This window comes from Protopterus annectens, chromosome 9.part0 (assembly GCF_019279795.1).
Source record: "Protopterus annectens isolate FY-2018-M chromosome 9.part0, PAN1.0, whole genome shotgun sequence".
Classification (NCBI taxonomy): Eukaryota; Metazoa; Chordata; order Ceratodontiformes; family Protopteridae; genus Protopterus; species Protopterus annectens.
In genome coordinates, this window is record NC_056743.1 from 12,353,673 (window position 1) to 12,417,637 (window position 63,965).

Below are 63,965 nucleotides of genomic sequence, written 5' to 3' on the forward strand. Positions count from 1 at the left end.
TTAGGTCCCTGGAGTGTGTGGCTCGGAGGGATTGGGGTTTCTTTAAGTGTAGCATGTCTAACAGATCTGGATTTGGCATGGCTTTGTATGTTAGGCAGAGGTTGCCTCTGAGTAGGTAATAAGCGATGGTGTAGAGCTGGTGTTTTTTGAGACGGTCTGCATATGACATCTTTTGGAGGCCGGTAATCCTCTTAGCGAGGTATTTCTGTGGCCTTTCTAGTTGTTGTAGATGTCTTGCGAGGTACATACCAATAGGGTTGCCACCTTTCTACTGTGCCATTTCCTGACAAACAAGCCCCGCCCCATGCACAATCAAGCCACGCCCATTCCTTTTAATAGCCACACCCCTTTACTCCACCCTTCAGCATAAGTCTTTAATATCACATACAGTTACCAATAAGTAGAAAAATAATAAACGAGTCAAAAAAGTAAATAAAAACTTTATTTAGCAATACTTCAAAAGGTTCACTACATACAACAGTACATCACACGCAAGCATGGGAAAACTAAGCCCAAGTCTCATATCACAGGTAGTACTAAAATGGAAATACAATTAGATATTAAAAACACCAGTTCATTCAAAGCAGTACATTAACGGTTCACCACACACAATAGTAAAAGAAAAGCAACTGTTTAAAGTATCTTCAGTTTTGCTAGAAATCATTGCTTATACTTGAAGCTGTATTTGGCATTTGATCTAGCAGCCTCAAGTAATGGCTGGTTATTTCTCACAAATGAATAAAATTGAACAACTCATGTTAAAGTTTAGCTTGACCTGCAACTCGGCCTTCACAAGTGACACAAGCATTCTATTTCCTACATCAGTCCACGCATTCCCCATAAGTGAAAAAACCCTTTCCACAAAGCTATTGCTGGGGGGATTGAAAGAGCAAACTGCACCAGTCTGTAAAGTGGCTTGCAGTCTGGAGCTTTACTAAAAAAAAGTCCAGCGATCACTTACAGATGCCTCTGTCATCTGTAACAGGGCTGGCAATGCAGCAGTTAAAGTACAGTAGTCTGAGTAAAGTGCTTCAATGTCCACATCCAATTTGAAGAGGTCTGCAACTGTACGCAGTTCTGGCCAAGTTACAGGATGTTGGAGGCTGAGGACCTGCATAGCTTTAAAGGACTATTATCATAGTCAAACCACTTCTGTAGGTAACAAAGTGCTTTTTACTGTAAAAATCACAGAAGGTCCTACAGACCTGCTGTGCGACAGCTGGAGTAAAAGTGCTGTAAGGCAGATGAAACTTTAGTACCAAAGAACTGGTCATCTAGCCTTCTCTGCAACTCCTCTTTTAGACTTTTCATCACGGTGTACCACTCTGGAGCAGAGAGTGTTACTTTCAAGTTTTGCTATAGACTTGTGGAATACCTGCAGGATGTAGTGCATGAAATGTATGTAACACTCTGCCTCAGACACATCCCCACTGATGCCATCCTCATGGCCTCACAAATTTCCAGATAAGGGGTGACAGTCCTCAGGCCCTTGACTAATAAAATAACTTTTTAATAGCAGGCCAACATTCTACCAGCCTTGCAGCTGGGAACAAGGGCAGCCACCTTGTTACAACATGTTGCATTATTTCCTTAAAGTCCTGGTCTAGGAAAGAATAGAAGCCTTTCAACAGTGCCATTTTTTTGCAGATGCTGAAAATTCACTATGTATTTTCAAAACCAGAGTCTCCACATCAAACTTTGCAAGGGCCTTGCTTGCATGCTTGGCACAGTTATGTATTACATGGCATAAACAGTTTGCTGCAATGATGTGAGGCACCTCAGATTTCAAACTTTTAAAACAGACCTGTGCTTTCCATAATTGACTGAGGCATTGTCTGCAGCATAGCTAGCAATGTTTGTACTTTGAGTCCTTTGCTGGATGTCCTTTATTCTAGTAAAGATACATTCAGAACTTCCGTTATGATCATCATAGAAATCAAGGAGTTTCTGTTGTGTGCCATGGGTGTGAGTAAAGTACTGAATAACTAAAGGAACATTTTCTGTTCCGCTATTGGATACATCTGATCCCACTGAGAAATAGGAATTGCCAAGTTCCTGCAGAAGGAGCTCTCTGAATGAGGTGCAAGAACATTCATGACAATACTCTCAGATTTTGTCTTCCCACAGGTGAATTTGAGCCAAAAGTAGAATCAGGGAAGACTATCGGTGCCAGCTTACCTCCACAATCTATGGATACATATGAGTGACCATGTTTCACTCCATGATAGACTGCTGTCACTTCAGCTGCAGTGACTTTGGAAGCTTCACTGGTTACACTACGTGGCTGAATAAACTTGGTCATTGCGAGGTTCTGCCTCTGGAGCTGAAGGCTTTGATGATGTTTGTCTGACTTCTGATGGCTTTTCAATGCCTTTTCCCCATCCCATTTTACAGTGAAAGTTGTTCCACAGGATGTGCACTTTGCCATGGCATCTGCATTTCTTGCAGCTGTTACACATGAACCTGGTGTGACATGTGGCAAATTCGTACTATTGCCCATATCCCACTAGGCCTCAACGAATATGTATCAATTAAAAGTGTTTTAAAATTAAAAGCACTGGCCAGATAAATTATACATGTCAGTATTGAATTGGCTTATATGCTGGTAAATAATTCAGGCGCATTCGCTATATCTATAAGTATAAATATAAATATACTAAAACATTAAAATAATAAAATTAAAATTATAAATAATAAAAATGAAATAAAATAATGTGATAAATTATTAGCTTTACATACATCTACTCATAATAAAATTAATATCCTTTAAAATTGGGATTGTAAGTTTACATCAAAGCTTTTTTAAGAACATTTAGACTTGTAGGTACATTTTTTATGCATTTTTAATTTTTCTATAAAATTTTATGTGTTTAAACAAAGTTGAAGTTATATAGAAGTTTAAATATTTTAACTGACATTTGATATTTATTGACATGGATGAAATGTATGAATATAATATTAATTATGCAGTTAAATGTTGAAATGTGGATGTAAAAATCAATCATTAGATAATTGAATAATTGAGTATTCAGATTTTTTATTTAAATGTTGAGTTCATTGTCTTTTTTTGTCTGAAGAAGTTGGGGCACTGACTCCTTCGAAAGCGCTTACCATTAAACTGACTGTGTTTGTATCGCTGGCTGGTTTGTGTTTATGCTTAGGTAGTTCTAATGGTAGGTCACTAATGAAGACGGAGACTAGTAAAGGGTCATGAACAGAGCCTTGTGGAACTCTGTGTTGAATAAGCCCACAGAGGCATACCTCTTAACCTCTTAGAGCAAGAAATCTGGACAAAGCCATAAAGAAAAGTGGGACAAAGGCCCAAAAATATGGACAATTTTAAAATATTGCTCTAACAAACTTAGAAAGTTGATAGAATAACCAGGTTTTGCATTAGAATGCATTTTTTGAGGGGTAGGAAGTCTGAAACTCAACTGCGTTTCATTATTTTCTAACTTCAGTCTTTAAGAATTTGCCACTGATTTGCCATAAAAACAAAATTTTATGAAAAATAGATAAAAAAAATGAGTCAAAAATCTGGACATTGTGCAAAATCTGTACAGTTGAGAGGTATGCAGAGGAAGATGAGTTCACCTGTCAGCATAAAAAAGGATGAGGAAATCTGATGTAATTTTTTTAATCAAAATAATTTCTGTATATATTCAGCATAACTGTCGTCGATCAGTAATGCACATGTAGCACGACTGGTAGAATATTTTCCCAGCATGTCTGTCGCTTTCACATCCACAGCAGTAAGAAAAAAATGATAATATCTCCAGGTCAAACCAGCTTTTTACGTTTATAAACACATCTTGAAAATCTTCTTTTTCTTTCGGCTGCTCCCGTTAGGGGTCGCCACAGTGGATTCTTTGTTTCCATTTCTTCCTGTCCTCTGCATCTTGCTCTATCACACCAACCACCTGCATGTCCTGTCTCATCACATCCAAAAACTTTATCTTAGGCCTTAATCTTTTCCTGTTACCTGGCAGCTCCATCCTTAGCATCCTTCTCAAAATATGCCCAGCATCCCTCCTCAGCACATGCCAAACCAACGCAATCTCACCTATCTGACTTTGTCTCCAAACTGTCCAACCTGAGCTGACCCTTTAATATACTCATTTCTAATCCTTTCCATCCGTGCCACACCCAGGGCAAATCTTAACATCTTTAACTCTACCACATCCTACTTATTTCTAATCCTGTCCATCTTCATCTCACCCAGTGCAAATCTTTAACATTTTTAGCTCTGCCCTCTCCAGCTCTGACTCCTGTCTTTTCACCAGTGCCTCTGTCTCCAGCCTATATAACATACCTGGTGTCAATACCATCTTTTAGACCTTGCCTTTCACTCTTACTGTTACCCGTCTGTCAAAAATTACTCCTAGTTTCATAGGTAGGTACTAGGCTATCGGCCCTGGGGTCTATATAAACCTAGCAAAAATGTTCCCTGGCTTTTGCCACCCAGTAAAGTTATTTTCCTGTGCCCCTGTCTAGTAGAGCCACAGAAGTGATCCCTGGGGTGAATTTCCTATTTCCCATCCAGTTGTCGAGGTTTTTCTTAGAGGGCTAATGAGGAGCTTTGCTTGACATGAATGGGTAGTCTGTTCCAGAGCATGAGAAGTCTCTGGGACAAGAATCTATCCCTCCAGCATGTTCTGTTTATTGTGGTGGCAAGGTTTAGGTCCCTGGAGTGTGTGGCTCGGAGGGATTGGGGTTTCTTTAAGTGTAGCATGTCTAACAGATCTGGATTTGGCATGGCTTTGTATGTTAGGCAGAGGTTGCCTCTGAGTAGGCAATAAGCGATGGTGTAGAGCTGGTGTTTTTTGAGACGGTCTGCATATGACATCTTTTGGAGGCCGGTAATCCTCTTAGCGAGGTATTTCTGTGGCCTTTCTAGTTGTTGTAGATGTCTTGCGAGGTACATACCAAACGGGGTGTTGTACTCTATAATGGGTCTGATGAGGGATGAGTAGAGAGGAACAGTGACCTTTTTTTTCTAGAGGTGAACCCCTTTGTGATGAGGTGTGCCACGTAGAAAGATTTCCTGACTACTGTGGCGATGTGATTATCAAAGGAGAGACTACTGTCTACCTGTGTCCCAAGGTCTCTACTGCCTATGTGGTAGTTCATGGATACAGTGTTTTTCAAAAAGGGGATGACAGTGCACTTTTTGGGATTGAGCTTGAGGCCTTGACTTTGACACCAAGCATCAGTCTCAGTGAGGCCCCTTTGTAGAATATCCACATCATTAGACGATCCTATTTTGGCACCTAGTTTGCAGTCGTCTGCAAACTTCGTTTGCCAAAGACCTGTTGTATTAGCCTGGATTTCTGAGAAGTAGATGCCAAACAGGAGAGGACCCAGGACTGAGCCCTGTGGTACTCCACTTGTCACTGGTCTGAAGTTGAATTTGGAGTCTGCTACTTTCACTGTATGGGTTCTGTCAGTGAGCCAGTTGGCCACCCATTTTGTGGCATAAGGATTTATGCCCTGTCTAGTGAGTTTATCTACAATTCCAGAGTGGGGGATGGTGTCGAAAGCCTTGGCGAGGTCAAGATAGGCTGTGTGCACCACCTTACCCTCATCCATGGCTCTGGTGACTGCTTCAAAGAAGTAATTCAGGTTTAGGAGACATGACCTACCTTTTACAAACCCAAACTGAGTGGGGTCGAGAGTTTGGAGGTTACCTATGTCCTTGTTTATAAGCTCCAAGATGATACGTTCCATAGCCTTGCAGACCAGGCTCGTCAGGCTAATGGGGCGGTAGTTCCCTGGGGCTGTGGTGGGTGCCCCCTTTGTGGAGTGGGATAACCATCGCTGTGCGTCATTCATTAGGCACAAAGCCTGAAATTAGGCTATGACTGAACATGGTACTTAAGTGGGGTGCCAGTTCGTTCTATAGTTCGTACAGAACGCAGCCTGGGATGTTGTTAGTCCCTTGGATGCTGTGTTCTTGGCTTTGGCGAGTGCAGTCTTTACTTGTGCAGCCGTGATTACATGGGTTTTGCATTCTTTCGGTATAGTGATGTTGCCCTTTGGGGGGTGAGGGGGGGGGTGAAGTTTGCACTGCACCTGTCTGGTAGGATGTTGGCAGTATCAATTGGTTCTGTATATCTTGTGCCATTGTGCTGTAGCTCAGAGCAGATCTGAGTGCCGCCATTGAGATTCTTGACATAGCTGTAGAATGCTTTGTGGTTGTCTTTAGAATCAGTGGTGATTTTATTTTCGTAACTAGCTTTGGAGGATTTTATGAGGGATCTCAGCTTCTTACAGAGGCTGGCCAAGGAGTGCCTGCAATCTGTGCATTTTATTATTTTTTGCAACAGCTTCTTCCTTCTGTTGTAGAGTTTGTTTATGGCAGGGGACCACCAGATTGGCTTCGTTTTTTTTTTTGGAGGATAGCGTCTTGGTTCTGTTGGGGGTGGCATGATCCATGCACTCGTGTATGTGCTTATACAGTGCATTCCTGACACTCTTCTCCACCCTGAATGTACTCTCTTCTTCACCTCTCTTCCACGCTAACTATTACTCTGAACTGTTGATCCCAAGTACTTAAACTCATCCACCTTTGGCAGCTGTACTCCCTACATCCTCACAATCCCTCTGTCTTCACTCCCATTCACACACATATATTCTGCCTTAGTCCTGCTGACTTTCATTCTTCTCCTCTCTAGAGCATATCTCCACCTCTCCAGGGTCTCCTCAACCTGTTCCCTTCTCTCAGTAAAAATAACATTGTCATCCACAAACATCATAGTCCATGGGGACTCCTGTCTGATCTTGTCTGTCAACCTGTCCATCACCGTTGCAAGTAAGAAAGGGCTCAGAGCTGATCTGTGTTGTATTCCCACCCCTACCTTGAACACATCTGTCACTCTTACCACAGGCCTCACCACTGTCACGCTGCCCTCGTACATATCCTGTACCACTCTTACAGACTTCTCTGCCACTCCTGACATCCTCATACAGTGCCACAGTTCCTTTGTAGGCACTCTCTCATATGCTTTCTCTAAGCCCACAAAGACACAGTGCAACTCCTTCTGACCTTCTCTGTACTTCTCCATCAGCACCCTCAAAGCAAACATTGCATCTGTAGTACTCTTTCTTGGCATGAAACCATACTGCTGCTCACTAATCATCACCTCCCTTCTTAACCTACTCTTTCCCATAATTTCATGCTGTAGCTGATGAATTGTATCCCTCTGTAGTTACTACAGCTCTGCACATCACCCTTATTCTTAAAAATTGGTACCAATACACTTCTCCACGCCTCAGGTGTCCTCTCACTTTCCAAGATTTCGGTAAGCAATCTGGTTAAAAACCCCACTGTCATCTCTCCTAAATACCTCCATGCTTCCACTGATATGTCATCTGAACCAACAGCCTTTCCTTTCTTCCTCCTCTTCATAACTGTCCTTACTTCCTCCTTGCTAATCCATTGCACTTCCTGATTCACTATCCCTACATCATCAACCTTCTCTCTCACTCTCTCTCATTCTCTTCATTCATCAGCCCCTCAGAGTGCTCTTTCCATCTGCTCAACACACTCTCCTCCCTTGTGAGTATGTGCCCCTCGTTATCCTTTATCACACTAACCTGCTGCATATCTTTCCAGGCTCGAGCCCTCTGTCTAGCCAGTCGGTACATGTCCTTTTCTCCCTCCCTAGTGTCCAACCTTTCATACAGCTCGCCATATGCCTTATCCTTAGCCTTCTCCACCTCTCTCTTCACCATACACCTCATCCCCTGGTACTCCTGTCTACTTTTGTCATCTCTCTGACAATCCCACTTCTTCTTCACCAACCTCTTCCTCTCTATGCTCTCCTGTACTTCCTCCTTTCACCAGCAGGTCTTTTTGTCCTCCTTCCTCTGTCCAGATGTCACACCAAGCACCTTTCTAGCTGTCTCCCTTACCTCGTCTGCTGTGGCTGCCCAGCTGTCTGGTATCTCTTCATTGCCTCCCAGTGCTTGTCTTAACTTTTCCCTGAACTCCACCTTACAGTTATTATTTTTCAACTTCCACCATTTGATCCTTGGCACTGCCGTCACTCTCCTACTCTTCTTCTTGATCACCACCATCATCCTACAGACCACCATCCTATGCTAACTACTCTTTCCCCCGTCACCACTTTGCAGTCTCCTTCAGACTGGCTGTCCTGCATAGGATATAATCCTCTTGTGTGCATCTTCATCCACTCTTGTACGTCACCCTATGCTACTCCCGCTTCTTAAAATATGTATTCGCCATAGCTATGTCCATCCTTTTTGCAAAATCCACTACCATCTGACATTCTGCGTTCCTCTCTTTAACACCATAACTACCCATCTTTTCGTCATCCCCTCTGTTCCCTTCACCAGCATGCCCATTGAAATCCTCTCCAATCACCACTGTCTCACCTTTGGGTGCATTCTCCACCACTTCATCCAACTGGCTCCAAAATTTTTCTTTCTCATCCATCGCATGCCCAAATTGTGGACCATATGCACTAACAAAATTCATAATCACACCATCAATTTCCAGCTTCACAAACATCACTCTGTCTGACACTCTTTTCACCTCAAAGACATTCTTGACATACTGTTTCTTCAGGATAACCCCTACCCCATTTTTCCTCCCATCCACACCATGGTAGAGCAATTTGAACTCTCTTCCGAAACACCTGGCCTTTCTCCCCTTCCATCTGGTCTCTTGCTCACACAATATGTCAACCTTCCTTCTTTCCATATCGGCTGGCTCTCTCCCTTTAGCAGTCATACTGCCAACATTCAAAGTTCCAACTCTCACTATCACACTCCTAACTTTCCTCCTCTCTTCCTGCCTCTGGGCATGCCTTGCCCCTCTTCTCCTTCAGCCAGCAGAAGCCTAATTTCCACCAGCACCTTGTTTACTAACAGTACTCGAGACGGTCGTTGTTACCCCAGGCCTTGACCGATCTGATATGGAAATGTGTTGTCCGCATGTTTGATCTGCCAAAAGTTTTACACCGGATACCCTGTCTGACGTAACCCTTCACAGTTATCTGGGACCAGCATGAAGAAATACACTGGCTTGTACATCCCCCAGTGGTTGGGTTAAACACATCCCAAAAATAATTGTATGAGATATCAGGAAGCTTTCCTTTCAATGCTCATCACTTTGCATCTCGATGCAGCCTTCATACCTCTCATTTTGACCTTTTGTGGAAGCAGTTTATACTACTTAATTTTGTATACTACAAAAGTATTCATTTTTAGTTCAGTACTCCATGCAGTGTGTAAAACATTTATGTTATATGACAGAGTATTGGTAATTTGTCATTCAGTATATTTAATTTTGCTGAGTTTCTTCTAGTTTTTCATCTCTGTATGGTTAAACTTCACCTTATGTGACAGTAGGTAAATTAATTCAATAAAAAAATTGAACACTAGTAAACACAAGTGTTCAACCAACATATGAAAATACTTTAGAATTCAGAAAGGTTATGTAAGGTACCCCATTGTGGTAACCTTTTCTAATTCAGAGACCACCCTATTGCTGTGCTTTCCCCTCATATGGATCTTAGTGCAAAGAGCAGTCTGTCTGGGGGACTGGGTAATGCTAATTTGTCACATGTCTACCTGAATTGGTTCTGGCTCCAGATTAATTCGGCAAAGTAATTCACTGAAGGAGTCTGTGGAATTTGATTTTTAGTCTAGGTGGATGAAGTGAACGTCACCTTAGGGTAGGGTGGGATTACAATAGTAGTAGTATGTTAAGTGTGAGAGGGTTGTGTGTGTGTGTGTATATGAGAGGTGTGTGTGTGTGTGTGTGTGTGTGTGTGTGTGTGTGTGTGTGTGTGTGTGTGTGTGTGTGTGTGTGTGTGTGTGTGTGTGTATGTATGTATGTGAGAGGGTTGTGTATGTGTGTATATGAAAGGGTTGTGTGAGTGTGTATGTGAGAGGAATTTGTGTGTGTTTGTGTGTGTGTGTGTGTGTGTGTGTGTGTGTGTGTGTGTGTGTGTGTGTGTGTGTGTGTGTGTGTGAGAGGGTTGTGTGAGTGTGTGTGTAAATGAGGGTTTTGTGTGTATATGTGTGTATGTATGTGGGATGTCTGAGTGTGGTGTGAGTTTGTATGTGAGAGGGTTTTGTGTGTGTGTGTGTGTGTGTGTGTGTGTGTGTGTGTGTGTGTGTGTGTGTGTGTGTGTGTGTGTGTGTGTGTGTGTGTGTGTGTGTGTGGGTTGTTTGATTGTGTGTGTTTGTGTAGGTGATACCTATTACCATGATGTATAAGTTGCTAGGGAAAACACATGGCCGGGTCTGAGACCTCATTGTTTGATTGAGAGACAAGGAAATGAGCGACAAATTATATTGTTTCTCCGCGGCTTTACTGCGTCTCTGAATTAGAGATTCTTTCCATTGCATCAGTTGACAAACCTGTATTTGACAGAGTGGGTGGAAAGATTTCTCTGGATCCCAGCCATAGTCCATAATAATATGTTGTCTAAATAGACAGCATTTCTTCAGTAATGACCTGAAATGGTAATATACCCGAGTTCCTATGGCATACATTTTTACCCTTTATTTGGGTAACCTAACTTGTCACATAATTAATATTTCTTCATTTTGCTGATCAGTTATGTCATTATTTTTTCATAAATATTGTCAAGGTAAAGAAGCAGTTCAACAATGTATCACTCCAATGCCTGTGGTTAATGCTTCACCACATTCTAGTTTAAACTCAGAATTAACATTCTCATATGGTTAATCCTGCTAATCCTGTACCACATGCTGTAGTGTTGAGATGATATCTCAACAACTAATATAACTACTTGAAAAAACTAAGTAACATATTATAGTACTTAATTCCTAATCAATTTGAAAATATTTAAATGTATTAATTAATTTTTAGGAATACAGTTGATGTGATTCATATTCTATATGTTCCACCCTCTGAGTAGCTAAATATTACTGTATTTAGAACCCCTTTTAGGCAGGTGCCTGTTCACTACAGTTTTCTATTTTATAAAAGAAAAGGGAGGACTCCTTGTATGTTTTAGTCTTTCTAAAATATTATTCATTTATGTTAATACTTCACTACATTCCAGTGTAAACTCAAATTTACTTTATCATATGATTAACCTTTATCATATGCTGTAGTATTTAGTGTTGGATAATATTTCAACATTTAAAAAAACAAAGTACTTTTATTAACACAACTTGTAGTTAGCATCCATATATTTATATCAGAACAACTACATTACTGTGTAATACTCCTCATACCATTCAAAGGTTTCCATTCTGTTTAATACCTCTCATACCATTGAAAGTATTCCCATCTAACTGTGTAGTACCCCTCATACCATTCAAAGGTTTCCTATCTAACTGTGTAATACTCCTCATACCATTCAAAGGTTTCCCATCTAACTGTGTAGTACCCCTCATACCATTCAAAGGTTTCCTATCTAACTGTGTAATACTCCTCATACCATTCAAAGGTTTCCATTCTGTTTAATACCCCTAATACCATTGAAAGTATTCCCATCTAACTGTGTAGTACCCCTCATACCATTCAAAGGTTTCCTATCTAACTGTGTAATACTCCTCATACCATTCAAAGGTTTCCATTCTGTTTAATACCCCTCATACCATTGAAAGTATTCCCATCTATCTGTGTAGTACCCTCATACCATTCTAAGGTTTCCATTCTAACTGTGTAATACCCCTCATACTATTCTGAGTTTTCCCATCTAACTGTAATACCCCTCGTACCATTCAACTGTTTTCCATCTAACTATATAATACCCCTCATAGCATTCAAAGGTTTCCATTCTGTTTAATACCCTCATACCATTGAAAGTATTCCCATCTAACTGTGTAGTACCCCTCATACCATTCTAAGGTTTCCTAGCTAACTGTGTAATACCCCTCATACTATTCAGAGTTTTCCCATCTAACTGTAATACCCCTCATACCATTCAACTGTTTTCCATCTAACTGTGTAAAACCCCCTCATACCATTCAGTGGTTTCCCATCTAACTGTGTAAAACCCCTCATACCATTCAGTGGTTTCCCATCTGAGTAAAAACCCTCATACCTTTTAGTGGTTTTCCCATTTAACTGTGTAAAAAATCTCATACCATTCAAAGGTTTCCCATCCATAAATATAAGAAAACAATTGATGTGATGTTGTCCTATCTTGCTTCCATTCTTACCAGGTTGGGTTCAGATCCGATCCTCGGATCCATCTCAGCCTTTTTATTCAAGCTCGAGGTATTCTGCCAACTTGTGGCTAAACCCTATCCCAGCATACACTATAATCTTCCCCAGATCTCATTTGCCGCTAAACAAGATCGGGTGCTCGTTCGGCTAGCTCTAAGTATTTTCTTTATTGTTGTTCTACCTATAGGAAAGTCAATTCTTTAATTGTTATTGAAGCTTTTTGAGGTTATTGCCATATTTTGTGGCTGTGTTTTTGCTGTTTGGCCTTGCTATCCCTTCCCGGCTTCTTTTTATTCTCTCCTAATGCCTTAAAACAATTTGTTTTTGTTAGAGAGCGGTTTTATTTTAGCCAGTTTAAGTTAGAGGGCTTTCCTTTTCCTTTTTACTGTCTCACTGGTATAGCCTGTTAAAGTTAGAGGGCTGTGCCCCCCTTCTTTCTTTTATTTGGCTTGTTTTAGTTTGTAGGGTCTCATTAAAAAAAAAAAAAAAAAAGTTATTCTGAAAGATGTCTAGTATGGATTTGAAACCTTTAGGTTTCAAAAAATGTGAGGCCTGCGGTAAAAAAATGCCCTTAAATGATATACACACTCGTGTCAATTGTCTTGGGGATGTCGATCTCCAGGAGTCTTGCTCAATATGTCATGCTTTCAATCAAAGAACGCTCCTGAAGATGAAAAACTAATTAATATTAAAAGGATTATTGTAACCCCCCTTCTCAGAGGCTTTAGAAGAAGGACCTGGATTATCTTAAAAGGACAAGTTTCCAACAGCTAAATCTGACAAGTCTGATACATCTGACAGGCCCAGGAAGAGAACCTCCTCTTCTGCCTTATAGGAACCATCTAAAAAGTTGGCAAAAATATCCTCTCCGGATCTGAAGCTTATCGGATCCGAGTAATCTTCATCTTCTCCGACACAGTCTACCTCAGTGCTGATTGAGTTTGAATTATGGAGGAGGTCTCCTGCCTTGGAGCCGTTCTCCCCCACTCTCACATCAGCAGTACTGCAAAGGTCTAAGTCTCCTATCCCCTCGACTCGGTCTTCCAGGAGTCTTTCTGATGATGAAATGGATTGAGTGGTACAGAGGCTGCTGAGAACACCGGCTCTGGCTAAATTATTGTTGGATCCGTCCCCGACGGCTTTGGATCCTACCACATCCACCTCTTCTGCTCCAGGTCCTCCTTCAATCCAACCCCTGGCTTTGGAGTCAAAAGATCCAGAGCTGATTGTAGTGGAACATTTGAATCTGAGACCTACTACAGGATCTATGGCTGCAACCATGTCTCCGACTTCCTTGGCTCCATCAGAACGTGAGGAGTCCAGGAGCTGACGCTCTCCACTCGAGTCCGGGGAGGTGAGTCAGTTCAGACAGTTGTATCTGACTATGCTTCTAGGGAAGACGTTGGGATTGAGCTCGGCTTCTACCTCTGCCTCGGGCCTGTTTTCCTTGGTTCCGGGGGGGTCCCTCGGCTTCTTTGGGTCCAGGGATTTCCTTAGACCAGGAACAGTGGGCTTTTGAGGTCATGAGGAAAGTGCTGTTTCCACAGATGGCTCCACTGTCATCTCCAGATGTTCTTACCCCAAAGGCCCCCGTGTCCATCTCTTTACCCCTGCAGCCACAGGGAAGCAGAGATCCTAGACCTCAGGATGCCCCAGGGGTTACCCCCCCACTCTTCTGAAACCTATCCAGAGTACCCCTCTGAGGAGGTTTCTTGGAAGAGGTCATGCAAGAGGAAGCACCTAGACTCCCCAGAGGAGTCCATCACTTCTGATATGGACCTTGAGGAAGCTGAAGGATCCTTGCGGTCATCTTCTGATGATGTCTCCTTTGGAGACATCCTAGAAGTGTTAAAACAAAGAGGTGGCTGGAAGTCCACCAACCCTTCAGCTGAGGAGTCTGCTTACCTGAAGGCCCTTGGATCTCACCCTTCCACCTCTTGAGTGTCTCCGCCTTTCAATGAACTTATGGACCTAGTTTCTTGAAAGGTGTGGGAATCCCCAGATTCAGTGGAACCTGTTCCTAGGAGGCCAGACAAATATATTACATCCCATTCAGACAAGGCTTTTCTTACTATGCGAGTCCCAGTAGATGCTATGCTTGTGACAGCAGCCACCAAGAAGGAACTCTGAGACATCTTCTGCTGTCTATCCCCCCCGAACAAGGAGTCTCGGACGATGGACAGATATGGAAAGTGCATTTTTTTCTTCAGCAACTTTTCCCCTCAGATTGGTGAACTATCTTACCCATTTTACAAGGTTGCCGAGAGACCTCCTTAAAGAGCTAGGAGTTACTCTCCATCGTTCAGTGGCTGAAGGAGTTGCAGATAAAGTATCCTCTCAGCTCTCTACCTTAAATTCAGTTGTTAGTGCCTCCATGAGACTGTTGAAACCACGGTGGTGCAGCGATAGCGTTGTTGCCTCACAGCAAGAGGTTCTCCCATTCGATTCTCAGCTGGTGCGCCTTCTGTGTGGAGTCTGCATGTCCTCTACGCGGTCGAGTGGTGTTCGAAAAACATGCGTAGAATGGGCGTGCCTTTGTTGAAGGTTGGGTGTCGAGCTGGCACCTCGGCACCGTAAAAATCTACTGCCAATCATTAGCGGACCGGAGTTCCGCTGTGGCGAACCCTAACCGGGAAAAGCCAAAAGAACAAGTGCCTCCATGAGACTCATCTCATATGCAGCAGATGGAGCAAGTAGAGCTGTGGGTTCTGGAATTTCCTTAAGGAGACATTCTTGGATGCATTTTTGTGACATTGCAGAACCCTTTAAATCTTCTTTTGTGAATGCCCCATTTAATGGCTCGTTTCTGTTCGAGACCAAAGTCAAGGACATACTCATCAGGTGTGAGCAGGAAGGAAAAACTATCTGCTGTAGGAGTCTATTTGTCTATGCCTAGTAGACCTTATCCCAAAGGCCAGAAAGGAAGTGGTAAAATGTGCTTCTGAAAATCTCAGAGATCTCTTCAGGACACACTTGGTGAAGCCTCTCCCAGAGGCAGAGGGGGAAGTAGTAATGGAAGACACCAGACATGGGGCAGAGGGGGTCTGCAGAATCAGGGTGACAGAGTTTCTTTCTTTGGCAAGCCTTTTCAGTGCTCATGAAGAAGGCCTGTCTGTCCAACTCTGGAGGCAGTCAGGGTTCGCTTATCTTGGTACCCGGAAGCCTGGCAGCAAATAAAAGACAAATGGGTGCAAAGCATCATATCCAGAGGTTACATCATACCCTTTTCCCTTCACTTTCCAACGATAGAAAAAGTTCCGGATGTTCCATCCAGTCAAAAGGAACAAGCAGCTTTAGAAATTCAAAAGTTGCTAGACAGAAGAGTCATCCAAACAGTGCCCGCAGACCAAATAGGATCCAGAACTTGCTCAAGATTCGTTTTCGTTCCAAAGAAAACAGGAGACTGGAGACCAACTCTGGATCTCTGCATTCTAAACAAATCTGTAAAAATGACCAAGTTCTGGATGGTGGCACTGCAGTCAACACTCCCATTCCTGGGAAAAGACAATTGGATGTGCTCTATAGATCTCCAGGATGTGTACTACCACATTGAAATGAACAGACGATCCAGTAGACACCCGCGCTTTTAGCTGGGAGCCAGTCATTACCAGTTTCGAGCTCTGCCCTTTGGCCTCATTACAGCCTCTAGAGTGTTCACCAAATGTATGGCAGTAGTTGCAGCTCACTTGAGACATTTAGGATTCCGGGTACAACGGACTTCTAGCTGCCACAACCAGGCATCTACTAACACAAGCAAGAGACACGACCTTACAACTTTGCTCTCACCTAGGGATTACAATGAACTATAAAAAATCTGCCTTGCTGCCTTCTCAGAATGTGGTTTTCATAGGGGCAGAATTAGATTCAACAAACATGACAGCCAGACTCCCTCCAGAAAGAATTCAAGTTTTAAGACACCAAGTTTCATACCTTCTAGGAAAGAAGATGGTACAAGCAAGGATAGTTCTAAAAGTCCTGGGAGTCATGGCAGCAATAGTTCTGCTCCCATTAGCATGTCTGCACATGAGAATTCTTCAGTGGTTGCTGTCCACTCAGTGGTCCATGCAAAACCTACCAATGTCTCATAAGATATTAACAGAAACATGCAAGAAGGATCTTCGTTGGTGGCTTTACTCCACTCAGGTAACTCTAGGTCAACCATTTGCAGTCACCCAACCACTGGCCACAGTGTCCATGGGCGCCTCTCAGATAGGATGGGGGGGGTATTATCTGGGAAAGACGGTCCAAGGCACCTGGAAGGATCACAAGGCCCACTTGCACATCAGTGTCCTAGAGATGAGAGCAGTGCTTCTAGCGTTGGAAGCATTCCAAGACACTCTTCCACTGGGATATATTGCAATACAGACAGACAACATGTCAGTTATGTGGTACATAAACAAATAAGGAGGAACCAGATCTTACACTCTTTTTCGAGAGGCCCAGAGAGTATGGCAATGGGCAACCTCCTCCCAGCATTTTCTGATAGCAGCAGACATCCTGGGGAAATCCAGCGTGATAGCAGACAAACTCACCAGAGCTATTCTGATGCCCCATGAGTGGTCCCTGAAACAAGAAGTAGCGGAAAAGATTTTTCGCAAATGTTTCAGCCATCCTGTGACCTTTTTGCGACATCCATGAATGACAAATGCAGCAGCTACTTTGTCTTTATCCCCCCTCCAGGGGAGTCATCAAGGGATGCACTTGTTTACGATTAGCCTTTAAGTCTTCTCTATGCTTTTCCTCCTTTCCCGTTAATTCCCAAAGTACTTCAGAAAGTTAGTTGTTTGGGAAGGGACTTGATACTCATCTCCCCATACTGGTCTCTCCAAATCTGGTTCTCCTTCCTGTGGCCTCATCTTTGGGAGGAGCCTTGGATTCTAGACCCGGTGCCAGATCTTCTGACTTATGCATCAGGAATGCTCCACCCATCCCTTTAGACCCTCAAACTCCCAGCTTGGCTGCTCCGATTCCAACTATAGCAAGGTTTCCAAATTAAATACATCCTAATTTCTTCTCATAAGGCTTCAACAAGAAAGTTATTTAAAAGCAACTGGAAAAGATTTTCCTTATGGGCATCTCATAATCACATTGACCCTTTTTCTGCCCCAGTCAATTTCATTTTGGAATTCCTAGCGAAACTTTTTAATGAGGGTGCAGCTGCAGCTACAGTTAGAGTTCAGCTAGCAGCTATATCCAGTTTCCATCTTGTTGAATCAGGCTCAAACATTATGTCTCATAGGCTATGCAAAGCCTTTCTTAGAGGTACCTTGATGTTAAGACCACCTATCAGAGATCCTCCAACTCCATGGGGCCTAACTTTTGTCTTATCACATTTAATATTTCCCCCTTTTGAACCAGCATCATCTTGCGAACTCATATTTTTAATCTGGAAAACAATCCTATTAGAAGCAATCACTTCTGTTAGAAGAGTGTCAGGTGTTGCAAGCCTAGTCTATAAAACCCCCATACTTGCTTTAACATAAGGACAGGATGTCCTTATGAACAAATCCTTCCTTTTTACCCAAGATAACATCAAAGTCAAAACTGAACCAAACAATAGAGCTGCCAGTCTTCTCAAATTACGAGAACAAGGCAGAATATATATTACATCAACTAGATGTGCATAGCCAATTACGTTTTTATTTACACAGAGCAAAGGATTTCTGAAAATTTGACTAATTATTTATTTCCTTTTCAGATTCAAGGAAAGGTTCTCCAGTTTCCAGAGTGACACTTTCAAAATGGCCTTCATATTGCATAACTTTTATCTATAAGTCTGGGAATAAGGATCTTACCACAAGAGTTAAAGTACACTCTACAAGAGCTATTGCAACCTCTTCCACGTTTAGATACAATTTGTGTAGCAGCGACATGGGCAAAACTCCATACCTTCATCACTCATTAGAAAGTTGATTTGGCCTCCAGGAATAGGGCTTCTTTTGGGTCCACGATCCTGAAAAATATTCTCCCTTAAGCCACTCAAGATGATAAGTGCTAGGGATGCTGTCCCAACCTGGTAAGAATGAAGGTAAGATAGGACAGTATCACATAAAGAAGTTATGTACTCACCATAACATTCCATATGTGTTGTCCATCTTCACCTTCATTCTTACATCCCACCCTCCTTCCCCCTACCCATCTGACTCCTGAGCAACCGAGTCTATACAATTAGAGGAACTGAATCTCTAACCTTCTTTTATTGACTCTGGTCTTTTCTATGACACAATCATTATAAGAGCAAACAGGATCTGAGGAAGATTATAGTGCATGCTGGGATAGGATTTAGCGACGAGCTGGCAGAAGACCTCGAGCTTGAAGATAAAGGCCGAGACCCAACCTGGTAAGAATGAAGGTGAAGATGGACAACACACATGGAACGTTACAATGAGTACATAACTTCTTTTTTCACTCATCACATTGACCAGATTTGAGCTTTAAATATCAACAGTTGGAGTAAACATCTCAGAAACTTGAACTTTTATATACATACCCCTATTATTACCCAGTTTGCACTGTCAGATGGGGCTTTCAGGTCTATATAGAAACCCTGTTCCAGGGACTGTGCACATAAACAGATGTCTTTGATTGCTTATTCCCATTCATTCTTTTAGTTCAGTATTTCAGTTTCTTAGTGTGCTATTCATTTTCTTCCATATATAACTGAACTATTCTAAGTGGCATTTTTTATTTTTCTAATTGCTTCATTCAGGTTATCAAAAGGTGACAGCCCACCATTCTAAAACACACTGAAGGTGTGGGGCATGACAGTTTGTACTTTTCCAACCTGTACATTCTTTTTTTACTTCTGCAAAATACATACGTTTCAAAGTCACCTCTGTATAGTCGTGTTCAAAACTATAAGTCATCCAGACACTAATAACTTTCTACTTCCACCTGTTCTTTTCATAGTATGTCAGAAATACTATCAGAATTGTTGTGGGTTTCTCGTATTTAAGATTCAAGTCCAGCAGTGGCATAGGTCAGACAAGTGTTGTCCTGAACAAATCTTTTGCAAGCCGAGTTTACTCCACCATATTGGTTTTCATATATTCCATGAAATCCATCCCCTCTTCACCCTTCAAAACACCAGAGCATCCCAGATTTTAATATCTTGCTTTATCCACCATGATAGTAAGTTGCTATTTAACCTTTACAATTTATTTTACCATCTCATCTGTCATATATTGAATCTCTCATGCTTACTGTTTAACAGGATTGAATGACTTACCTGCTGGTCAACACAAAATCCACTTTCAACATTACATGTTGTGTGATGATTTGTTTGTTTAGAACTCTCATTAACTTCTGGACAGAAATTTCTATGGATAGTTGATACTGTTTATTCCAGTATTGAGCAGGGTCTTATCGTACAGTGGTTTTATCTGATGATGTCCTTCTATTCTTCTGTTGCAGTATTTTTAACTTGATGGAGTTACCTTGCTGCAAAGACCCAATTCCGGCCAGTATACAAAAGACTTTTACTACTAGAGGCACACATACAGGCTGCTGTCGGACGTCAGCCATAAAAGTGATGTACAAACACACACCATCCTCATAACATCTTTGCCGCCAGTCCGGACACTTCACATGTACATACGTTCTGTTCGCCAAAGTGGTTATCATCTCAACATTTCAGATAAGTGCCCCATTCGGGAATCTTTTCTTTACCTTTTTTGTTGTGGGTAGCTGTAATGTCATCCAAGAAAGGCAAATGTCAATGTGGACATCAGATTCCACATAAAGACAATCGCCAGCAGTGCCTTTTTGCCTTTCCATGATCCCAAATCTTGTTCTGTCTGCCTAAAACTTTGAGGGGTAGGATAGCTTCCCTTTCCATTTATTTAGAGAATCAGCACTTGAAACTCCTTGAGAAAAGCATTATGGAGGGTTCCTCAGGGCCTGAGGTCCAGTTTCTTGTGAAGCAGAAGGCCAAGAAGCCTAGGCCTAAAACTTCTGCTGCACCCCCTCTGGCAGATGACTCTTCAGAGGCAGTTGTTCGCCTGGAGAAACGTTCAGGCCGTATGTCCGATTCACATGCTGAGCCCATAATGGAGATCACCTTGGATCAGGATGATAGCATATCCTTGGAGGTACTGCAGGCATCCAGTATGGATGTCCAGAGGGAGCTTATACTTGTGATTACAGAGGGCCACAGTGGAATCTCCAAAATGTTAGTTGGAGAGGACGTGGATTCTAACATCATTGAAGCCAGATCTACGCTTGATCCTCTGACCTTACACATAGTTTTGAACTACATGCTAAGAAGTAACAAAAAACAAAGCAATTGTCACCTCCCCCTGATCCACTTCAGGACTGGAAACATTTTATATAGGGTATTTTGAATGCCCTCATGTCCCCTAGCCCTTCTCCTGGGTTATCTCTCCTCAGAACAGGCTCAGGGAAGACGCTTCTTCTTCTGACTAGGAGTCTTCAGAGAATGATTCCCTAGCTAACCCATCTCAGATCCCTCCCCACTGCATTACGCTTCTCTGGAGGAGGATTCCAATGAGACTGACTCTCCAGTGGAAGAAATTACCTTCAGTGAGACCTTGGGTAAGATGAGGGAACATTTCAAATGAGATAGCTGTCAGATGTCTTAAGTCCAAAAAAGCTACTACAAACTACTTCAGGTAGATACTCCTAGTCCAACAGTCCAAAACTAAACCAGCACTGTGGTGAACTGCTTCAGAGAACTAGTAACAAATGTAGCTAAAAAAACTCCAAAAAGGCCGACACACAGAATTCAAGTAGAATAACCACAATTTATTGTAAAAATCCACAAAGCATTTGAGTAGTAACTGTTCATCAGTGTGCATTAGAAGGAGTGGTAGGGTTACCACCTGTCCCACTTTGCAAGAGATAGTCCCTCTTTGGACATTTGTGTCCTGCAAAAAAATTGTAAAAATGGCAACTGTCCTGAAATATTAGGGCAAAATGATTTCCTATATTTTATGTAATAGTTGCATAAAACAGTTATTCTGTATCTGAAACACCTAAATGTTATAAGAAACAGAATAAGCAACTAAAATGCTACAAGAACAAGCTTTTATTTAGGCAAAAAAGTGAAGTTCTGTCCCTTGTACTGGCTGTGGGTATGTTTTGGCCTGCAAAATCTGATGTTTGTATTGTCCCACTTTGGCCATTTGAAACGATGGCAGCCCTAAGGAGTGGTAGAACCAGGTTTAAATACAAACCCCATTTAGACACAGCCAATCAGAATACACATTCAATTAATTTAAAAATATACATAAAAAGCCTATAAAGATGTATGCTATCCACATAGCATACCATTGAAAAGCTTCCCATCCATAGTTTGAAAAGTGTAAACAAAAAGTTAAAACATGTACTGGGAGACAATACCAGAATATATTCATTTCAGCATCATTTGCTTCAGTTTTAAAACTGGTTTTATACTAACTACTGTATTAAGTCCAGGATTTCATCAGCACTTAGATTTATAATCCACTCATACTCACATAGTTCCAAGGAGTTATTTATATCACCCCCTCTCTTTTGCTTATAGCGAATATCTATAGCTCTGAACAGGAATTCATGATCTATCCCCTTATCCATGACATGTTGAGCTAAAGCATTAGTACCAATTTTTCTTCTTATCTCTGAATTATGTTCTATAATCCTTTCTTTTAACTTTCTAGAACTTTTGCCAACATAGAAGGCATGGCATTTAATGCAGGTTGCTAAATAAACAATATTACACATATTACAAGTGGCATGATATTTAAATACAAATTTCTTACTAGTTATTGGATGTTTAAACTCGCAATTTTTGCTAATAACATTGCAACAAACACAGTTATAGCAAGGGACAGTCCCTGGTTTCGTGATACGCCTGCCATGTTTGGCTGATAGGTCTTTATAGCATAACTTTTGTTTCAAATTATGGCATCTTTTATATGCAAAGGAAGGTCTGTGACCCACAATATTAGCCATTTCGGGCATAGCTGTAAGTATCCCCCATTTCCTAGATAAAATATCCCTTAAACCTTGAAATCTCCTGCCATATGTTGTAACATAGTGGATATAGGAGGTACTGTTTCCATTACCATTAACCATATTACTCACACTGTTGGAGCTGAAATAAGGTTGTGCATCCGTACTTCTCTTATTGGTTACATCATCACTTATTTTCTGCAAAAAATCATTATTATAGCCCTACACTTAAATTCATCTAGCATGATATCATTATTATAGCCCTACACTTAAATTCATCTAGCATGATATCATTATTATAGCCCTACACTTAAATTCATCTAGCATGATATCATTATTATAGCCCTACACTTAAATTCATCTAGCATGATATCATTATTATAGCCCTACACTTAAATTCATCTAGCATGATATCATTATTATAGCCCTACACTTAAATTCATCTAGCATGATATCATTATTATAGCCCTACACTTAAATTCATCTAGCATGATATCATTATTATAGCCCTACACTTAAATTCATCTAGCATGATATCATTATTATAGCCCTACACTTAAATTCATCTAGCATGATATCATTATTATAGCCCTACACTTAAATTCATCTAGCATGATATCATTATTATAGCCCTACACTTAAATTCATCTAGCATGATATCATTATTATAGCCCTACACTTAAATTCATCTAGCATGATATCATTATTATAGCCCTACACTTAAATTCATCTAGCATGATATCATTATTATAGCCCTACACTTAAATTCATCTAGCATGATATCATTATTATAGCCCTACACTTAAATTCATCTAGCATGATATCATTATTATAGCCCTACACTTAAATTCATCTAGCATGATATCATTATTATAGCCCTACACTTAAATTCATCTAGCATGATATCATTATTATAGCCCTACACTTAAATTCATCTAGCATGATATCATTATTATAGCCCTACACTTAAATTCATCTAGCATGATATCATTATTATAGCCCTACACTTAAATTCATCTAGCATGATATCATTATTATAGCCCTACACTTAAATTCATCTAGCATGATATCATTATTATAGCCCTACACTTAAATTCATCTAGCATGATATCATTATTATAGCCCTACACTTAAATTCATCTAGCATGATATCATTATTATAGCCCTACACTTAAATTCATCTAGCATGATATCATTATTATAGCCCTACACTTAAATTCATCTAGCATGATATCATTATTATAGCCCTACACTTAAATTCATCTAGCATGATATCATTATTATAGCCCTACACTTAAATTCATCTAGCATGATATCATTATTATAGCCCTACACTTAAATTCATCTAGCATGATATCATTATTATAGCCCTACACTTAAATTCATCTAGCATGATATCATTATTATAGCCCTACACTTAAATTCATCTAGCATGATATCATTATTATAGCCCTACACTTAAATTCATCTAGCATGATATCATTATTATAGCCCTACACTTAAATTCATCTAGCATGATATCATTATTATAGCCCTACACTTAAATTCATCTAGCATGATATCATTATTATAGCCCTACACTTAAATTCATCTAGCATGATATCATTATTATAGCCCTACACTTAAATTCATCTAGCATGATATCATTATTATAGCCCTACACTTAAATTCATCTAGCATGGTATCATTATTATAGCCCTAACCTTAAATTCATCAAGCATGATATCATTATTATAGCCCTACACTTAAATTCATCTAGCATGATATCATTATTATAGCGCTACACTTAAATTCATCTAGCATGATATCATTATTATAGCCCTACACTTAAATTCATCTAGCATGATATCATTATTATAGCGCTATACTTAAATTCATCTAGCATTATATCATTATTATAGCACTACACTTAAATTCATCTAGCATTATATCATTATTATAGCACTACACTTAAATTCATCTAGCATGATATTTGGCTCTTCATTACATTTTCTATCATCTGTTGTTAGCCTACAAGTTCTCAAGAACTGACTTTTAAACATACCTTTGATTGTGGGGCATGCATACTACCTGTGTGGGTGTATTTATTTTTATATACATCCTTCCTATAAATATATGTATTGATTTGATAACATCCAAGTAGCTGATCTTCTTAGTAGAGAATGTCCCTGTAAATATCAAAGTCTGTTGTGCAATCTAAGTGTTAATAAAGTGTTCTAACCGTGCGCTTTCACCATCCCACAATAAAAAGTCATCCACAAAACGTTTATAAAATGGTACTTTGTTCCTGTATTCAAGAGGTACATTATATATATATATTTTTTCTTCCCATTTTCCTATGACAATATTAGCATATGCATTCACTGTAGGCGTCCCCATAGCGAAACCATTTGTCTGATGATAGACAGTCTCCTGAAACAGAAAAACATTATTTAACACAATTTCAGAGTACAGTGTATCTCAATATCTCTAACATGCATATCCGTATGTTGGCATAAAAATTCCTGTACTGCCTCAATGCCAAATTCTATGGGGATAACTGTGAAGAGGGATTTAATGTCTAAAGTGGCAAATAGATAGTCTGAATCCTTATATGACTGGTAGCAAGCAGATAATTGGCATAAAAAATCCCTTGTATTCTGTATATAGCTTTTAACCTTTCACAGATATTTGCTAAACACAGATTGTAGATAGCTAGATATAGGCTCTGTAATTCATCTGGATCCAGAGACAATAGGCCTTGTGGGCAGGTTGTATAGGTCCTTATGTATTTTCGGCAGGCCATAAATAATAAGAATTTTTGGACCAGGATCATCATTTATATTTAGCTTATAATTATATTAACTGTACCAATCATTCTAGAGATTTTTTTATCTATAAATACTCCTAGTCCCTCGGCTGTACCTCCTGCCTTGCCTGTCTTCTTAGATGTATTTGCATCTTCCAGTAAAGCCCCTGACTCACAGCCTCCAGAACTTAAGAAACCCGACAGATTCTACAAGGTGCCTGAAGACTGTAAGTTCCTGTTCAAAGCCCCTTCTGCTGACCCTTCTGTCATCACTGTGGCTTCTGATAAGGCCTCTAGGTTACTTCCCTCCACCACTCTGCTTCCTTCTGACAAAGACAGCAGACATATGGAGAGGTTGGGTAAAAAAGTATACACTTCTGCCACCCTTGCCTTTAGGGCTATCAGTTATCAGACACAGATGACTAAATACACCTTGGAACTCTTGTCACAACTTTCAAAAATTATTTCAGATATGGCAGACTCAGAGAATAAGTCTTTGGCCTCATCCCTGATTGGAGCTACTTCTCGAGTGGCCCACCACTCAGTAAAATATAGCTACTATGCTGTGGATGCTTCAGCTAGGGCAGCTGCCACAGGCTTGGTCCTGAGAAGATTTGCTTGGCTGAGGCTACAACCTCTACCAGAGGACATTAAATTGGAACTCATGGATAACCACCTGGACAGTCCAGTCGTGTGTGGCCCTGCTGCTGTGGAATTGTTCAGAACCTTACAGGATAAGGGAAAAGATATGCAGGAACTGAAGCACATCCTGGTCTCCCCTGTACCAAAATTCCAAAGGAGTTAACCTTCTAAACCAGTGTTTGTTAGAAGGCAGTCAGAGCCTCCTCCAGCTAAGGTAAAAAAGTTTGGTAAGAGAGCTCAGCAACTTAGGTCTCCACTGTAAACCCCACATCAAAAACAGTCCTTTCCTGACAGACCAGGGCCATCTGACTATTTGGACCCCAAACATCTCCCCCCTTCCTTTCTAGTTTGGGATAGCATATCACAGGATCCCTGGGTGCTCTGCATCATAAAAAAGGGCAAATTCATGATATAGAATTCTCTTTGGCTCTTCAGGGGCATCCCACAACCTCCCAGAGACCAACTGCCACATTTCTGAAAGGTGCTACAAGACCATTCAACCAGTATCATCCAGTCAAAGGGGAAAAGGGTTCTATTAAAGGATGTTTTTGGTACCAAGGAAAGAGGGCCCATGGAGACCCATCTTGGACCACTCCTACCTCAACACCTTTCTAAAAGTGCCTAAATTCAAAATGCTTACCTTGCAAACCTACAGGAAGTCCTTAAGATTCTCTGGGGCTTCCTGGCACCTTCAGTTCTCTGCCTTGCCTTTTGGTCTGTCCACCGCCCCAGTGGTATTCATGAAATGTCTAGTCCCAGTAATTGGTTACTGCAGACTTCAAAGCATTCATGTCTTCCCATACTTGGATGATGATCTCTTTCAAGCAGTCAGTCCAGGAGTGTTGGAGCACAATCTAAACTTCGCCGTCTCCATCCTACTATCTCTGGGATTCAAAATAAACTACCAAAAATCTGCTCTTTCCCCATCCCAGGACCAGATATTTCTGGGATGCAGGCTATAAGCAGACCTTATGAAGGTCTTTCTCCGCACTCAGGAGGCTCAGGAGCTCATTTCCTTTTTCCAAAGCCTCATCCCACTGACTCACATCACTTCCAGAACTTTCTCACAACCCTGGGCTTCATGGCATCCACCATCCATATGTTTCCTCTGGCAAAACTGCACATGAGGAAAGTAAAGTGTTTCATGAAATCAGTGTGGATGGAACATGCACATCTCCTGGAGTTCCCAGTTCTCTTTCTCCCTCGTGAACAGACAGCATCCTTAGTTTTGTGCCAGAAATCCACATCCTCTGGTCTGGAAGGTAGACACCCTCCGCTTTTCATGAAAGGGGATGTTTTTTTGTATGCATTCCCTCCCCTTCCTCTCATTCCAAAAGTCCTGCTAAAGATTCAGCAGGACAAACTCAGAATCTTGATGGTAACCCCCCTTTTGGCAAGACAGCATTAATTCCCGCTGCTCCTGCATTTAGTCAAGGACAATTATCACAAATTACCCTACAGGGTGGACCTTCTCCCTAATCCATCTCCACATGTCTACTCTTCAGCTTATGTTGTGGGTGATAGGGCCTTCATTCCTTTCAGACACCTGTTTTGAGAGGACATACTCAGGGTTCTGCAGGAGGCCAGGAAACCCAATACAAATTGCAGAGATTTTCAGTTTGGTGTCTTTCTCGAAACCAGGACCCACTGCCAGCAGAAACTCCACTGGTTCTCTCATACCTGTGTGAATTACTGGATGCTGGCTTAACTTACTCTTCAGTCAAAAGTGCCCTTGTCAGCTTTTTTCTGCTTGTCTGATTTTATGTCCTCCTTTAGCTTCTAGATTTGAAAGCTAAACAATTCTTAAAAGGTGTCCTTCACATTAGAACCCCCCCCCCCCCAGGAAACCTGTTGCACCCTCCTGGGATTTTGCGTTTGTATTGGAGAAGTTGATTGTTGCTCCTTTTGAGCCGGCAGCGTCTGCTTCCTTGAAACATTACTCCTGGAAAACTGTTTTGCTGCTTGCACTAACCTCAGCCAGATGGGTTTCTGAACTATAGGCCCTAATGGCTTCTCTTCCTTTCTTGGTGTTCCACAGAGACAGAGTGTCTCTCAGCACCAACTCTACTTTTATGCCTAAAGTGGTAAATGAGTTATACCCAAACTAGTCTATTCATTTGCCTTCCTTTTTCCACTCCACAGAACTCTGCGGAGGGGATTCTGCACACTTTGATGTGCACAGACAACTTAGATTCTATCTGACAAAACAAACAGTATCAGGAGATCTGACCAGTTTGTCTCATTCCATCCTAGAGCTTTAGGACTCCCTGTCTCTAAGCACAAAGCCAGATCTGTAAAGCCATTTCTTTCTGCTATGAGCACCATAGAAACAGCCTCCCTTCTCCTATTAAGACACACTCCGCTAGGGCTGTTGCTTCCTCTGGAAACTTCTTCAAAGGACTGGACACTAACTCCATTCTGGAGGCAGCCACCTAGTCTTCAGGCCATACCTTCACCAAACATTACAGACTTGACAACATTTCCAGATCTAGGGCAGGGTTTGCCAGGGCTATTCTCCGTGGCTTCATGGAGAGCTCCATTGCCCCTAACTCCTCCCTTTCCTCATGAGCTTTGGTATTCTCCCTCAAGTTAAGAATATACTGCAACAGAGGGTAGAAGGACATAGATTAGTTGTGTAAAATCTTAGCATAATGATAGATTCCCTTTTCTTCTCTGCAGTATTCCATCCCTCCCTCATTCTCCCTGACTTTGGTCTTCCTTGGATGTACTTAGTGTACATACTTCCCTTAGATGGGTGTTCCTCTTGAGGCATTCAGTTCTGAGGATGGTGCATGCGTGCATCACTTATATAGCAGACGTTCGACAGCAGCCTATGTGCGATGTACTGTGCTCCCCGTAGTAGTAAAAGTCTTTTGTATATTGTCCGACATCACGTCATTGTGGCAGGCAACTCCATCATGTTAGGAATACTGCAACAGAGAAGAGAAGGACATCTGTTGTTATAGTAAGATTTTACCACAGATAATCTTTGGCAATTTTTATTCATTCTTCAACAGTTGGGTTCAGATCTGATCCTCGGATCCGACTCTTCTGTTATTATAGCTCATGGCCACCATAAAATTCTCGAGCGCCTCCCTTACCCATAATGTACCAACCCCTAACATACCTGAGATCTTGTTTGCTGCTTTCGTGTTTAGACATGGTCCCCTTGAGCTCTCAAGCAATTTCAATAAACAGATAAGTTTGTTTCTACTTTTCCGGTTAATATAAGACTTTATAAACTTCTTTCACTAAATCCTCCCTTTTTGCACTGTTCTAGTGTATCTTTATTACCATTTTTGGTAAACTCCCCATTTTCCTCTTACACATTTTAGTGTAGATCTTACCATTGCTGGTAACCCCTTTTCCTTTTTTATTGTTTCAGCTAATTTAAGGGGAAAAAAAGCTTCCTTATATTTCTTTCTGTTTAGTGTAAAAGTGTCTGAGAAAGGTCTTCCTGGCTTTAAGAAGTGCCAGAAATGTGGGCACAAGTTGCCCCTTTCTGATGCAAACAAGTTGTATGTATATTAAATATACCTAATCCTATGAGGCGCCATCTTTAATTCTTCATCTCACTCGTGGCTGCTGTGCGTCCCTGGCTCCTGTGCTCTCCACCATTCTAGCCATCCTGCCTGTCCTGTTATAGGGTTTGGGAACCTGCCCAACCTGATGACCTTGCTATCTCTTTTTTTAAACACAAATATCTGCTGTCTCAGCCTAAGTTTAGGAATAGAGGCTAGCTTCTCCCTGAACTCATCTCCTCAAGGTTACATGAAACTAGCCATCCCGCTTGTCCTGTTATAGGGTCTGGGAACCTGCCCTACCTGATGACCTCGCTATCCCTTTTTAAGCACAAATATCTGCTGTCTCATCCTAAGTTTAGGAATAGAGGTTAGCTTCTCCCTGAACTCATCCCCTCAAGGTTACATGAAACTAGCCATCCCGCTTGTCCTGTTATAGGGTCTGGGAACCTGCCCTACCTGATGACCTCGCTATCTCTTTTTTAAACATAAATATCTGCTGTCTCATCCTAAGTTTAGGAATAGAGGCTAGCTTCTCCCTGAACTCATCCCCTCAAGGTTACATGAAAGTATGTTATTTTGCTGTTAACTAATATATTTGTTGTAAATAATAGGTGCAAAGTACCCTTACTACCAGGACAACCAGCAGCCATACTCCTCTCCACTTCTCTACCTCCATCCCTTCTCCTCTTGTAGTCTCTGTATTTAATTGCATTAGTTCCCTCCCTTACTCCTAGTGCTCCTTACCCCTCTAGGTCCTACTGTAGCAGTATAGTTTTTACCCACTAGATCGAACCCCTTCTCCTGATACAATCCTTGTACATCTAACCAACTGCTTTATATTAGATGTTCTAAAAGACTATTTTTTTCCTTTAATACATTACTGCAGTCCCACTCTATCCCCTTCAATTTAATTTACATTTCACTCAGCTACCATTTCCTCCTCATACTTCCATTTAACTGTACTGTCACCTATTCTTTCCTCTACCTCCACTTCCCCTCAGCAGTCACCATTTCACTGATTGTTTTCACAGGGTTTTCATTTTTTATCCTTCACTTGGCTCTTCCCGCTGTGTTCGCCCTGCGGGCTCACTCCGCTCCCCTACCCTACCCCAAATCCCACACACCCCCAGTGCATCTAGCCATATTCCTCAGTAACCACTCCCACCTCCCCTTCATCCAATCCTATCCCACACCACATCACAAATATTTCATCTTACTACTCTTCTCCCACTTCAAGACATTCCTTCTAACTACACTCCTCCTACTCCATTTTATCCACTACTTCAGCACTATATCTACTTCTCACAAATCAACTCACCTCAAACCCATACTCCTACTCTCAATTCTACCTCTCCTTTTCCCACTCTATATTATAACTGCCTATGAACATCTAAGCTACACTAACTTCCAGAGGCCCAAAAAAGACATTTCCCTAACATTCTCATCAGCAACTCTTGAACACATCAACATTACATCCACACCTAACTATCTTCTCTCAAAGTATCATAGAGTTATCCACATTAACTATAAACACCATCTAGTCAAAATAATACATAATATATTCCATCTTACTCAAATTCACACACCCAGACTATTCCTTCACCTCCTACGTGATGGTGACATTCATCCCAATCCTGGCCCTTCCATTTTTAAACCCACTAACCCAGTTAAACCCTCTTCCTCTTCCTTTCACACAAGGCTTCCTAATTCCCTCTTCATATCTCATCGTAACATTCGAAATGTCAATAATAAAATGACTTACCTTCATGCCCTATTGGAAGTACATGACTTTGACATTCTTTGTCTATCAGAAACATGGCTAAAACCAACAACCCCTGACTATGAAATCACCCCTCCTGGTTACAATATTATAAGAGTAGATTGCCTTAAAAAAGGTGGGGGTATAGCCTTGTTATACAAATCAGGCCTCCAACTTAACTCCTCTTAATACTCAGCCACCTTCTGATAGCAATACTGAAATTCTTACTACTAAGCTACAACTAAACTCTAGTAAGGCCATCTATATTATATGCTCATACCTTCCCCCAGGCAGTAATATCACTTCCCTTGAAAATATCCTCAGTTGGCTGTCCACTAACTTTCCACAAGAAACCATTCTTCCAGGAGACTTTAACATAGATTGGAAAACCTGTAATTCTAATAATCCATTTAACCATATTAACCTGTGTGGCTTCTCCCAAACCATCACTTCAACTACTCGAGTCCACAACCCCACAAACAAAGAATCCACCCTTGATTGGATCCTCTTAAATACTCTTTCCACGACCTACATGACAGGTATTCTACCAGCTGACATCAGTGATCACTCCCTTACCTATATAATTCGACATGAGTAATACTCCCAGCCGCTCAATTTTTAGAACTACACGTTGTAATAAACATTGTAACCCAGGACTCTTCCAGAAGGAACTGAGTGTATGCAACTGGTCACCCTTAACACACCTCCAGCTAGATGAAGCAGTGGCGTATTTCAACTCCTAAGTTCCTTGAAATCTTAAACTACCATGGCCCTATTTGTACTCTTAGGAACAGAACCAAAACTGCTCCTTGGCTTACGAAGGAAACTAAGCAAAAGATTCTACTAAGAAATAAAATATGGGCCAAATGGCGCACCTCAAAAAAACCATCAGATCATCTAAAATTTAAACAACTTAGAAACTCAACTAAAGCGTCTATACTATTAGATAAAAAAAACTTCTTCTTTCAACTCGAACAATCCAGTCAAACAAGTTCACAAAAATTCTGGTCGGTTATTAATAGACTCTTACATCCAGGCAACTCTTACACACCAACCCCAGCTGACAATACCAAAGATGCTGCCAAACTAATTGCTGATTCCTTCAATACCTTATTCACTGACGTTATCCAGTCACTTGCTAACTCACTTCCCCCTGTATCCTGTAATCTCCCTTCATCCTTAAATAACCCACCACCCACTTTCCAACTCCAGCCTGTCCCTACCTCCCTTATCTGTACCCTCCTTCAAAAACTTAAACAATCTACCCCCTCAGCTGACCTCTTACCTGCTAAGTATCTTCAAATAGCAGCTAAAGTTATTGCTTACCCTAGCTCTATCCTTATTAATAGAACCATTACTGAAGGCACCATCCCAACCATCTGGAAAGTCTCACATATAATCCCCCTACACAAAGGTGATAACTCAACAGAACTTTCTAACTACCGTCCAATTGCCCTTCTCTCTCCCATAGCTAAAATCATGGAGAAATGGATCCATCGACAATTACTAAACCACCTCCACCAAAATAACATCTTAGCCTGCTCTCATAGGTTCATAGGTAGGTACTAGGCTATCGGCCCTAGGGCCCATACAAGCCTAGCCAAAAAATGTACCCTGGCTTACGCCACCCAAGAAAATTATTTTCCTGTGCCCCTGTCGAGCAGAGCCACAGAAGTGATCCCTGGGGTGAATTTCCCATTTCCCATCCAATCATCAAGATTTTTCTTGAAGAGTGCTAATGAGGAGCTCTGTTTGACATAGATAGGTAGTCTGTTCCAGAGTATGGGAAGTCTCTGGGACAGGAATCTATCCCTCCAGCATGTTCTGTTTATTGTGGTGACATGGTTAAGGTCCCTAGAGCGTGTAGCTTGGAGGGATTGGGATTTCTGTAAGTGGAGCATGTCCAACAGCTCTGGGTTTGACATAGCTTTGTATGTTAGGCAGAGATTGCCCCTGAATAGGCGATATGCGATGGAGTAAAGCTGTAGCTTTTTGAGACGGTCTGCATAGGACATCTGTTTGAGGCCAGTAATCGTCTTTGTGAGGTATTTCTGTGGTCTTTCCAGTTGTTGTAGATGTCTTGTGAGGTACATACCAAAAGGGGCGTTGTACTCTATAATGGGTCTAATGAGTGATGAGTAGAGGGGAACAATGACCTCTTTTTTTCTGGATGAGAATCCTTTTGTGATGAGATGAGCCATGCAGAAGGATTTCCTGACCACTGTGGCGATGTGATTATCAAAGGAGAGACTACTGTCCACCTGTGTCCCAAGGTCTCTTATCACATTTTCGGCATTAAGTAGACTACCAGCTATGTGGTACTTCATGGGTACAGAGTTTTTACCCAAGGGAATGACAATACACTTTTTGGCATTGAGCCATGGCTTTGCCACCAGGTATCTGTCTCAATGAGGCCCTTTTGTAGTTTGTCCACATCGTTAGGAGTTTCGATTATGGCTCCTAGTTTGCAGTCATCTGCAAACTTTGTTAGCCAAAGACCTTCTGTGTTGGCCAGGAGAGGACCCAGGACTGAACTCTGTGGTACTCCACTTGTCACTGGTCTGATGTCTGATTTGGAATCCGCTACTTTCACAGTGTGGGTTCTGTCCGTGAGCCAGTTGGCAGCCCATCTTGTGACATAGGGATTTATACCTAGTTTAGTGAGCTTATCTATAATTCCAGAGTGGGGGATGGTGTTGAAAGCCTTGGCGAGATCTAGATAAGCTGTGTGAACCATTTTACCCTCATCTATGGCTTTGGTGACTGCTTCAAAGAAGTCAATCAGGTGTAGGAGACATGATCTGCCTTTTACAAATCCAAACTGAGTAGGGTCCAGAGTTTGGAGATTACCAATGTCTTTGTTTGAGTTCCATGATGATAATACGTTCCATGGCCTTGCAGACCAGACTCGTCAGGCTAATGGGGCGGTAGTTCCCGGGGTCGTCGTGGCTCCCCCTTTGTGGAGTGGGATAACTGTCATGGTGCGCCATTCAGTGGGCACAAAGCCTGAGGTGAGGCTATGATTGAGCATGGTGCTTAGGTAGGGTGCCAGTTCATTCTGTAGTTTGTGTAGAACGCAGCCTGGGATATTGTCAGGTCCCATGGGTGCTGTGTTCTTGGCTTTGGAGAGTGTGTTTTTTACCTGTGCAGCCGTGATTATAGGAACTTTGCATTCTTCCGGTATAGAGATGGGCCCTTTAGGGGGTGAGAGGGGGGTAAAGTTAGCACTGAACCTATCTGCTAGGATGTTGGCAATATCCGTTGATTCTGTATATTTAGTGCCATTATGCTGTAACTCAGAGCAGATCTGAGTGTTCCCATTTAGATTCTTGACATAGCTATAGAATGCTTTGTGGCTGTCTTTAGAGTCAGTGGCAATTTTGTTTTCGTAACTAGCTTTGGAGGATTTTGAGGGATCTCAGCTTCTTACTGAGGTTGACCAGGGAGTTCCTCCAGTCATGGGATTTTACTCTTTTTTGCAACAGTTTCTTTCTTCTGTTGTAGAGTTTGTTTATGGCAGAGGACCACCAGATTGGCTTCCTTTTTTTGGAGGATAACATCTTGGTTCTATTAGGGATAGCATGATCCATGCACTCATGTAAGTGCTTACAAAGTGCATATATGTAGGATTCGGCAGTCATACCTCTATTGTCCATCTGCATGGGTGTCATGAAGTTTGTCACTTCTGTCTTAAGAATTGTGAAGTTGGCTTTTGAGAAGTTTTTTACGATGGTTTCCCTAATTGGGGCTGGGGGTGGGATGTGGATGTCTAGGCTGATAAGCTTGTGGTCTGATCTGACCAACGAGGAATTGACCTCTGGTGTGGAACACTCAAGCTTCTGACCTTTCCATAGCACCACTACAGCCCTCCTATAATTTTCAGACCACATTAACAAAAAACGTAATAACATTACCCTGTCCTCTGCTATTTTTATAGATCTTTCAAAAGCATTCAACATGGTTAACCATCACCTTCTACTAAATATACTTAAGTCCCTTTCACTTGATAGCGTAGCACTACAATGGTTCAAGTCCTACTTAGATAACAGGCAACAGGCAGTGTTCTGGGACAACACACTATCATCCCACCTCCCTGTCTCCCTTGATGTACCCCAAGGTTCTATTTTGGGTCCACTTCTATTCTCTATCTTTATTAATGATCTATGCACCAGCATCCCACATGCTACATCCATTCAATATGTAGACGACTCCACTTTAATCTCCTCAGCTACTGAGCCATCTGAACTACAGTCCCTCACCCAAAATGTCTTTGTGCTCGTTGAAGAATGTTTTTTACAGCATTTCCTCCTCCTTAACCCCAAAAAGACTAATCTACTACTGTTTACTCCCACACTTAAATCCACCCCTCTACACTTTAGTGTTAAATCCAAAAATGGTATTTTTATATCCCTTGACACTACCACTAAACTCTTAGGAGTGACAGTTGACCACAACCTCAGCTATGACACTCGTATTAACACCACAATAAAATTAGTTAACCGAAAACTAGGCTCACTCTATAGAATCAAAACCTTCCTTACTCCCTTAGCCAGAACTACTATAGCCCACACCCACCTTATCTCAACACTCTTTTATGCCTCCCCCATATATACAAACTTATCTAAAAGTAACCTCAATAAGCTAGCATTCGCCTACAATAACATTGCTAGATTTGCTACTGGCTCCCTACTCAGATCCCACCGCTGCCATAACCTGAATAAACTGGGTTGGCTGGAATTGCAAAACCAAATTCTATTTCACCAACTAACAATTGCACACAAAATACTTTACCATCCAAATAACACACCAATACTTACAAGTCTAATCTGCCCATATAAAAATCTTACAAACCTACGGTCTGCTAACAAACTACTAGTTACTACTCAAAAATCTAACAATAAAGCTGGAGAATCCATGTTCTCTAACACTGTTGGTAAAAGCTGGAACCTACTTCCAGGTGAACTCACATGTCTTTCTTCAACCTCTCTATTTAAAAAGAAACTCAAATCATACCTTACAACCCACTGACTATGTCCCTGAACCAACCCTGACTAGAGTTTCTCTTACTCTTAGTCCTAGCTAACACCTTTTACATTTCTCCCATAGACACTCGAAGGCAGTTAACCTTCTAAACTGTCTTATTCTACCTAGGAACAACTGAATTCTGCATCTTACTATCCTAGTTACAACTTACCCCCTTTCAACTAACTCTTCTAACCTATTATTAACTAGTATGTTCTCCTGTTCTTTCCTTGACTTTGCTTTGGGTATCTACCCATTCTCCTTAAACCTTTTTTCATTCCTTTTACAGTGTGAGTTATTAAAAAAAATGTATATCATCTTTTATGTGCTTTTTGAAATCTTCAACACCTGTTTATTTTAGCACCTGTTATTGTCTAATATGTATCTTGTCATTTAAATTTAATGTAATGCTTGTGTATGTCTTTTATGTGGAGCTTTTCTCCCCAGGCCTCTACAGAAAATGGACATATATCCAGTTAGACTAGCCCGGTCAACAAATGTAAAATAAAATAAATAAAAATGAATAAATAAATAAATAAAATATTGTTTGGGCCCAGACCATCTGCAGGAAGATTGTTCCATCTGTAGGGCCTTTAATCTGTGAGCTACTTTGGTTAGGAAAAACAAGTTTAAGTATTGCTGCCTTCATCCTTTTCTGAGACTATCGCTGGGGCTCAACCCTCCAATCCTAAGTAAAAGGAGCCTTTCCCTAAGTTTTCAGGGACTTCAGGGCCCTCCACTCCATTGTCAGATCCTACCACGGAGCCCCCATGGAAGAACCATAAGTTAGATACAAAGACTGCTCCTGCTCAGCCAGTATTGGAACCGACAAAGCCTCCTTGGATCCTAGCTCTTTGGATCCGAAGTCTTTACCTAGCACCAGGTACTCTCTCTCAATATACCCGATACCTTCCAGAGTACCTTCACCATTCCTTGAAACCCACCAGCACTCTAGGTCCCCATCTGTAGCTTCTCATTCTTCCAGAAGTCTGACCAAAGTCGAAGTGGACAGAATAATGAAATTTCTCTTGATACAGATTCAAGTGGGAGTTCTCCAGGGATCCTACACCTACAGATCCTGAAGCCTGTGTTTGCACTACTGCATTTGTATCGTCTCTTTCTCTGATCCGAGCTTTAATTTTAGAGCCCTTGGATCCAATTGTCCCAGGACCATCTGGATTGGATCAGAAGATGACAGTATCTTTGGCTCTGAGATGGTCTCTGAGTGCACAGAATCCAATGGTTTCAGAGCTGGGCGACCTTTGGAACCAAAGCGTCCCTGTCAGATCTGAAGTGTTAGAGTCAAGTCTGAAGGTTTCGAAACCTCAGTACTAGACAGCTCGGCTCCGATCTCCACCTCGGGTGGACTGCCTTTGGGGCAGGGGGGCTGTTGGAATGGAAGCATGGCTTTGTTGGATTCCTTCTTTCCATAGCAGATCTTCCTTGTGGATCCTGTGTTTCTCTGTGCCTTAAGACCCATCATTCTATGTCAAAGGGACAGCCAGTGCAAACACTCCAGGTTACCCAGCAGGATATTTCTGTCTCTTCCAACTCCTGTCCGAAGCATCCCATGATAGAGGTCATTAGGAAGAGGAAGTGCAAGAGGAAGCACTTGGACTCCCCCTAGGAGTCCTTCACCAAAGATACTGATTTTGATGAAGGGGGAGTGTTCCCAAGATCACCACCTGAAGATGTCTCATTCAGAGACATCCTTGAGATTCTTAAGCAGAGGAATCAGTATTCCTGTAGGCCTTTGGGTCTGGCCCACCTAGCTCCTTGGTAACTCTGCCCACCAATGAGCTCATTGACTTGATCTCTGAGCAGTTGTAGAAGGAGCCAGACACAGTTGAGCCAGTTACCGAAAGACTGGATCGGAATCTGGCATCACGTTTAGGAAGGGAATTTTGGCACAAGGTAGTGCACATAGATGCTATGGTTGAAGCGGTGGCCGCCAAAAAAGAAATTGCGGAGCAGAGTTCCTTTGTCCAGACCCCTAATAGGGAGTCTAGGGCTTTGGACAGATTTGGGAAGCATGTGTATGCTTCAGTGACCTTTGCCCTCAGATCACAGAACTACTTGGCAGACTTTACAAGACTACAGATGGACGTGATAAAGGAAATGTCAAAATCCCTTTCTGGGACCTCTACTGCTGAGACACAGGCTTTTGAGGCCTCGCAGTTGGCAAGAACTTTCTCACAACCCTGGGCTTCATGGCATCCACCATCCATATGTTTCCTCTGGCAAAACTGCACACGAGGAAAGTAAAGTGTTTCATGAAATCAGTGTGGATGGAACATGCACATCTCCTGGAGTTCCCAGTTCCCTTTCTCCCTCGTGAACAGACAGCATCCACGTGTTTTTGCCAGAGATCCACATCCTCTGGTCTGGAAGGTGGACAGCCTCAGCTTTTCATGAAAGGGGATGTTATTGTATGCATTCCCTCCTATTCCTCTCATTCCAAAAGTCCTGCTAAAAATTCAGCAGGACAAACTCAAAATCTTGATGGTAACCCCCTTTTGGCAAGACAGCATTAATTTCCCCTGCTCCTCTATTTAGTCAAGGACAATCACCACAAATTACCCTACAGGGTGGACCTTCTCACACAACACAAAGGAACTGTAATCCATCTCCACATGTCTACTCTTCAGGTGATGTTATGGGTGATAAGACCTTAATTCCTTCAGATACCTGTTTTAAGAGGACACGCTCAGGGTTCTGCAGGAGGCCAGGAAACCCAATACTAATGGAAGAGATTTTCAATTTGGTGTCTTTCTTGAAACCAGGACCCACTGCCAGTGGAAACTCCACTGGTTCTCTCATACCTGTGTGAATTACTAGATGCTGAATTAACTTACTCTTCAGTCAAAGTGCCCTTGTCAGCTTTTTTCTGCTTATCTGCCTTTATGTCCACCTTTAGCTTCTAGATTTGAGGTTAAACAATTCTTAAAAGGTGTCCTTCACATTAGAACCCCCCAGGAAACCTGTTGCACCCCCCCTGGGATCTTATATTTTTATTAGAGAAGCTGACTGTTGCTCCTTTTGAGCCGGCAGCGTCTGCTTCCTTGAAACATTGCTCCTGGAAACCTATTTTGCTGCTTGCACTAACCTCAGCCAGATGGGTTTCTGAACTACAGGCCCTAATGGCCTCTCCTCCATTCTTGGTATTATATAGAGACAGCGTGTCTCTCTGCACAACCCTACCTTTATGCCTAAAGTGATAAATGAGTTATACTTCAACTAGTCTATTCATTTACCCACCTTTTTCCACTTCACAGAACTCTGAGGAGAGGATTCTGCACACTTTGGATGTGCACAGACAGCTTAGATTCTATCTGACAAAACAAACAGCATCAGGAAGTCTGACCGGTTGTTTTTCTCATTCCATTCTAGATCTTTAGGACTCCCTGTCTCTAAGCACACTGTTTCCAGCCAGATCTCTAAAGCCATTTCTTTCTGCTATGAGCACCCTAGAAATAGTTTCCCTTCTCCTATTAAGGCACACACTGCTAGGGCTGTTGCTTCCTCTGGTACCTTCTTCAAAGGACTGGACACTAACTCCATTCTGGAAGCAGCCACCTAGACTTCAGGCCATACTTTCACCAAACATTACAAACTGGATAACATTTCCAAATCTAGGGCAGGGTTTCCCAGGGCTATTCTCCATGCCTTCATGGAAAGCTCCACTGCCCCTACCTCCTCCCTTTCCTCATGAGCTGTGGTATTCTACCTCAAGTTAAGAATTTACTGCAACAGAGAGTGGAAGGACATAGATTAGTTGTGTAAAATCTTACCTTAATGATAGATGCTCGTTTCTTCTCTGCAGTATTCCATCCCTCCCTAATTCTCCCTGACTTTGACATTCCTTGGATGTACTTAGTCTGCATTCTTCCCTTAGATGGGCGTTCCTCTTGAGGGAGTCAGTTCTGAGGATGCTGCATGCATACGTCACTTACATGGCAGACATCCAACAGCAGGCTATGTGTGACGTACTGTGCACCCGCTAGTAGTAAAAGCCTTTTTCTATATTGGCCGACATCGGATCATTGTGGCAGGCAACTCCATCATTGCTAGGAATACTGCAACAGAGAAGAGAGTAACATCTGTTGTTATAAGTAAGATTTTACACAGTTAAACTTTGGCAATTTTTATTAATTCTTCAACAGTTGGGTTCAGATCCGATCCTCGGATCTGAGTCATCTGTTATTATAGTTCATGGCCACCATAAAACTCTCTAGCTCCTCCCTTACCCATAATGCACCACCCCCTAACATACCTGAGATCTTGTTTGCTGCTTTCATGTTTAGACATGGTCGTCTTGAGCTCTCAAGCAATTTCAATAAACAGATACGTTTATTTCTACTTTTCCGGTTAATATAAGACTTTAAACTTTGTTCACTAAATCCTCCCCTTTTACACTGTTCTAGTGCATCTTTACTACCATTTTTGGTAAACTCCCCTTTTTCCTCTTACACCTTTTAGTGTAGCTCTTAACATCGCTGGTAATCCCTTTTTCTTTTTTATTGTTTCAGCTAATTTAAGAGGGATAAAAGCTTCCTTATATTTCTTTCTGTTTAGTGTAAAAGTGTGTGAGAAAGGTCCTTCTGGCTTTAAGAAGTGCCAGAAATGTGGACACAAGTTGCCCCTTTCTGATGCACACAAGTTGTATGTATATTGTTTGGGCTCATACCATCAGCAGGAAGACTGTTCCATCTGTAGGACCTTTAATCTATGAGCTATTTTGGATTGGAAAAATAAGTTTAAGTATTGCTGCCTTCATCCTTTTCTGAGGCTATTGCTAGGGCTCAACCCCCCCCAATCCTAAGTCAAAGGAGCCTTTTCCTAAGTTTTCAAGGGCTTCAGGGTCCTCAACTCCATTGTCAGATCCTACCACAGAGCCCCCATGGAAGAAGCATAAGTTGAGTACAGAGAATGCTCCTGCTAGCCAACTTTGGAAGTGACAAAGGCCTCCTTGGATCCCAGCTCTTTGGATATGAAGCCTTTACCTAGCACCAGGTACTCTCCATCAATACACCCGATACCTTCCAGAGTACCTTCACCATTCCTTGAAACCCTCCAGCACTCTAGGTCCCCATCTGTAGCTTCTCATTCTTCCAGAAGTCTGACCGAAGTTGAAGTGGACAGAATGATGACATTTCTCTTGGCACAGATACAAGTGGGAGTTCTCCTGGGTCCGACACCTTCAGGTCATGAACCTGTGTTTGCACTACTGCATCTATGTCAGTTCTTTCTCTGATGTGAACTTTCATTTTAGAGCCCTTGGATCCAAGTGTCCCAGGACCGTCTGGATCAGAATATGACAGTATCTTTGGCTCTGAGATGGTCTCTGAGTGCACAGACTCTGATGGTTTTGGAGTTGGGTGACCTTTGGAACCAAAGTGTCCCTGTCAGATCTGAAGTGTTAGAGTCAAGTTGGAAGGTTTTGAAACCTCAGTACTGGACAGCTCGGCTCCAACCTCCACCTCTGGTGGACTGCCGTTGGGGCAGGGGGGCTGTTGGAACAGAAGCGTAGCTTTGTTGGATTCCTTCTTTCCAGAGCGGATCTTCCCTGTGGATCCTGTGTTTCTCTGTGCCTTAAGCCCCATCATTCTATGCCAAAGGACAGCCAGCGCAAAGCCTCCAGGTTACCCAGCAGGATATTTCTGTCTCTTTTGACTCCTGTCCGAAGCATCCCATGAAAGAGGTCATTAGGAAGAGCAAGAGGAGGCACTTGAACTCCCCGAGGAGTCCATCACCAAAGATACTGATTTTGATGAAGGGGACGAGTTCCCAAGGTCACTACCTGAAGATGTCTCATTCAGAGACATCCTTGAGATTCTTAAGCAGAAGAATTGGTATTCCTGTAGGCCTTTGGATCTGGCCCACCTACCTCCTTGGTAACTCTGCCCACCAATGAGCTCATTGACTTTATCTCTGAGCAGTTGTAGAAGGAGCCAGACACAGTTGAGCCAATTCCCGAAAGACCAGATCGAAATCTGGCACTACCTTTAGGAAGGGAATTTTCACACAAGGTAGTGCACATAGATACTGTGGTTGTGGCGGTGGCCGCCAAAAAAGGAACTTGTGGAGCAGTGTTCCTTTGTCCAGCCCCCTAATAGGGAGTCTAGGGCTTTGGACAGATTTGAGAAGCATGTGTATGCTTCAGTGACCTTTGCCCTCAGATCACAGAACTACTTGGCAGACCTTACAAGACTACAGAGGGACGTGATAAAGGAACTGTGAAAATCTCTTTCTGGAACCATTACTGCTGAGACTCAGGCTTTTGAGGCCTCGCAGTTGGCAACACTATAATCCATTTCTAATTTGTCCATGAGGCTTATCTCTCATGCAGCTGAAGGTACCTCAAGGGTGACGGGTTCAGGCATTTCCTTTAGGAGGGATGCTTGGATGTGTCTGTGTGATTTTGTGGAGCCATTCAAGTCCTTGTTCGTCAATTGACCCAAAAGTGAAGGACACACTCTCCAGGTGTGAAAAACCCTGTCTGCAGTGGGTGTACATTTTTCGACCCCCTCAAAGAACCTTCTTGAGGAATCAATGAGGTGGTTGAAAGAAGTGGTTCTGAAAGTCCCCCGCCCTTTCCAAGATCCATGTGGAGATGGTGCTCCTGTGGGCAGAATGGGGGAACTCGAATGGAAGATGCCACCCACGTGGCAGAGGAGGCCCGCAGAACCATGGATCTAGAGATTCCTTCTCTGACAGACCCTACCAGTGCTCCTGAAAGGAGGAACAATTGTTACCCTCTGGATGCAATCAGGGGTTGGTTATCCCTGCACCAGAGAGCCTGGCTAGATATTACAAAAGATACATGGTTCCACAGGTTATATAATTCCCTTTTTCTTTTCTCCTCCATCTGTATGCAGATTTCCTGATCCACCCCATCACAGGAAAGAAGCAGCACTAGCAATGCAAAAGCTGCTAGAAAAAAGTCATCCAAGAGGGCCCACCAGATCAGCTAGAGTCTGTAACTTACTCAAGATTCTTTTTAGTGCCAAAGAAAACAGGGGACTGGAGACTGATTTTGGATCTCAGCAACTTGAACAAATCAGTTTCACACACACAGTTTTGGATGGTAACAGTTCAGTCGATTCTGCCCTTTTTGTGCAAGGATGACTGGATGTGCTTGATAGATCTTCAGCATGCGTACTATCACATACAAATGAACAGGCAATGCAGAAGGTATCAATGCTTCTGCCTGGGAACCAGTCATTACCAGTTCAAAGCACTACTCTTTGGTCTCACCACAGCCACCAGGGTATTCACCAAATGCATGACAGTGGTAGCAGCTCACTTCAGACTGCAGGGATTCTGAGTGTTTCCATTCTTGGATGACTGGCTCATAACCGCTCTGACAAGGCATCTACTGATAAGAGCGCGAGACCACATACTCCAGACTTGCTCCCATTTGGGATAACCATAAATTACAAGTCTCAGTTAAAGCCATCTCAAACTTTGGAAGTCATAGAGGCAGTTTTCAACACAGTTTCAGTGACAGCTTCTCTTCCTCTCTCAAGAGTGCAAACAGTCAGATTACAGGTCAGAAAAATAATTCACAGTAACACAATCTCAGCGCGATTGATTTTACACACCTTGGGATCAATGTTGGCAGCTAAAGTCATAGTTCCTGTAGCAAGATGTTGCATGATAATTCTTCAGTGGATGTTAGCAACACAATGGTCTATTCTTTACCAACACATGTCAGCCCAAATAAGAATCATACAGGCATGCAAGAGATGTTTTTTGGTGGATTTGATCAGATCAGGTTCTACAAGGCTGACCATTCATTCTCCCTCAGCCCAAGGCCGTAGTGACCAAGGACACAGCCCAGCAGGGGGGGGGGGGTTGCACTTCCTGAGGAAAACAGTCCAAGGCACTTGGTCACCGGAAGAGGCCAACACATATATCAGTGTCCTGGAAATCACAGCAGTGCTCCTAGCATTGCAGGCCTTACAAAGCTGTCTCCCTTTCAGAACTATTGCAATTTAGACAGATAATATGTCAGTAGTTTGGTACATCAGCAAACAAGGAGGAACCAGATCTTACGTCATGTGTCCAGAAGCCGTCGGAGTGTGGCAATGGGTGATCTCATCGAACCCTTTTCTGACAGAAATGCACATTTCAGGGAAGTCCAGCATGATAGCAGACAAATTAAGTAGGCCCAGTTTACTACCTCACTAGTAGTCTCTCAACAAGGAAGTGGCAGAAATGATTTTTCATCAATGGGCCAGCCAGGCTGCAACCTGTTTGCATCTTCCTGAACAACAAGTGCAGCAGGATCTTTGCCCTAATCCCCCCACACACACACACACACACACACACACACACACCAGGATAGTCACTGACAGAAGCTCTCCTACATGATTGGTCCCCTGGTCTCCTCTGTGCTTATCCCCAATTCCCTTTTAATCCCCAATTTTCTACGGAAAGCATCCTGGTTGAAGAGTAAGGTCATCATCATTGCCCCTTACTGGCCTTGAAAAAATTTGTTCCCCTTCTTTTGACCTCATGTAGTGTACCCTCATTGGATTTTGGATGCAATTCCAGACCTCCTGTCTCACCCGACAGACATGATTCACCCAGCTATCTCAAACCTAAAGCTTACAGTGTGGTTTCTCAACTTCTGCAAATAGTCAGACGACTTATGCTGTCATCCCCTGGCCATCATATATTCTTACTCTCCCATAAAACCTCCACAGGAAAACTTTACATAGGTAAATGGAAGAGGTTTGTATTTTTGGGCACTTCAGAAACATATTGATCCCTTCTTAGCCCCTGTACAGAATTTTTGGCTACAGTGTTCAATGAAGGAACTAGCTCTTCAACAATTAGAGCTGAATTAGCAGCCATCTCTAATTTTCACATTAGATTTGAGAAGTCCACTGTGGTGCCATCTAAACTTTGTAAGGCCTTCTTGAGAGGTACCCTTCTTTTGAGAGCCCAGCTCCTCCATGGGACTTGAATTTAGTACTACAAGCCTTAATTTGTTTCCCCTTTGAACCACCTCAAAATGTGAATTAAAGTTTTTGACCTGGAAAACTGTTTTTGTGGTGCCCATCACCTCAGCAAGAAGGATTTCAGAACTTCAAGCATTGTCTTCTAAACCTCCCTACTTGATTTTTTCATAGGGATAGTGTAACATTACAGACAAATCCTTCTTTCTTTTCTTCCTAAAGTGGTTTCAGAATCTAATATCAACCAGTCCTTTAATCTGCCAGTTTTCTTTCCTACATTTACAAAGGTAAGTATATGTTCACTTATTGGATGTTCACAGGTAATTAAGTTTTTACTTACATAGAATAAAAGAAATTAGAAAGATGGATCAATTATTTGTCTGCTTTGCAGATTCTAAATTAGGTAAATCATTTGCAAAGGAAACTTTAGCCAGATGGCTGAAGAGTGTATATCATTTATCTACAACAAGTTCGGGATTTTCTTACCAAAACCTTTAAGAGCCCATTCATCTAGGTCCATGGTAAGTTCTTCAGTGTTTTTATCTAGGGCTTCCATGGATGACATATGTACTGCTACAGCTTGGGCCAATCCTCGTACTTTCATTACTCATTACATACTGGATCTGGTCTCAAGGGAAACAGCAGCCTTTGGCAAAACTATGCTTAGGAATATCCTTCCTTAGAGTCCACCTGGGATTTTAGGTAATTGGGGACTCTGTCCCAACTGTTGAGGAAAGAATGAAAATTGACATCATCAGATAAAGAAGTTATGTGATCACATAACATTCCTTCTGTGTTGTCCATTTTCATTTTTCTTCAACTCTCCTCCCACCAACCGCCAGTGTTTGTTGTAATTGATTTCTGGAAGAACTAGAGCTTATAAGGACACCACTGTTCCTTATGTTGAGCTCCAGTTACACCTCCTTCTGTCAAAAACTATTAATATTTCATCTATATGTCAAACAGTAAACATGATCTGAGGTATATTAGGGGTTGGTGCATTATGGGTAAAGGTAAGGGAGGTGCTCGAGAGTTTTTTGTGGCTGCAAGCTATAACAGTTGAGTTGGATCTGAGGAACGGATCTGATCCCGACTATTGAGGAAGTGTGAACATGGACAAAATGTTATGGTGAGCATATAACTTATTTTTTCACTTGTTTTTTAAAGTTGCTGTATTGGTTAGGACTCAATTTTTCCCTCTAACTCTTTGTGGTGAGTTTTTTTTTTTAAGTAAAGGGTGTGTGTCTATGTGTGTCGGGGGGGTTCATCTGTGCTTCTGTGTGAAATGTTTTGCAGCAGCAGGTGTCCAGGAAGTATTTGTTTTGTAAATTTTGCAGGTTATTTGTATGGGTCATACATGCTGTCTTAGGAATTTGTGGTAGTAAAAGGAGATCCAGTCAGTAGTAAACTCATAGGATCATAGCAAGTTACTAGGCTAACGGCTCCACAGTCCTTACAAGCCCAGTCAAGGTCAGCCTGTGTTTCCAAGGGTGGCTGGTTCAAGCAGACACTAAAATCAGCACCTTTTGCCCCCGTCCAGGAGGGACGCAGGTGAACCCCCCCCCCCCAGGTTGATTTTCCAGTTACCCATCCATTCGTCCAAATTACACTTAAGTAGGGCCAAGGGACTTTGTTTAACATAAATAAGAAGCTTGTTCTAAAGGTGGGGAAACCTCTGTGAGACAAATCTGTCTCTCCAACAAGTTCTGTTGATGTCACATACCAGGTTAAGGTCCTTTGAGCGAGTGACCCCTGTGCCATTTGACTTGCAAGTGTGCAGCATTTTCATTAAAGCTGGGTCAGAGATTGCTGTATATGCAAGGCACAGGTTGCCCCTGAGCGGTCTGTACAACACAGAGTAAATTGATAAGTATTTTAGTCTGTCCACATAAGACCAATCTTGAAGACCCTGAATTCTGTTTGTAACAACCGTTGTGGTCTCTCCAGTTGCTGCACGCTTTTGGAAACAAGCATACCAGAGGGAGTGTCGTACTCTATTATTGCCCTGATGAGGGAAGGGTACAGGGGGTTATAACCTCTTTTTTTATAGAGGCAGTGCCCTTACTTATGAGATGAGCAATATAAAATGCCCTTCTTACCATTGTGGAGACATGGTGATCAAAGTTAAGTTTGCTGTTGACCTGTGTGCCCAGATCTCTCACCACTGACTGTGTGCTTAGGGTATTACTATTGATGTGGTTGTTTGCAGGAACATCACCCTTGCTAGAGAGGATGATAATGCATTTTTTGCATTAAGTTTAAGACCATGACTTGGGCACCAGTCATTAATCTGTAAGACCTTCAAGCAGGATGTTGACATCGCTAGGGGTGACAATGATCGCTCCCAGTTCGTAGTTATCAGCAAACTTTGTCAGTCATGGTCCTTTAGTTATAGCCTGTACTTTGGAGAAGTAGATTCTGATCAGTAGGGGTCCCAAAAGTCATCCTTGTGGAACACCACTGGTTACGGGTCTGCTGGAGTCCCCTGTTTTGACCGTGTGAGTTCTATTAGTGAGACAATTTGCAACCAATCTGACAGTATATAAGTTGATACTTAACTGGGTGAGTTTATCCATGATGCCTGAGTGGAGGATTGTGTCAAAGGCCTTGGCTAAGTCTAGGTTAGCCATATGCACAGATTTGCCCTCATCTAGGGCTTTGGTGAGTGTCTGAAAAAGTCCACCAAGTTTGACAGGCATGATCTCCCCTTGACAAAGCTAAACTAGGTGGGGTCGAGCATTTGGAGATTTCCTGTATCTTTGTTAATAAAGTCCATGATAATTCGTTCTATGGCCTTGCAGATAAGGCTGGTCAGGCTAATGGATTTGTAATTCCCGGGATCCATGGATGCATCCCCTTTGTGCAAAGGGGTGACTGTAGCTGCTTTCCATTCCTCCGGGATGAAGTCAGTGCTTAGGCTGTGATTGAAAAGCGTGCCCAATGGTGATACTAATTCTTGTTTTAATCCATGTAGAACACAGCCCGGGATGTTGTCTGGTCCCACAGAGGCTGTGTTTTTGACCTTGGAGATGGCATTTAAGACCTGCTGTTCAGAGATACTAGGTGAGGTGCAGGTGTTAGGGATGCTTTGGGATATATGTGCAGGGACAGTAGAGTGAAGTTTTCACTGAACCTGTCAGCCAGCAGCTTTGCTATATCCACAGGTTCTGTACATGTAGTGCCATTAAGTTTGAGTTCAGCACCAATCTGGGCCTTACCTTTGAGGTTACAGATGTAACTAAAAAACGCCTTATGGTTATCCTTAGTTAGGGGAGCTAATTTGGATTCATAGTTAGCTTTAAAGGACTTTTTCAGGAGTTTCTTTGCTTGTTTAAATTGAGTGTTTCCAGTTTTGAGACCGTTTCTTCCTCCTTTTGGACAGCAATTTCTTTCTCCTATTGTATAGCCTATTAATGGCAGTTGTCCACCAGGCAGATTTGTTTTTCCTTGAAGATCTTGTTTTGGTTCGGTCAGGTATGGCAGAGTCAATACAATTGTACAGCTGCTCGTATAAAGCATTGGTATATAACTCAGCATAGATATCTGTTCCATCAGTGAGGGGAGGGGTTGTTAAGCTATTTACGCTGTCACGTAAGAGGGTGGAATTGGCCCTGGAGAAGCTTTTTAGTCTAGTTGTTGCTGGGGGGGGGGTCTGATTTGTGGTCAGATCTCACCAGGGATGGCCACACGCTGGGGATGGTGCATGGTGCAGTGGTCCCCCGTGTTGGTGAGCACCAGATTCTGGATGCTTGAGTCCCTTGTGGGTATGTCAACCAGCTGATCCAGGGCATTGGAGTTAATGAATACCAGAAACATTTGGGCAAGTGAGTTAGAACAGGTACAATTTACCCAGTCAATGGATGGATAATTAAAGTCACCCAAAACCAGGGTGTTTGGTTGTGTGTAGTTGGCCTCAAGTAGCTCCACGTTGGCGGAGTGGATGTCCTGATTCATGGAGAGAGTCCTGTAGCTGGCAATGACCTGAAGAGGAGTCTTACCTACATTCAATTGCACCTGAAAAAAATTCAAGGGAATCATGGTGTTTAATCAATCTAGAGGTGTATTTATCTTTAATGAATTTTGATACACCACTTCCTTTATTTCTCATGCCTTCAATTTGTGGTCTGAACTTGTGGAAGGAAATGTAACCTGATGTAACTGTGGTGCTCTCTGCAGCTTTAAACCAGCTCTCAGTGACTTCAAAAATGTCAGCATCTTCCAGGGTGAGGACTTCTTCTAGTGAGTGCATTTTCTGGTTTAGACTCCAGACTGGGAGCATAACCTTGAGGTTGTTTTTGGAGGTTATTTTTACATCTGGAATTTTCTTCTTGTGACACTGGCTAAAAAAGGCACTGTGGGAGTTGTTTTCTTTTAGTACAAATATCTGCTCAAATGTCTTCTGTTGAATGTGGCATATGATGTGATGCTTTAGGTTTCCTGAAAAGCAACGAAAAAATTAGTGATCAGCTGTCACTGAAGTCCACTGTTAGTTGCTGCACAAGTGAATTTTGAAAGGATTGTTAGAAATTGCAAAGTCTAGCAAGGAATATTCGTTTGATGTGAAGTTTGTTCAAGTTTACCCAGCTAAGAGGCTGCAGACCTTTGCCTGACAAGGTACTGAGGACATTAGATGTGAACTGGGCTGCGTAAATTTTATGCAGAGGTTAGCCAGCAGGACCATGTTAGGTCTTTACGATGTGGGGAATAATGTTTGAAGTAGCATTTTTGGTGTTACTGGTGGAATAGACGGTGTAAGGGCAGTCCCAGCTTTGAAGGTTGAATTCAGATATACTTGATAAGCCATTTGAAAAAGGATTCATTGGATTCTGAAAAGGTAGCTGTTAGGATGCAAGTAATACATGATTGCAGCATCCTATTATTTGCTAGGGCAATGTTTGCGAATTATGGTAATGTTTGTTAGATGGGTTTTGTTATGGGTTGATTAAGTTAGTGTTTTGATTCTTATGATGGTAATTTCTGCTTTGTGGGAGCCAGGTATAGTTATTGTCATACTTGTTACTACCACATGCACTTTAAATTCAGGCTTTAAGTTTAACATTTTTTAGCATAGAGCTTATTGTAGAGTATAATGGCTGTAGGGAGAAGAGAAAGGTCGTTGCTTGGGAGCTTGAATAAATATGACGTCACTTTATAGTAGTAGTAGCAAGAGGAAAAATGTTCAGAGGGAAGTTGTTAAGGATTTGTCTAGAAAGGAATATTTAGTTGAAGCAGTGTCTTCTAAAGAATAGCATAAGGAGAAACCTTTAGGTGGGAGAGGTGGTTATGTGGTAGTGAGGTGTATATGAGAGGGGATGGGATAATACAAAATAAAAACTTAAAGAGTGTGATTCAAATGTCAAGAGATTTTGGGTATCAATATGGTTTAAAAGCTGATCATGGGAGATCTGAAAAACAGGTTTTAGAGGAGCAAGAAGGGAGAAGGAGGAGAAGATGTTTAAAGAGATAGGCAGTGAAGATGACAAATTAGTGTTTAGGGGTAACAGTTTTGAAATTGAAAGAGCAGAGAAAAACTGCTGGATTGTCTGCAGCTTGTGGGTAGGTGTTTGGGGTGATCATCACATAAGCATGTGTGTTAGATTTGAGTTTCACATTATGGTTCCTAAGAAAAGTCTTGACAGTCCAAAGGTCTCCACTAGCAGTAAGAGGGACCAATAAATGATTCCTTGCTGTCCACTTCTACCATGTGCATTTTTCCAGCAGATTTACATTTTACTGTAAAGTTATTGCATATGAATGATGCATGCTTCTTTACTGTGGCTGTAGCACTTTGTGTGGGCTTGCTGTGGGAAGGCTGCTTTGGTATCACTGATTCTGCTACTCCACAGTTCAGAGGTTCATAGGAGGTTACTAGGCTAATGGCCGTAAGGCCTTTACAAGCCTAGCCATGTAAAAAATTCATGTACTCTAATTCACCATAGTTAGATGGTCGTTGTTAGCAGAAGGATTTAAGATCAGCACCGACTGCCCCTGTCCATGAGGGACATGGGTGCCACCCCCAGGTGAACTTAGTTACCCATCCAGTTGTCAAGGTTGCAGTTAAATAGGGTCATTAAGGAAATGTGCTTCACATGAAGTGGAAGTTTATTCCAGAGGAGCGGCAATATCTGGGATATATATCTGTCTCTCCCATATGTTCTGTTAATGTCACAGGCTAGGTTGATATCCCTGGAGCAAGTGACTCTTGTCCCATTTGTTTTGCAGATGTGCAACATTTCCATTAGGGCAAGGGTCAAGGACTGCTGTGTAGGCCAGGCCCAGGTCACCTGTCAGCAACTTGTATGATACAGAGTACAGTGACATGGCTTTCAGTCTTTACATGTAGGTCATGTTTTGGAGACCCTGAATTCTCTTGGTTAGAAACCTATGTGGTTTCTCCAGTTGTTGCAGGTGTCTGGTAAGGTACATACAGATGGGAGCATTATGCTCAATTAGTCTGATAAGGGTCTAGTACAGTAGAGTTATGACCTCCTTGGTCTTGGATGTGATGCCCTTATTTATGAGGTGTGTGGTGTAGAAGGCTTTCCTTACCACTATGGACCGCATGGTGATTGCAAGTTTACATTGTTGTCAACCTGTGTTCCCAAGTCTCGCACCACTGGGTTTGAGCTTAGAGGGGTGCTGTCTATATCATAATTAGTAGAGGCTACTTCCTTGCCAAAGGGAATAATAAGGCATTTTTTGTGTTTAGTTTTAGTTCGTGGTGTGGCTTTGGCACCACTCATTTGTCAGTCCCTTCTGTAATATGTTGCCATCGTTGGGGGACTCTATGATTGCGTCCACTTTACAGTCATCTGCAGACTTGGTAAGCCACAGGCCATCTACTTTTGCCTGGACTTCAGAGAAATAGATTCCAAACAGTAGAGGGCCCAGTACAGATCTTTGTGGTACACCACTGGTGACTGGTCTACTAGTGGAAGTGGACACCCCAGCCTTGACAGTGTATGCTTTATTTGTGAGCCAGTTGTCTACCCATCTAGTGACATATGGGTTAATCCCCAGTTGGGAGAGTTTCCATTGATCCCTGAGTGGGGAATTGTGTAAAACACCTTGGCTAAATAAAGATAGACTGTATGTAGTGCTTTTCCCTCATCCAGGGCTTTGATAACATTCTCAAAGAAGCCCTCAAGGTGTAATAAGCAAGATACCCTTGACAAAACAAAACTGGGTTGGGTCAAGAATTTGAAGGTTGCATATATCTTTGTTAATAAGGTCCATGATGATTCTTTCCGTGGCCTTGCAGATAAAGCTGGTTAGACTTATGAGTCTGTAGTTTCCAGGGTTGTTTAATGGACCCCTCTTTGTGCAAAGGGGTTACTGTTGCTGTTCAACAAGGTATGTTGCTGCAAGTTTGCTTTCAAAATCACAGATTTGGCATTTTAGATTTAGTCAAAAAAAAAAAAGATCATCATAATTTCACCTGCTTGTTTAGCCCAGAAGCATTCCCCATTAAGTATGTTGTTGCTGCTGACTGTCTCTTACTCCCATATGCAATGATTATAGCTTTTACCGTGGCAGATATTCATCTATGTGCCCTTTTTTGGGAAACAGTGTCCCTTAATCTAGTGATAAACCAGTCACAGATCTGTTTAATATTGGGCAGTACATACAAAGCAGTGATAACTTTGTCTTTACTAAGCTTTCATTGCTGCCTTTCAACATCATTTTAATTGTGTTCCCTTAATGCACGCCTTGGTTCGTTTTACGTACACCATAGTAAAGTGTTTGACTGAGTGTGGGTGAGGGATGCAGATTACTTGCAGATTACATTTTTTGAACCTCATTATCTTTTCCTTTTCTTACTGTTTCACAAAGCAGAATGGTTCTGGAAACTGTGTGATGTGTGGTACTTGGCTGAGCACTACTTTGGCTGTGGCATCTGTGTCGTTAATGCAGAACTCAGTGCTGTAATACTGTTGTCTATGGCATCTGTATGGTAAAGGTGGTTCTATATGTTGTACTACTACCGTCTGTGGCATCTGTATGATACATGTTTTGTTCGGTGCTGCTCTACTTTTGACTGCAGCAACTGTATGACGAACATGGTGCTTAATGCTGTACTACTAATGTCTGCGTCATCTGTTTGGGAAACACAGTGCTGCAGTACTTTGGTTATAATGACTGTGCGATGGACATGGAGCTAAGTGCTGCAGTACTTTGGTTATAATGACTGTGTGATGGACATGATGCTCAGTGCTGCAGTACTTTGGTTATAATGACTGTGCGATGGATATGGAGCTAAGTGCTGCAGTACTTTGGTTATAATGACTGTGTGATGGACATGATGCTCAGTGCTGCAGTACTTTGGTTATAATGACTGTGTGATGGACATGATGCTCAGTGCTGCAGTACTTTGGTTATACTGGCTGTGTGATGAACATGGTGCTCAGTGCTGCAGTACTTTGGTTATACTGGATGTGTGATAGACATGGTGCTCAGTGCTGCAGTACTTTGGTTATACTGGCTGTGTGATGAACATGGTGCTCAGTGCTGCAGTACTTTGGTTATACTGGATGTGTGATAGACATGGTGCTCAGTGCTGCAGTACTTTGGTTACACTGGCTGTGTAGTGAACATGGTGCTCAGTGCTGCAGTACTTTGGTTATACTGGATGTGCGATAGACATGGTGCTCAGTGCTGCAGTACTTTGGTTATAATGACTGTGCGATGGACATGATGCTCAGTGCTGCAGTACTTTGGTTATACTGGCTGTGTAGTGAACATGGTGCTCAGTGCTGCAGTACTTTGGTTATACTGGATGTGTGATGAACATGGTGCTCAGTGCTGCAGTACTTTGGTTATACTGGCTGTGTAGTGAACATGGTGCTCAGTGCTGCAGTACTTTGGTTATACTGGATGTGTGATGAACATGGTGCTCAGTGCTGCAGTACTTTGGTTATACTGGATGTGTGATGAACATGGTGCTCAGTGCTGCATTACTTTGGTTACACTGGCTGTGTAGTGAACATGGTGCTCAGTGCTGCAGTACTTTGGTTATACTGGCTGTGTAGTGAACATGGTGCTCAGTGCTGCAGTACTTTGGTTATACTGGATGTGTGATAGACATGGTGCTCAGTGCTGCAGTACTTTGGTTATACTGGATGTGTGATAGACATGGTGCTCAGTGCTGCAGTACTTTGGTTATATTGGATGTGTGATGAACATGGTGCTCAGTGCTGCAGTACTTTGGTTATACTGGATGTGTGATGAACATGGTGCTCAGTGCCGCAGTACTTTGGTTATACTGGATGTGTAGTGAACATGGTGCTCAGTGCTGCAGTACTTTGGTTATACTGGATGTGTGATAGACATGGTGCTCAGTGCTGCAGTACTTTGGTTATACTGGCTGTGTGATGAACATGGTGCTCAGTGCTGCAGTACTTTGGTTATACTGGCTGTGTAGTGAACATGGTGCTCAGTGCTGCAGTACTTTGGTTATACTGGATGTGTGATAGACATGGTGCTCAGTGCTGCAGTACTTTGGTTATACTGGCTGTGTAGTGAACATGGTGCTCAGTGCTGCAGTACTTTGGTTATACTGGATGTGTGATGAACATGGTGCTCAGTGCTGCAGTACTTTGGTTATACTGGCTGTGATGAACATGGTGCTCAGTGCTGCAGTACTTTGGTTATACTGGCTGTGTAGTGAACATGGTGCTCAGTGCTGCAGTACTTTGGTTATACTGGATGTGTGATGAACATGGTGCTCAGTGCTGCAGTACTTTGGTTATACTGGATGTGTGATGAACATGGTGCTCAGTGCTGCAGTACTTTGGTTATACTGGATGTGATGAACATGGTGCTCAGTGCTGCAGTACTTTGGTTATACTGGATGTGTGATGAACATGGTGCTCAGTGCTGCAGTACTTTGGTTATATTGGCTGTGTGATGAACATGGTGCTCAGTGCTGCAGTACTTTGGTTATACTGGCTGTGTAGTGAACATGGTGCTCAGTGCTGCAGTACTTTGGTTATACTGGATGTGTGATAGACATGGTGCTCAGTGCTGCAGTACTTTGGTTATACTGGATGTGTGATGAACATGGTGCTCAGTGCTGCAGTACTTTGGTTATACTGGCTGTGTGATGAACATGGTGCTCAGTGCTGCAGTACTTTGGTTATACTGGCTGTGTGATGAACATGGTGCTCAGTGCTGCAGTACTTTGGTTATACTGGATGTGTGATGAACATGGTGCTCAGTGCTGCAGTACTTTGGTTATACTGGCTGTGTAGTGAACATGGTGCTCAGTGCTGCAGTACTTTGGTTATACTGGATGTGTGATGAACATGGTGCTCAGTGCTGCAGTACTTTGGTTATACTGGCTGTGTGATGAACATGGTGCTCAGTGCTGCAGTACTTTGGTTATAACTGCTGTGTGATGAACATGGTGCTCAGTGCTGCAGTACTTTGGTTATACTGGATGTGTGATGAACATGGTGCTCAGTGCTGCAGTACTTTGGTTATACTGGATGTGTGATAGACATGGTGCTCAGTGCTGCAGTACTTTGGTTATACTGGCTGTGTGATGAACATGGTGCTCAGTGCTGCAGTACTTTGGTTATAATGACTGTGTAATGACCATGGTGCTCAGTGCTGCAGTACTTTGGTTATAACGGCTGTGTGATAAACATGGTGCTCAGTGCTGCAGTACTTTGGTTATACTGGATGTGTGATGAACATGGTGCTCAGTGCTGCAGTACTTTGGTTATACTGGATGTGTGATATACATGGTGCTCAGTGCTGCAGTACTTTGGTTATAATGACTGTGTGATGAACATGGTGCTCAGTGCTGCAGTACTTTGGTTATACTGGCTGTGTGATGAACATGGTGCTCAGTGCTGCAGTACTTTGGTTATACTGGATGTGTGATGAACATGGTGCTCAGTGCTGCAGTACTTTGGTTATACTGGATGTGTGATGAACATGGTGCTCAGTGCTGCAGTACTTTGGTTATACTGGCTGTGTAGTGAACATGGTGCTCAGTGCTGCAGTACTTTGGTTATACTGGCTGTGTGATGAACATGGTGCTCAGTGCTGCAGTACTTTGGTTATACTGGATGTGTGATGAACATGGTGCTCAGTGCTGCAGTACTTTGGTTATACTGGATGTGTGATGAACATGGTGCTCAGTGCTGCAGTACTTTGGTTATACTGGATGTGTGATGAACATGGTGCTCAGTGCTGCAGTACTTTGGTTATACTGGATGTGTGATGAACATGGTGCTCAGTGCTGCAGTACTTTGGTTATACTGGCTGTGTGATGAACATGGTGCTCAGTGCTGCAGTACTTTGGTTATACTGGCTGTGTGATGAACATGGTGCTCAGTGCTGCAGTACTTTGGTTATACTGGATGTGTGATAGACATGGTGCTCAGTGCTGCAGTACTTTGGTTATACTGGATGTGTGATGAACATGGTGCTCAGTGCTGCAGTACTTTGGTTATACTGGCTGTGTAGTGAACATGGTGCTCAGTGCTGCAGTACTTTGGTTATACTGGCTGTGTGATGAACATGGTGCTCAGTGCTGCAGTACTTTGGTTATACTGGCTGTGTGATGAACATGGTGCTCAATGCTGCATCAGCAATGCATGCGACTAATTCAGAGTATCAGGCTGTCTAAATATGTTCGATACCCCTCCCATGAGACTCATTCAGAGTATCAAGCTGCCTAAATATGTTTGATACCCCTCCCATGCAACTCATTCAGAGTATCAGGCTGTCTAAATATGTTCAATACCCCTTCCATGTGACTCATTCAGAGTATCAGGCTGTCTAAATATGTTCAATCGAAATATGTTCCTCCCGTGTAAATTAAGTGCAACATGTCATCTCATGTACATGTAACTTCACAAGAGAAAGGTAAGGCTTGCAGTAATACCACAGTCAGGTGATCTTACAGAGCACTTAGACAGTTGTCTTTTTTGTTTCCCACCTGCTCTCCCCCTGTATGCACAAGTAACAGCAGCCTCGGTTACTGCATTCCTGCCGCATCCTATCTGACTGTACCTCCAGTGACACAAGACTGTTTCTAAAGTCTGGTTATCTGCATTTCACTTAGAAATCCAACCAAATCTCCGTCAGGTTTACATTCCGTTAGTGAAATTTTTATTTACCGAAGAGAATAAGTACATTTAAATGTCAGACGCTGTATTTACAGCACTTCCTGGCAGGGTAGGTGTGCTTTTTCTTAATGTTGAAACTTGACTGAAATAAGCATCATTTAGCAACACAGTTAAGGCTCTTATACATAGTGCAAGCAGAAAACTATAATTCAAAGTGGAAAGGAATGGTGCTGACACAGGGAGGAAGCTCAAGAAGCAAGGAGAGACTGGGATTTTGGATGCAGACTGTTAAGGACAACACCCAAAATCATACAGAGTATTTTATTCATAAAATAGCAGGGAGTATTCTAAGAACCAAACCAGCACGAGGATGAAGAAAAGAGATTTTGCTGAAAGGGATGACTGCGGTCAGGGATACAGATAATAGGCAGGAGGGGGCTGGAATTTATTGGAGAAAACTGGCAAAGGAACCAAGGTATTGGGAGCAAATAACTAGAAAAGGAAAGGTAATAGAATGGGAAGTGGCCAAGAATTTATTTGGACTGCAGGTTAGAGATTGCCTTCCCTATCAAGGACTGATATCAGAGTATAGGCAAAGAGAAAGAAATAGGGGGCTCCTAAACGAAAGACCAGCACTGGTAACATTTTTAATGGAATCTAGAACAGAAGCTGCCATTAAAAAAGAAATAATTAGTAAAGCATATAAAACATTGCATGATAGTTATAAGAACCAATCAGAGGAGCTTAGAAAGGATTGGGAAGAGTGATTGGATAAGCAATTCACAAAGAGACAGTGGGGGACGGATATATGTATATCTCCCAAATATGCAACAAAATCTAGACAATTTAGGATCTTTTCCTGAAACTGTTTACATGGGTATTTTTATACCACAAGTAGACTACAAAGAATTTTTCCTCATGTGGATAGAATATGTTGGAGGTATGACAGGCAAGAAAGAGTTACCTGGGAACATATTTTTATGGAGTGCAATGAGCTGGCAGACTTTAGGGATTCCCTGCAGGCCGCTCTGTCGGACATCCAAGGTAAGCAGATTGGATTGATTGGGGAGATCATTTTTTTCAGTTATGATATGGAATCAGAATTGCCTAGACACAGTAAAGCCTTGATGAGTCTAATTATGGTGGCTGCCAAAAAAACATTACTAGAAAATGGAAATCAAAGTCTAGACCAACTTTCCTAGAAGTAGTGAATATAGTAACAGATAAAACAACTAGAACTGGGAGCTTTAGAAAAGGGAAGGAGCAAACTACATAGGAAAAAAATGGGAATTGTGGGAACCATATATGCAGAGCAGAAGCAAGGTTTAAGAGGCAGGATTTGAATGAGCCATATAATGCGTAACTGACAATGACTGGAAGGTTTATAAGTGAAGCATGTTTGCAACTACAGTTGTTTCAAGGTGTCTGTGATGTAAACTGTTTGCAACTAAAGTGATATTTTGTATGTTTTTTATTTATATAAATGTAAGATTGTCTTTGTCATATGTGAAAACTTAAAGATGTTTTGGGGGAAAGAAATTAACATCATTCATTCACTCCTTTTAATTTAATGTAATTTAATTTGTTTATCCTTTGCTGACCAGGTTAGTCTCATTAGGCTAGCAGGGATACCCGAGGTGGCATTTCTACTGTTAGATTATATCTTATTAAGAATGGCAGATAGCATTGAGGATTAAGACTGAGTTGTTAATTAGCAGCTTCTTTGTAAGCTAGAGTTTCATTCTATGAGTGTCCATTTTCCTGCTCTGCGACTTTGAGCAGGTTACTTAACCAATATGTGGTCCTCCTGAAAAGGGACAGCTGTGTCCAATGGGCTTACCTGGCTAACACATTAGAACAAAATTTTTCATTGTATCTGAAATACATAGCATACTTGCAGTGATAGGATTGCAAAACCCTTTTTTTAGCATTCAGAAATAATTTTGTGGTAGGTTACACCAGTTGAGAAGGGGCTGTGTTGTGACCCTAAACTACTGGCCAGTTGTTTTCTTCCATGTGCCTGTTCTATATTGTCATAGTTGCTAAAAATATGTTATATCCTGGGAAAGCATCAGGAAAAAAATAGTGTGCTGGTCAGTTAATTTTAATTAATATTCACAGTGATAATTGCTGTGTGATGGCCTGCATGATTGTTCAGCTGGGTGCCAGTATGCAGTGAAGGAGGGTAGGGAAGATGTAGCTCATCAAAAAAAAGTCATGAACCTGCCATCTTGCTATTACCCATTAAGGGAAACAGATGAGTGATGTGGGCAGCTACAGAAGCAGGGGCCAGTTGGGTTTGTACTTGCATCTGTAGCTACAGAAGCAGGGGCCACTTGGGTTTGTACTTGCATCTATAGCTACAGAAGCAGGGGCCACTTGGGTTTGTACTTGCATCTATAGCTACAGAAGCAGGGGCCACTTGGGTTTGTACTTGCATCTATAGCTACAGAAGCAGGGGCCACTTGGGTTTGTACTTGCATCTATAGCTACAGAAGCAGGGGCCACTTGGGTTTGTACTTGCATCTATAGCTACAGAAACAGGGGCCACTTGGGTTTGTACTTGCATCTATAGCTACAGAAACAGGGGCCACTTGGGTTTGTACTTGCATCTGTAGCTTTTATAGATGTGATTATTAAGCAGGGTTCATCAGTTTGTGCATAGCCAAAAATAAGCATTTACCATATTAAAATGATCAGCGTTACTTTGTGTAGAAGTAGGGCTATGCTCAACCCCCTTAAAATGTGTATCATGCTACTAAATCATTGGTTCATGTTTTTAGGTACTATGAATGGAATGCACTGCTGAAACGAGTAAGAAGTCCATACATTCTTGCAGTCTGATTTATGCTCTATGACTTTTCTGACCACACGTCATCTTGTGTCACATTTCCTCACTGTTATGTGAATATTTGACCAACTTGTATCTTATTTATTTATTTATTTAGGTATGGCCTCACACAGAAAGACAGCATCTCCTCATTTATGTCAGTCATCTGCCAGGCATGTTGCATCAGTTTCTGGACAGGAAGTTGGCAGTACACAGAAAATGACACCACAGACTACAGTGTGTCCAGCAGCAAAATGCCACAGCCGTGGCCTAAAGCGGAAGCTTGAAGAGGCTGAGAACAATAATGGTGCGCCAGTAATTGAGAAACATCCAGAAGATGTTGAGGGCAAAGTCAGTGGTGTTGCGGTCGGAGCCAAGAGGATTCGTTACAGCACTGAGAGTGATTACCTTGAGGTTCTTCATTCTAAGACCTGTGCCTACGAAGTCCTGGAGTTCCTTGGCTGTGGGGCATTTGGACAAGTGGTTAAGTGCCGGAAGCAGGGGACTGCAGAAGAGAGAGCTGTAAAGATCCTTAAAAATGAACCAGACCTTGCCGAGCAAGTGCTGAATGAAATTCATAACTTGGCCCTACTAACATCATCAGGTGCCTATGAGTACAACTGCATTCGTGCATATGAAGCTTTTAAGTATGAGGACAACACCTGCCTGGTGTTTGAGGCGTTGCAGCAGGATCTTCTTACTTTTTTAGAACAGCAAAAGGACAGGCCTCTGCCCTTCAACCATATTCGAATCATCCTTCATCAAGTAACAACAGCCCTGATGAAACTCAAGAGCCTCGGTTTGATTCATGCAGACCTCAAACCTGAAAACATCATGATAGCAGATCCACTAAAGCAGCCGTATAAAGTCAAAGTGATCGACTTTGGTTTGTCACACCGTGTCTCTGAGGCAGTGTGTCCAGCCTATATACAGACCAGATATTACAGGTAGGATTATTAACTGTTTATTTACCAGGTTTGTGTATGGCTGTTCTATCCACACACACACACACACACACACACACACACACACACACACACACACACACACACACACACACACACACACTTAAAGTGCCATTGTACTTGCTGGATCACGTAGTGTGAATGAATAGTTCAGAATCTCATAGGTCTTACTTTTCAGGCGCTCAGTGCCTATTAATATTCTGGAGGTAGCAGCTTTACATATTTATCTTTTATAATTTAGTAGTTGTGATCAGTATTCATGATGAGTCAACAAGAGTAACAGCTTACATTGGCCCTTCACATCATTAGACTGTGTAACATATCAGTAAGTAAACCTAAATGGCGCTTTCCAGCCTGTTCAACCATCTTGTTTACGGGATCCTACTCAAACTACCATCTCGTCTAACTCAGATCTGATCTGCACTACTACATTTTCTTCTGTTTCTCTGGTGACATCATCACCATCTCTCATCTTATGTCTGTCCTTTGCTCCATCTGTAATGCTATTAGTCAGAAAGATCATTAGTTCTTTTATTGTACTAGTTATTTCACATGGTCTCCTAAGGTCATCACTGTTCCGTCTGTAAACAATTTCAGAATAGCAGGGAATGGCATTTTATTTCTGTTTTTTTAATTTATCATCTTCTATTAGTTCAGGCTAATTATTTTCTAGAAATTCAGGGGTCCCTGCTGCTGATGTTTTTATCTGGTTTCCAAAGTTTTCAAAATAATTGCTCTCTGTTACAGCATGTCAAGAATTTTAACCTGATGAGTGTACGTGTCTCATATTTGAGTCCCGAGTTTGGCAGTGACATATGTTCTAACAGTGCCATCCCATGTGAACCTCTCACAGATTCAGTTCACTTCTCCATCTTGTATTTTAACATATTCTATCAGATCTTTTATCCCAAATCTTCTGTAATTCCAGGCTTATATTTCACTTTCTTGATTTCTTCTTCATTATGATCTGATGTAATTTGGTCTCTCCTGTTTGCATACTGTCTTAGCCGTCTTGTTAAAACTGTCAAATTTTCAGTGTAACACTATCTGTAATTGCCTCTTGGTCAAGCAGATATTCCCCTGCATCCAGTGTAAGCATTGCTGCTCTCCTCTTTTATGTTGGACAGACCAGTCAGGTTCTACAGCTCAGTCTGTGTAAATTATAGACTCTCTGTTGTTACCTAGCCACATTCACTGTCAGCACTTTCTCACTTTTCTAGTTGTCTGTAATAAAGCATCGTGACCATTCCTCTGTATCTCTTGACCAACTTCTCCTTAATACTTTGATTTCATCACAAAGAGTTACTTCCATTGTCCGCCATTAGATGATGCCTTCAGAATGCATTATACCAAAAAGCTTGCTGAATCAGTACTAGACAACTCATTTGGCATAAAGGGGTGAAGCCCTGGCTATGACCCAAGTGGCTTGAGTTTTATTAGCAGCTCAGATGCCTGTCTAAGCTTGCAGGGGAAGTGGGGGTGCCCATTTTGTTGGGGCATCAAGATGGAGCAAGACGCATCCTGCTGCAAACCCTCAGAAGAGGCTGGCATTATGTGTCCTGTGGTTTGGCTTTTGGCTTACCTAGCCACCTCGTGGTCCTAGTCATCATTAGTGGCTGTGAAGGAGAACATATTGTTAGTGGGAAGGCAGTGTGGGTCCCTGTGGTGTGGTGCAAGTACCTGGTACCTCCTGGTCTACATCTAGGCCATATAAATACTCATATTTCTGGGGTGCTGTGAGGGCACATGCAGCTCTCATGGCACTGCCTGTATGACTGCCAGTCTAATGGCTCTCATTCTCTTACTGTATTGGGGGTAATTCTCTGATATGTGGGAATGATTGGGTAGATTCTGATTGGGGGAGACTTCATGAAAGGCAGGCATAGAGCAAGAAAGGATGATTTTGCACTTTCAAAGTAAACTGTTATATAAAGATGCAGTCTGTATTTTAAAGTTTGGCACTTTGGTGCGTCATGGTTTAAACAAAGAACTTGAGTGGAAAACCTTTCTGCATTAACTGTTTAATTGTTTAATCTAATTGATTAATGATGTGATATTTGTTATTTAAATGTAGTTTGTGCTACTGTGATGTTAACTCTGCGAAAGGCTTGTTAGCCGAGGCACTGGAGCATTAAACATTTTTGGATTTTATGCTTCTGCAGTTGGTGTTTTTTGCTTCTTCTGTGATTTATTTTATTTTATTTTTTATCTGTTGTTTAGTGAATAGAGCAAGAAACACCTGGAACAGCAGATATTTATTTCATTACTTAGTGGTTTTAACTTTTGGCTAAATGGAGGGACTTGAGGAAGCTGTATAGCACCCGTACAATCTTATTCCATATGTTGATGATGTGATGTTTATTTGAATTGGCTCCAAGCCATAAAACAATTATATGCATATTCTAAATAATTCTCCACCCTGGCTAATCAGAAAGCTGCTTAAAGTTAAACACTAAAAGAAGGTAAAGTGCTGTTCTTTGGGACATCTTAGAAACTCAGTCTTCCTGTAATACTTAACTGCATTAACCAGAGCAGTGACCATGTCTTGTTTACAAAACATTTTTAGGTATCACACTGGACCCATATTTAAATATGACCATGCACTTCTGTATTATAAAATGAAAAAATAACTCAACCTTGCATGGTTTTTGCAAAATCTCCCACTTCCTTACCCCAGAAGGGAGAGCAGCAGTTGGATGAAGTATCATGCAGCCACACTGACCATATGGCACAGCTTTCCTTATCTGTACCTGAAACATAAACCTTAGGACATTCAGACATTTGTCTAATAGTATCTGTTTTCTTTACCTCAAACCCTAAACAGAACACCACAGCATCAGTTTTAACTGTGCTAACCTGTTTCCAGTATAACTAAACGTCCATCTTTTGTTTACTCTTGTACACATGACACTGTACATCTGTGTATTCCCTTAGTTTTAGTTATAAAGGGCACACCATTCCAGTTTTATCCCTACCCACACAGTGCAACTGTTTAAGACCCACAGACTGTCCACAGGTTGTCTATACCTGGGGACCCTTAGCTATATTTGTTCCATTAAAGGGATAATGTCCTTGGATGAGCTCTGACAGCAGTAGGGGATAGAGTATTTATGGGGGTGTTTGTAGCACATTTGGGGAGGTCACTAAAAATGTCTATGAAAATCATCTGCAGACAAGCTGAAGGAATTACTTGTTGAAGTGAATGGCAGATTTGTTCTGTGAGGTTACTGACTTCTACCCAGACTTAACCCACGACTGTA

General features: G+C 42.0%; 1 protein-coding gene across 1 annotated transcript; it reads left to right on the plus strand.

Annotated features, from left to right (window-relative positions):
- The first annotated feature begins 20,058 nt into the window (after window positions 1-20,058).
- Window positions 20,059-60,691, plus strand: LOC122812367 (homeodomain-interacting protein kinase 2-like). Its single transcript, XM_044084800.1, has 2 exons — window positions 20,059-20,443; window positions 59,859-60,691. Exons 1-2 carry the CDS (start codon window positions 20,059-20,061, stop codon window positions 60,689-60,691), a joined length of 1,218 nt encoding a protein of 405 aa, XP_043940735.1.
- The last annotated feature ends 3,274 nt before the right edge of the window (window positions 60,692-63,965 follow it).

Excerpts from the sequence above, each read along its gene's own strand:
- LOC122812367 (XM_044084800.1), top strand. The coding sequence starts at position 20,059 with ATGGAGGGTTCCTCAGGGCCTGAGGTCCAGTTTCTTGTGAAGCAGAAG. Across the intron at positions 20,444-59,858 it reads TTTGAACTACATGCTAAGAA|GTATGGCCTCACACAGAAAG; the intron begins GTAACAAAAAAC and ends TTATTTATTTAG.